Genomic DNA, 72,089 nt, shown 5'->3' with positions numbered 1-72,089 from the left:
GAGAGATTTTTGAGCTGAAAATAAGGAATGCTCATTGACAGAACTCACTTTAGTATTGTTAAATAAGTATACTTGGGCAGGAAGGTAGAGAGGGACTAGAAAAACTGTAAAAACAGTAAAATTTTTAAGAAATTATTTTCTTCTCTCTCAATCACCTGGCTTGTAAGAAATAACAGGTGTTAAACCATACTGTTATATTTGTCACTTATTCCCCAGAGACCAAGTGTTCAACACTCAACGAGGGATCAAACATTGTGTTATATAATCTAAGTCAGACAGGAGACAACGCTGAACCTTCTTACAGACAGAACTGTAGGCCACACAAAAAACTCCATAGTTCTGATTCGGGTACTAATAATTTTTGTTTACCTGTTCTTAGGTTTATATTTTAGATTTTTTAGTTATTCTGTCCTTTTCGACTGAAAGCATGTTATAAAACCAAATAAGTGTATGAAATATTATACAACTTTTATTGTAATTACATTGTGTATTTAATTAAAACATGTCTATAGAGAGAGAGCAGAGAATACCAATGAAAAAGCAAGAATGTGTGGTCAAACATCTTATATTGTTTTCAATGTGTCACCTGTCCTTTCATATTTTTTTTGAATTTTTATTTTAAAGTAAACCATTTTAAAAATGATCTGTCTACATGGGCAGATATTTAAATAAGTTTAAGCCAAGGGTTTAGAGACCTGCACATTGATGACCAGATTGTTCTCCAGATCCTCTTTTTCAGTTCTTTATCTACCTTTAACTCCAACTCATAGATAGTCTCCAAGAACAGAGAAAGGGGATTTATGATGTTACATATAAGATAATTGGTTGAGTAGCAATGTAACAATGGGGGCAGAAATTGCACAGGAACACGGAAACTCATTTAAACCAGTAGGGAGGCAGGATTTCAAAATACAAGCAATAAGTATCAAATGAGACAAGTAAACAATAGTATAACTTTTATACCTTTCTAAAGAATGAGGTGCAGCACAGTTCAGACACGAATCTCTCTGATGTATGGTATTGTGGAATGTTTGAGTCTTCTTAATCAGAGGCCTGCTTATCTGTCTCATCTGTTGGTGACTGACATCATGTTGGATTGCAGTCTGTTATGGCAGGAGGACTCACAGGAAACCACACTGTCTTTCTTGCCTCTGTGCCACCTGACCTACCAGTAGCCCTACAATTAAAGCTCCAATATTCTTCATAATTTCCCTTGAGCAACGAGTGCCAGGAGGACTGTGGTGAGCCCTGGGTATTCCTATTGAGTTCCCAAAACAGAGCTCACAGAATCACTCTACCTTCTTTGGTTCCCTCCCTGCTCCAGTGGATCCTGAATCCCCCAAATATTTCTTTCCTTTGTTCGTGGATCCTGGACGGAACCTGAAGGATGAATGGAGAAGTAGGGACATGTTGTACCCAGGAACATGCTATAGCTCTGCCTACTTGAATGGTAGACAATAAGGAAATAAAAGGACTATATATCGTTACTTGTACCACTCATACTATGCTCCTCTATAAGGATCAAACAGTATTTTACAGTATTTAAAAAAAACAACAATCTTGTTGGAAGATGTGGGTTATCTGGAGCAACTAATTGAAGAACTACTCCCTTGATTCTGAAGACATCAATTCCTTAATATGAGAGAGAAGTAGCAAAAATGATCCTAAATACTACGATGTTGGTTGAAACTAGCATGATTTAATTTAAATAAAACTGGGCCACAAGCATTATAACACTACATGAATGTAAGTGACATTATTATTATCATTTATTGATTTATATTAAATTGGATATATTTTAAGGAGTCAGTTTACCTCATGCAGTCCTAGCATTATATCTTTCTCTAATTATTAAAATAGAGAAAAGACTAGTAGGTGAACAGTTAAGATAGTAAGATGATGTTACCCTCCACTTCCATTTCCTCTTTCACAACCAGGGATTTCCAGGTCTGAGCGATGGCAGCTGAGAACTGCACCATGTTTACTGAGTTCACGTTCCTGGGACTTTCAAGCAGACAGGACGTGCAGCAGGGGCTCTTTGTGCTCTTCCTGATGGTTTATGGCATAACTGTGGTGGCCAATCTAGGGATGATCCTGTCGATCCAGAAGGACCTCAGACTCCACACACCCATGTACTATTTCCTGAGCAATCTGTCCTTCTGTGATGTCTGCTACTCCTCCTCCGTCTCTCCCAAGATGCTGGCTGATTCTTATGTGAGCAAAAGAGGATTCCATACAATTTAGTGCTGTCCAGATGTACCTTTTGGGACCTTTGCAGAGTGGAATGCTTATGTTGGCTGCCATGGCTTATGACCGTTATGTAGCCATTTGCAATCCACTCCTTTATACAATGGCCATGTCCAGGAGAGTCTGTACCCGGCTTGTGGCTATTGCCTACATTGTAGGTTTGGTGGATTCAGCAATCCACACCTGTTGTACATTTCGATTATCCTTTGCAATCCAATATCATCGAGCACTTTTCTGTGACTTCCCACCCTTGCTAGCCCTCAGCTCCTCAGATACAACCATCAATGAGATAATGTTGCTTCTCCATTGCTGTGTTGTGGGCTGTAGCATCATACTGTCCTCCTCTCCTACAGCTACATCCTAACCACCATCCTTAGAATGAACTCAGCCGAGGGGAGACGCAAAGCCTTCTCTGAATGTGCCTCCCACTTAACTGCTGTGGCTGTGTTTCATGGCACACTCCCGTTCATGTATTTCAGACCCAGCTCCAGTTACTGCATGGACACGGACAAAGTAGCCTCTGTCTTCTACACAGTGGTCATCCCCATGTTAAACCCACTGATCTACAGCTTAAGGAATAAGGAAGTGAATGTTGCCCCAAAGAAAACAATCAGTACTAAATTATGTGCTGGATAATACAGGGTTTCATCCAAATCTATTTAAAGTTTCTGAGAGCTGAAGCTCAAGTCCCTTGATATAGATTCCTGTAGTCTCACCTGTACAACCCTCTGGATATTGCCCCTTACTTACCTTTGTGCCTAAGTCGATTGTAGGGAGCAGGCATTATTGACCTTCATCTTTTCTCCAAACTAAGGAAAAGTCATCTTGGAGTCACTTTACTTTTTTGCAAAGATAGTCTTTTTATACCTCTCTTTCCTGTTCTTGAGTTGCTCTAGTATGAGATATTTTGGGCAAGTAATATTTCCACCCAAGCTATTTAAGTTATCTTCCTTAAGCCTTCAAACTTTTTTGTTGTTTTACTTTTCTTTAAAGTTTTATTGAGGTATAGTTAAATTACAGTGTTGTGATCATTTCTGCTGTACAACAATGTGATTCAGTTATACATACATGCTACATGCACATCCATTCCTTTTCAGATTCTTTTCTCATACAGATTATTACAGAATATCAGGTAGAGGTCCCTGTTGGTCAATCGTTCCACATACCACAGTGTGCACATGCCAAACCCAAACCCCCAGTCCATCCCTCCCTGACACCTGTCCCCTTTGGTAACACAGGCTTGTTTTCAAAACCGGTGAGTGTTTATGTTCTGTGAATAATTTCATTTGTATTCTGTTTTTAGATTCCACATAGAAATTATATTATATGTTGTTTAAACTCGCTCAGGCAAAAGTGAGTCCAATCAGATTTGTTTTTATCTTTTTATGTACTTACATCATCCTATAAATATTCCAACACTGAGAAGTAAATAATTGTTACATAAATAAATAAGAAATTTCCCTCTCTATACTAAATATTCCATTAAAGCACAGACCTTACTGTCTTAGTCACCATTATTTCTGCTTTTCTCTTCACAATGCTTGGCTTCAGGATACTGATAATTAATATTTATTGAATAAATGAAAGAGTATATCTGAAAAAGTAATGCAAATTTGAACATTTAGTAAATTTCCCAAACAAACAAAAAACCCACAAGACCCTCTTTTAATTTCATTCTAGCATGTTCTCTTTAGGTGAAATCCATCTGCATTTGTTTTCTTTTGCCTTAGGCAGAAATGAGACTCTAGGACAGGAATTATTTGCTGCAAAAATCTTCTCAGACTATTCCTCTTCCTTCTGCCTCAAGTATATCAGCAAATATTCCCCCATCCTCCAGCTCCCCAGGGGTTCATAGCATTACACCACTTAATTGAAAGAAATGGAATTCCCATTGTGAATCAGCAGTAATGAATCAGACTAGCATCTATGAGGATGCAGGTTTGATCCCTAGCCTTGCTCAGTGGGGTAAGGATCTGGCATTAACACAAACTGTGGTGTAGGTCATAGACCTGGCTTGGATACTGCATTGCTGTGGCTGTGGTGTAGGCCAGCAGCTATAGCTCTGATTTGACACCGAGCCTGGGAACTTCCATATGCCGTGGGTGTGCCCCCCCCAAAAAAAGAAATAAATAAACTGAAATGCCCCATTGATATATAATTTAAATTGGAAATGATAAACAAAATTTTAACATTGGTCACTGCTATTGTGTTGTGCTGAGTGGTTGAATATTAGTGAATCCTGTAACCTCTTCCAAAAACTAAATTAATTTTGCATATTTGATTCACCCTGTATTCAATGAACAATTAATCCAGTTGTGAAAACATACCACCATTTCAACTTCTCAGAAGTGTTAATTTTATCTTAGGTTGTTGCCAAGAAAGGAACATGGAGGATCTATTTTTGGTTCCAAGAGAGAGAGTAATGTCTTATGCAATGGTTTTTATGTAGGTCCTATCCCCTAATTATGAATATTCCTTTGTGTACAAAATGTGTAATTGTTTTGCAATCAAAGCTCATAGGAAGGAAAACACATATGAGAGACATGAAATTTTCAGCAGTCCATTTGTCTTGCAATTGTAGATTAAACAGAATTTAGACCAAAATGTTTTACTTGTCTTCAATACTTTCTTATATAATCATAGACAATTTATTTGTTGTTCATAGAATATATCCTATATCATGAACACACAATTACTGTCCAAATATCTTTTTAACTCAATGTACTTTATTAAAAACCCCTCAAAATATTCATATCTATAAAAATGAAACCCCCTCGACTATGTAAAATTAGTTTCACTGGCCATCTGTCACATATACTTGTAACAAAAAAAGATACTCCCTTTTTTCTGTTTCCTTTCAAGATTTTGATGTAAGAGACTTTACAAATCATCAGGAAACCCACGTTGTTTTTGTTTGTTTTTGTTTTCCTTTTATATTCTCTTTAAGAAAATGATAAATACAGAAGAGAATTTAATAAATAACAGTTTGAACTCAGATACACCTGATTTCAAACCTGTATACTGCCATTCACTTGTCAGATCTGTGACCTTAATTAACTACCTCCCCATCAGGGACTAAGGCCCTGGTGCTGAAAGAAAAAGATGGTATTGTTCACCACATCAAGTCATGTTCATGTCTGGAGTTTTCTGCCTGGCAACCCCAGGACTTGCATTTCCCTGAATTCATTCCAGGTTGGAAATGAGTGGAGATTTCTTACAGTGAGCCATGCTGGCCATACCACTCCCAACCCAGGCCAGATGCCTGCAACTACTCTAGTAATCTAATTCCCAGATCCCCCATGACCAAGAAATGAGTTTAAACAACCCAGAAATACCATGCTTTATGTTCTGTGTGACTCTGTCCCAGGGGCTGTAGCTGAAAGGGTTCACTCACCAACAAAGGGAACACTATCTGTTGTGAGAACCAATGCACTTCTGGCACCATTTCCTGCTGTTTAGGGCAAAGCACGTGGCTCTCATCTCTCTCAGGCTCTCATTCCATTTGTCCCCACTGAAATCCCACATTAGCCGAACCATATCTCACCATTGTGCAGACAAAACCCTTCTTGTAAAGTCAGTTTCCACTGCAGTGAGTGGAATGGAAGTCTGGATTTAGAACCCGACATCTGTAGCAAGACCTGTTTCTACAATATTTTCTTAGCCTCTTTGCTTCTATTTTCTGTGCTGAAAACTCCATCTTGTCCTGCTTTACTGTACCCCATATTCCTGCTTGGAAAACAGTCGCAGTGCTGGTAAATGACTTAAGCTTAAGAAAAAAGACCTAAAGGCATAAGTTATTCATAGGGTCAGCTGAATGAGGACATACTGCATTGGTCTAGACAAGCCAGACTGTGCAGATAGGCATGCCATTTGCACAACGTGATATTTCCTCTAAAGAATAAGAGGAAGATGAGCCTTATGGCCCCAAGTGGTTTATGAGCGGTCATTAGCAGGATATGCATTAGCAAGGAGAACTGAGGTGCAAACCCAGGCACCCCCGGTTGCTGCAGATAGGCACATTGTCTGCAGAAGCACAATGAGGATTCTCTAGAATGCGATGCATAGATAGCTAATGTCAAGCTTCCTCAATGCTGATAATTGTTAAATGCCTAAAGGTCAGAATAAAACCTTAACCATCTACCAGCTATGAGACTTGTAAAATAATAAAAGAACTTTTAAAATAATATGTATAAAAAACTATATCCTGTACCTCACTTGACATAATCCTAAAGAGCACAATAAAAGCAGTGTGGTTTCTTGAGGTGGTGCTCTTGGTCCCTGAGACCTTGAGTACCCTGGTTCCCACCTTTAATTAAGATAAATGTCTCTATGTCTTGCTTTATGTTAACTTTTTTCCTTAAGTTTCATAGCACCTGTTCTTCAGCCCTCACCAGCTGAGCTGGTCTTGGCAGGCATCCATTTTTATTTTCAGAAGGCTTTCCTCTCTAGTTCATCCGCTCTTACTCTATTCAACTCACCTTAGGGTTTTCACTCTTTTTTTTTGACTTAAAAAAAAACATTATTGAGGTATAATCGACACATCATGAAATTTATCCAGGGTGAGTGTATTATTTAATGATTTTTAGCAAATGCAGAGAATTGTGCAGTGAACACCATGGTCTAATTTGTATAGAGACACTTTTGAGAGTAAAAGTGGTCACCATCTGGATGCCCAGAAAGCAGTGTAAATGGAACCTGTTCAGGGAAAAGTGGGGCAGATCTTCCCGCCCGTGGACATGGTCCAGGTACATATGAACCACTGTTACTTGCTTTAGGCTTTCCACCCATGTCTTCTTTACTGGTCATGACCCAGCAGCTGACCAAACTATCATCTCATCATTCATCTTCTTCAGTTCCCATTTCTGCCTCTCAGAGGGTATCTTCCAGAAACATTCATTGCTTACCCATCAAGAGATTTCAGACTAAATCTAATACTTTTTTTTGTCTTTTTGCTATTGTTTGGGCCACTCCCAAGACATACGGAGGTTCCCAGGCCAGGGGTCAAATTGGAGCTGTAGCCGCTGGCCTATGCCAGAGCCACAGCAACATGGGATTCTTAACCCACTGAGCGAGGCCAGGGATCGAATCCACAACCTCATGGTTCTTAGTCGGATTCATTAACCACTGAACCACAACAGGACTCCCAGACTAAATCTATTTGTGAAAAAAAATTTATGAGCCAGGCATCAATGTAGTTGATATTCACAAACTGCTTTGTAAAAAGCCATCATACTTGACAATATCTTAAAACAGACATGTGTGTATACAGTACCCCTTCGAGAAATGAACCAAAAATACTGCAAGAGAAAGAAATAGTTTCTATTACAGATATATAATCTAAATTAAAAATAATCAATAATAAAAATTTGTGTATTTTATAAATCTCAGTATATACAATAGGGAAGCTACAGTGATAAAGAGGCAAGTGTTCAAATAAAGAATAATTATTAATGGATAAATCTAGTAGAGGATTACAACATGGACACAACTCCATGATAAGAAAATTCTAACAGTTTTAAGAGGAACACAGAATATTCTAGTGATGTTTAGAATATGAGTTAAGATCAGTAACTGAAGAGGGAAGTCAGAAAAAAAGGTCATGAATGTGTTACTATTTGAGGAAATCTTTTTATGATGAATACAGTTTACACAGCTCAGATGTGTGTGTATTTCCTCAGAAATCACATTAACAAAGAGTTTCAGTGAATTTCTTTTATTAACTTTCTTGTGATATATATATCAATGTTTTTTCTAATATTGCGACTAGCTAATAACAAGATTCATAGGATGAGAAGAGAAAAGGAATAAGAATAGGAAATATGGAATATAATATGAAGGATACATCTACCCATGGAGTACATATTTAAACATTCAAATTTATTTTATTTAACCTGTCCCCTCTTCAGGGACATTTAGATTGTTTTCAATAATTTTCTACTCCAAAGTATGATGCAATGGATAACTTTGAAAGTGATGAACTTTTTATAGGTTTAATTCCTAGGAACAGAATTACTAGTTTAAATGGCCCATGAATATTTAATTTTTATATGCCAGATGAACTTTGCTCCATAACGAATATTAGCAAACGATCTTCTATAAACACTACTAACTTGCACGTCCACCAACAATGAATGTGATAAAAATTTCAACTTGAAAATGATAAAGAATTAAGCATAATATAAGTGATGTGAGAAGGCCTGGCTCTAATGTTAGGCTCTGGTCCTATTTTATGGTTGAGTCCTCTTGGCCTATAGAATTGAGGAACTTCTATATCAAACTGACTTTTCCATTGGTTAGAACCAATACTCAAGAAACAGTGTTGAACAGCTGTCAGACTCAGTGTCATCATTGCTTAATAACGCAATTTCCTGTTCATCATTTTCCTAAAGGCATTTTTTACATCTTTGTTCCTTAGACTGTAAATCAGGGGGTTCAACATAGGTATAATCAAGGTATAGAACACGGAGGTCACTTTGTCAATATCCAGGGACTGACCAGTACTGGGGCACAAATAAGTGAAAATCAGGGTACCATGGTAGATAGTGACCACAGTCAAATGGGAAGCACAGGTGGGAGAATCATTTTCTTCTTCCCTGGAAAGAACCTGTTTTAAGAATAGCTGCTACGATGCAGACATAAGAGAGAACTGTCAGAAGGCAGATAGCTTCCACCAAATTAGTGAAGACCACCAGAACAACATCATGTATATACATGACAGAGCAGGACATAGAGAAGAGTAGGGAGATATCACAAAATAAATGGTTAATTTCTTTGGAGCAGAAAGACAGATAAAAGGTATTAGTGGTGTGAATAACCAAGTTCATGGTGCCTCCCAAAAAGGCTCCAATGGCAAGCTGGCAGCAAATCCTTTTGGACATAATAACCGAATAGAGCAGTGGCCTGCAGATGGCTACATACCGGTCATAAGCCATGGCAGCCAATAGGAAAGATTCCATGTCAACCAAAGAACAAAAAAACATATAACTGTGTCACACAACGATTGTAAGAAATTGTCTTCTTATTGGAAAGCAAGTCAGCAAGTAACTTGGGGGCGATGACGGAATAGTAGCATGCATCTATGAAAGACAATAGGCACAGAAAAAAGTACATAGGGGTGTGCAAGGGGCACTGACCTCCCACACAGAGTGACTTAGAAGGCCATGCACAGACCCAGACCCACACCATGGGTGTCGTGACATTCAGTTATCTCTCTATTCTGTCGCCTTTGTGTTTCCCACTTCATCAATGATATTTTCATTGCCAGGCACAGTCAATTACCATTATTTGCGTTGGCCATGTTCTGTAAATTTACCTGAGTTAGCCAGTATTGAACCCTGGCTCCTAGGAGAAATAAAGGTTAGGTTCCTGTGAGCCTCTGGTCAGGTTTTCATCCTAAGTTTCCCCATGAGCATAACAGAGTAAATGGACAAAAACATAGCAATAAGCACATCCTGTAGTTCTGGATGGTCATTGAACCCTGAGAAAGAACTTTATCTTCACGGTGCTATTCTCCATCTCTATTCTCTGCAGTGCTCCTGGATGTGATAGAGTAAAAATGGCAATGCAAATAATAACCTCAATGTTAACAAAAATTTTTTTAAATAGTTAAAATAATTAGAATAATAATTTTATGTATGTATGTATTTGTTTTTTGGACCACAACCACATCACATGGAAGTTCCCTGGCCAGGGATCGAACCTGTGCCACAGCAGCGACCCAAACCACTACAGTGGCAACCCTGGATCCTTAACCCACTAAACCTCAAGGGAACTCCCTAGAATAGTAACTTTAAATCAGTGCGGGAATCCTGATAACACCTAGATATATAAAGTGAGTACAGCATAATGCATAGTTTTTTTAATATATTGATAACTTATTACTTCTATTCCTTAAAGCCATTGTTTTTCACATTAAATGACACACCATCAAACCAGTAGGTGAACTTTAAACCTGGGCTCCACTCTGACTTTCATTAGCTCTCTCATTTTCCATCAATACCAAGTAATTGCAGTTTATTACACTGCTGTATAGCAAATTCAGAGTACTAGCCTCTACTCTCCTAGTTAAAATAAAATATTGCCATTCCAGGAGAAGCCTAATATTGATGAGTAGAAGTTCCATCTTTTTTACCTTGAGATGTGGCTTTGCCTCTGAGGAACGAAGGAACTTGCTAACAGTGCTTGAAATCCACTGATAAAATAAAAAGAGAAAAGATTCTAAATTAGCTACATAAGTAAGTGAATCCTAGTTCTGTCATCCAGCCCTTTTGAAACCTCATGTTAAATGTTTTTGTAGTTGCTGTTGCTTTTGTTGGATAAATCTTGAGGACTTAAAACCTGTGTTACCCCAGGCATGTTTATGCTCAAAACATCAGTTTCTAAATATAAAATCAGTGGCTGTGGAAGATAAGCACTTAAAATTCCATCAACCTTTAACATCCTAGGATTAAGGTAAGAACACTTACCAGATTATCTTTTTCATTTACCTTCTTACCACACTGTTAACATCAGTTCATGTTTCATGTGAAAAATCAATTTTGACACTTTGACACTAAAGAAATTGGCCCATTGGAATTTTTTATTATAATCCATTTGATCAGGCCTTCTGTGTTCTAAGAAGAAAGGTGTGGCTCCCATAGGAAGGCGGTAGTTCTCATGGATAATGCAAGCCTTTTTATATTTTGCTTTGATGCTTTTGAGATTAGCTTTCTCATCTCACATCAAATCCCAGGCACCTATACTCTGATACCCAAATCCCAGTGGGTCCATTTACCCGGGAAATTACAATTCTGCTGAGTTGATTAAACACAAAATGATGAAATATGTTTTTCTATATCTTAATAGTGTCTTAAGGAAAAAATATATTATGGTTTTCTAAGTGGTTGATTATTATACATCAAATTGGATTACGATACTTGCTATCTAACTTGATTTAACCTGCTCAAATAATCTTATCAAACAGAGTTTTCTATGTAGTAGAATGTGGAATAAACTGGAAAGAAGCAAAAAACATGCATCTACCCAGGTGTTTAAAATGACAAGATCCATAAAGTCAACATGAGAATAGAATGACTACAAAAAAAAAAAATTAAAGCACATGTAGGTAGAAGGTAAATTACAAATGAAGTCAATAATTTGAATATGTGCTATATGTGCATCATATACAAATGGAGTTTTGGTCATCTAAGTCCAGAATCAATCTGAATGTATTAATTCAATAAATACATTCAGTCTATGAATGTGTGTCAGATAGTGTTCTAGATACAAAACAGAGAAAAAGAGGATAAATTGAACTTGACGCTTAGAATTTTGTCAAGTAAAGAATAGTGTATGAGACATGGTAGAGGAAAAAATCAAAACCAAAAACTATAAGGGGTTTCAAGGAGATTGGCAAGTCCATGGCATGTTTGAAGACTTGAGATTTAGAAAGAAGATGTTGCCTAACGAAGAAATATAAATATATCTATATAGAAAAAATATATATGTATCTTGACAAAGAGAGCTATGAGCAATTTTGAGCCTCTATTTGCCCATAGGAATAACTTCAGCAGAAAGTAATCTTCCAGTAATTCCAGAAAAATCCCACAGTTAAGTCCCTAGCTAACTAGTGTCCACTCAGAAACCAATCACTGGGTCTCTTGGTGACTGGCCATGAACACATCACAAATGTTGGAGTTCCCACTGTGGCTCAGTGTAAATGAACCTGACTAGAAACCATGAGGATGCAGATTCAATCCCTGGCCTCGCTCGGTAGGTTTAGGATCCAGCATTGCCATGAGCTGTGGTATAGGCCGGCAGCTCCAATTCAACCCCTAAGGTGGGAAAGTCCATGTGCCACATGGACTTCCTAAAAAAAAAAAAAAAAGGGAAAAAAAATACTTCAAAAAATGCTGTTGGATACAAAGACAAGGACCTACAAACAATAGGAGAGGCTGGGGCCCCACCAGGAAATTGAGATGCTTTTGGTAGGAGAATGAGAAATGCATATTCATCCCTATAATTTGCAAGTGAAGAAGTAACCGGATTTTATGTGTAAAATAAAACAACTTAAAGAAATATAAAAGAAAATTTTATGTGATTGTTTTGTAGAAATGTAACTAAAATCCCTAAAATGCAAGCCCTAAAATCAAAGCTTTCTGGCAGTAAATGAAAATGACTATTCCCTTAAAGACGACCATGCTGTGAGGTGGGAGACACAGGTGGAAAAGGATTTGCATCTTCCCTCAGCAAAGCACATCCTCAGGATGGTGATGAGAATAAACACACAGGAGGTGAGGACGATCACATTGGCGATGATCTTGCCAATCACTGGCCATGATTGAAAGTGGACTTGAGTTCATTAATCAAGACACCATGAGCTCATTACTTGAAATGTCACAGAAGGCAAGAATAAAGATGGCAGATAGATCCCAAAACAGGTGGCTAAATACCATCAATTGATAGGATGGGATCTCAAGAGCTAAATGCAAGTCAGTCAGAGAACATACAGTTCCATAAAAGTAAGCAGCCAGAAACCAGCACTGTATGGAGTTTTCAGGACATGAAGACTTTGTACAGCAGTGGGCCATGGATGGGCACAAAACAGTCATAAGGCCATCCTAGTTAACGAGGAAGACCTCAGTGACTATGCATGTGCAAAATAGTAGAATTTCACCATGAACCCAAGAAAGGGGGTGGATTATTTCCTTGCTTGAGATATTAACATCTTTGACACAATGATTGTGGAGTAGCAAAAATCTGCAAAAGACAAGTGTCTGAGGAAAAAGTGCATGGGAGTGTGAAGTAGAGAGCTGACTTGAATTGGTGCAGGCATGCCCAGGTTGGCCAAAACTGATTCCATACAGGAGAAGGAACAGCAAGCAGAGAGAAATTCTCTCCTCACTTGAATTTTATTGTCCAGAAGCAATTAACTCTATCACAGGGGACAATTTTACCATATGTTACATTTGGGAAATAAAATAATATATGTTGTGTTTATTCTGAGAAAAATAAGAGGGGAAACAAAGTGTTTATATTAACTTTAGAAAAATATCATGTTGGTATCAAACATGGTGTGTTTGAAATAAAATTGTCAAACAACTCAAAACCTTCAATGTCTCAGTGCATCCTGCTGATAAAAATTAAAGTATCAGCAGAAACCCATGTGATACCCAAACTTTTTCTATCACAGTAAATTGAGCTGATGAATTAAACTAGATATTTTGATGGACATAGAAATAGATTCAGTGATATATTTTAAAGCCAGAAGGAGGTCAACTCTTTTTCCTTGAAAAATGTAATAAGCTCTTTAAAGTACTACTTCTTAATTATTAGTTTTGTATATAGCAGTGTGTCCAGAGAATCCCAACCTCCCTTCCTCCATCATTTCCCCTTTCATAGCCATACATTTGGTTTTGAAATATTTGATTGTTTCTGTTTTATGCATAAGTTCTTTTATATCATTTTATTAGATTTTTGTTAGATTCTGCATATTAGTGATCTCAAATGATCTCCACACTCTCTCTAGCTTTTATTGTTTGTAAACTTTTTAATGATGGCCATTTTCACTGGTGTGAGGTGATATCTCCTTGTAGTTTTGATTTGTACTTCTCTCTCTCTCTCTCTTTCACATTAACTATGTGTGGTTTTTTTTAAGTTTTATTGAAGTGTAGTTGATTTACAAGGCTGTGATCATTTCTCTTGTACAATAAAGTACTCAGTTATACATATTTGCCAAGACCAGCTCAGAAGGTGAGGACTGAAGAAAAAGTTAACATAAAACAAGACATAGAGACATTTATCTTAATTAAATGTGGTGACCAGGGGACTCAAGGTCTCACGGACCAAAAGCGCAGCCTCAAGAAACTATGCTGTTTTTATTGTGCTCTTTAGGATTACATCAAGTGAGTAGGGGGCTGTAGGTGCAGGATATAGTTCTTTTATTATGTTAAAAGTCACATAGCTTGTAGCTGGTTAAGCTTTTATTCTGACCTTTAGGCATTTAACAATAATTAACACTGAGGAAACCTGGCATTAGCTGTCTATGCATAGCATCTAAAGAATCATCATTGTGTGTGCCTATTTGCAGCAACCTGGCATGCCTAGTTTCGCACCTCCATCTCCTTGCTGATATACATCCCACTAAGGACCCCTCATAAACCCTCTGGGGCCATGAGGCTCCTCTTTCTCTTGTTGCTCTTTCTCTTATTTTAACAGTCAGGCCTGCCCAGACCAAAGCATTATGTCCTCATTCAGCTGACCACATGAATAACTTCTGTGTTTTGGTCTTTGTTCTTAAGCTTAAGTTATTTACCAGCACTGTGACTATTATTCAAGCAGGAATATGGGGTAAAGTAGAGCAGCACAAGATGGCGTTTTCAGAATAGAAAAAAGAAACAGGCTAAGAAAAGATTGTAGAAACATGTCTCCCAACACATATCCACACATCCATTCTCTTTCAGATTCTTTCCCCTCATAGATTATCACGGAATATTGGGTAGAGTTCTTTGTGCTGCATATACCACTGGTCCCCATTGGCTAATCTTTCCATATAGAAAGTGTGCATATGTCAGTCCCAAAGCCCCAGTCCATCTCTCCCCACACCACTTATCCCCTTTGGTAACCATAAGTTTTTCAAAGTCTATGAGTCTGTTTCTGCTCTGCAAATAAGTTTACTTGTATCCTCTTTTTAGATTCCACATATGAGAGATAACATAAAATGTTTGTTTTTACTGTCTGACTAACTTCACTTAGTATGATAATTTCTAGGTCCATCCATGTTGCTTCAAATGTCATTATTTCTTTTTTTTTATTTTTTTGTCTTTTTGTCTTTTTTGGGCTGCACTTGCAGCATATGGAGGGTCCCAGGCTAGGGGTCTAATAAGAGCTGGCCAGCCTACATGACAGCCACTGCAACGTGGGATCTGATCTGTGTCTACGACCTACACCACAGCTCATAGCAACACCAGATCCTTAATCCACTGAGCAAGACCAGGGATTGAACTTGCATCCTCATGGATATTAGTCAGGTTCATTAACTGCTGAGCCATGATGGGAACTCCATTATTATCTATTCTTCTGTTGATGGACATTTAGGTTGCTTCCATGTCTTGACTATAGAAAGTAGTGCTGCAATGAACACTGGGGTTCATGTGCATATATCTTTTCAATTTATGGTTTTCTCCAGATACATGCCCAAGGGTGGGATTGCTGGATCATATGGTAGGTATAATTTTAGTTTTTTTAAGGAATCGTCATACTACGCTCCATAGTGGTTGTACCAATTTACATTCCCACCAACAGTGTAGGAGGGTTCCCTTTTTTCCATACTCTCTCCAGCATGTATTGTTTGTAGCTTTTTTTTTGCTTTTTTTTTTAGGGCCACACTCATGGCATATGGAAGTTCCCAGGCTAGAGTTTGAACCAGAGATGTAGCCGCTGGCCTACACCACAACCACAGAAACACCAGATCTGAGCTGCATCTGTGACCTACACCACAGCTCACAGCAACACTAGATCCTTAACCTGCTGAGTAAGGCCAGGATCAAACCTCCATCCTCATGGATGCTAGTCAGATTCATTTCTGCTGAGCCATGATGGGAACTTGCTATTTTTTTGTAGACCTTTTCATAATGGACATTCTTACTGGTATGAGGTGATATCTCATTGTAGTTTTGATTTGTATTTATCTAGTAATTAGTGATATTGAGATTTTTTTTTATGTTCTTTATGGCCATCTGTCTGTCTTCTTTGGAGAAATGTCTATTTAGATCTTCTGATCATTTTTTTTTGGATTGGGTTGTTAAATTATGCTTTATAGCAGTTGTAAGAGTTACCAAAGAGATAATTTGAAATCTAAAGATAAATAATAAAAGAATATAAAATTTTCCATCAGCATTTATTGAAAAATGTTAGTGCCTGTAGTGTCAAAATATCAAATTATTCTCTTTATTTTGTCACCCATTAATTTTTAAGCAAAAGCCAGGAGACTTAAACAGTATGAATTTCCTTTTTCACAGAATAAATGGTAAAGGGATTGTGCCTCTGAATTTGCTAAAAATTAATAATACTTTGCCAAGATAGAGAAGAAACATGAAGTTTATCCTCTGAAAATGGATTAATCATTGATTCCCATCAAAATCAATATAACAATTCTATGACTTATCACTCTTCTACTTGAGCTAAATACCAAGTAAGTGACAATGTGTAGTAGATAGTTTATTTGTGAATATGTAAAACAATATAAATTGTCATTACATATGCAACGTTAACCAGAAAAAAATCTCGATAATTCATCAATGTAAGTTTGAAACTATAAAACAATTTCAAATGGCTTCATTGAACTGTTGTAAAATTCTTGTCTAATTTTCACTTTACCCTCACAAAAATAGCAAGAAATTCTTCTCTCAATATTTTTATCACAGAATTTTGAATTTTACTCAGACTCAAAGAATACAGATGAAAGGTTGGATGTGTTAGTAATTCAAGCAAAATTAATGATAGAAGATAAAATCCTTCTTGCCAGGGTGGGATAAGGATCTAGCATCGTCACTGCAGCAGCCTGGGAACAGAGATCATTGCTGTGGGCAGTTTTGATCCCCAGCCTGGGAACTTCAACATGCTGCAGGTATGGCCAAAAACAAACAAAGAAAAAAAGGATGATGATAGGAGAGTTGAAAGAAATGACATATACAATGTTAAATTTTTTTTCAAATTACTTACCTGTGTCCATGAGGGTGTCTTATAATAAATATTACAATGATTAGAGGAAAAATTAATCCTCCCTAATATACAGAACCATCTAGGTTTGATTATTTCTATGTTCAGATAATACTTAAAAGTTAGAGTTAATTTAAATCAACATTCAAGTCCAAGAAAAGCTCTCAATTTTTAAAACACAACTACTCAGTTATTTTATGGAGACTGCCTAGAGAGTCCTGATAAAGAGACCTGAGATACAGCCTTGGTTGAACTGCCATATAAAGTAACAATCTATTTATGCTAATGAGGAGGTGAGACAGGAAGCTTAAAACATAGAACATGAATAAATTGTCTTTGTTGTTATTCCCAATATTCTGAGATGCAAGCTAATATCCCTAAGCCTCTTGTAGATCCTTTCATACTCTACCCTGAAACTCTTCCAAAATAAACTGTAAAATTTAAAAAAGAAAAAGTACACTCGAGAAATAACTGTTATTACCTCAACTGCATTTCAAATCCCACATTCAAGTTTAGAGAAACTTGGCCAATACTACCCGAAGCAAAAGACAAAGTGACCATCCCCAGTGGTAGAATGTGGATATAATTTATCCCCTGGTATGATGTGGTGAGAAAATCTTCACCTCTGTGACATTCTTTCCTCCAAACCCATAATCCAAGTTAATTTGAGAAAATCATTAAGCAAACCCATATTTGGAAACATTCTGTAGGATACTTAGGCAGTGCTCCTTAGAATTGTCAAAGCCAAGAAAAACAAGAAAAGAGTGTAAAATCATCTCAGATCAGAGGCAATTTGTGAGATTGATGACAATTACTATGTGGTTCCCTTGATGGGATCCCAGAAAAGAAAGAGCACATTAATGAAAAAAATATGATGGAATCTGAATAAAATTTAGATTTTAGTGATTATAATGTACCAATATTTCTCTTTAAAAACAATATTTCATTGTGGTAAGAACATGGCCATGATACTATCCTCTTAAGAGATTGTCTGTGTACATTACAGTATTCTTGATGATACATGTGATTTTTTGTTGGGTTTTTTTGTTTGTTTGTTTGTTTTTGGCTGCCCCAAGGCATCTGGAGCACCCAGTCCAGGGATCAGATCCAAGCTGCAGCCTCTAACTAAGCCACAGCAATGCTGTATCCACATCCCAGCCCTCCTACGCCACTGCTGATCCTGTTGCACCACAGCCAGTTCTCCTGATTTTTCTGTACAGTACAGGACTAGAAGTTATTCAACGTGCTTAACTGAAACTTTATGCCCCTTGATTTGTGACTTCCCCCTTCCCCCTCCACTGACCTCTGTCTGGGATCATCCCATTCTATGATTCTATGAACTCTATTACATCGAACACATCATCTAGGTGGAATCATACAGTATTTGCCTTTCTGGGACTGGCTTATTTCACTTAGCATGATGCTTCAGTGTTTATCCATGCAGTCACAAATTTTAAATTTCCATCTTTTTAAAGGCTGAATTGTATTCTGTTGTATGTATATGTGGAATTTGATTTATCCACTGATTTGTCCATAGAAATTTAGTGTGTTTCCACATCTTGGCTATTGTGACTAGTTCTGCCGTGAACATGGGAATGCTAATATCTCTTTGAAATCATACCTTCAATTATTTTGGATAAATCCCCAGCAGCAAGATTACTGCATCATATGGTTATTTATTTTTTATGTTATAAAAACCCTGCATACTATTTGCCACAGCAGCTGCCCCTTTTGCTGTCCCCCAAACAGGGTACAAAAGTTCCCAAATTTCTCCATTTTTTTTTTTTTTTGATAATGGTCATCCCTACAGATGTGAGGCGATATCTCATTATGGTTTCGATTTGCATATTCCCCTGACGATTACTAATAATGAGTATTTTTCTTCTCATATATCACCCAATGGCCATCTGTATACCTCTTGAGAAGAAACATCTAAATTATGTCCTTACCTAACATTTTAAGTGGACTGTTAGTTATTTTGTTTGGGTGTTTGCTGTTGAGTTTTGAGTTCATATATATATATATATATATATATATATATATATATACATATATATATATATATATATAGAAAATTAATCCCTTATCAGATACATGGATTGCAACTATTTTCCCCATTCTGTAGCCTTTTCAATCTGTTTACTTTTTGCTTTGATCCACAGAAGGTTTTGAGAAAAGTACATGGCAATTGTGTAAGATATAACAGATAATTCAAAATATTATGGTCATCAGTCCACCCCAGTTCACCGGGAACTGTCTGGGTTTCAGTACTGTAAATCACACAAATGAAGAATTCCCTCAATCATATCCCTTTATAACAATGATTTCTTTCTAAGGTTAACATTTCTAATACGATCATCTCTGTTTCTACAACCCTAGACTCAGCTTGTTCTAGGTGTTTCAGCATTAAAGTTTAGTGGTCCCAGAAAACAGTGGGAACTCTTGATGGTTTCATGTGTTCAGATATTCTAAGATTTAAGAATCAATCAGAAGGTAATTATTTCAAGTCAGTTCCCACTATTAATAAAATTCTTTAGTGATCATTTTCAGAGTTTCTCAGCCTTGGCACTACTGATATTTCATGCTGGGTTATTCTTTCTACGGGGAGCTACCCTGTTCCTGGTACCATGTACAGCAGTATCTCTGGCCTCTGTCCAGGAGATGATAGTATCACCCTCACCCTTGACCGTGCTTTGTGACAAATCAAAAATGTCTCCAGACATTGTCAAATGTCTCTTTGGGATGGCCAGGGAGGTGCATGATCCCCTGAGTTTGAGCACTGCTGCCTTATTTCTTGAATCTGGCAGATTTTCATGTTCTTCTGTCTGACTTATGTGCAAATAAAATATCTAGTCCCTTATCCCAAATTATGTTATTATATAGATTAAACAATCTATATTATCTTTGAACCTGGAAAAAAAGGGATATACAATTTTTATCCCTATAATTTCTTCTCATTTTTTTCTTTTTGCTCCTGTGAATGAGCATCTTTTTCCCATGCTTTAAAATCATACTTAGAACTTACCCTATTGATTCTATTTCTCCAGAAGATTCATTTTTATTCAGTTTTTTAAAATGCCTGCCTACTAGCCATTGTTCCATTCTTCTAAAATTTCCCAGAAGCATAGAGATATATATTTGGGAACATTCTGGGCCCTTCTCCTCCTCACCCCCAGATAACACTTGTTTAAGACACTGCTATGTAGATGTCAGCTAAGCCAGGTCTCCTCTACAAATCTCTGTAGAACGTATGTGCTTCCTGCTCCTGATACTTAATGTTTTCCGTGGCTCAAAATTTCTCCCAAATGATTTTTCTCATGAAGAAATAAATGCACCTAAGGTGTCTTTTAGATTCCACATATGATACAGAATATCTGTATCTTCTCTGACCTTCATACACCCTTGCAGGTGGAAAAGGCAGCCCCGTCCAGCCTCAGGAGAGCGTTTTTGGTTTGGGGGAGAGGCTAAGGCTTCTGTACTAGCTTTCTTTCCCTGTACCACCAGGACCTTAGAGAAAATTATTTGTCTTATTCTTCAGAGGCCTCCAAATATTCAATTAAAATTAATTACTATGGTCTGATGTAATTCTGATTTCTTGAAAAATATTCAGAGATAGCACTCCTGAGACTGAGTAACAGTGTCCTCAAATCTCCATTTAGGCTGATCATGTCTAAGTTAAGATTAATTTGAAAATAAAATGAGATTCCTGTCCAAATGCTGTCTTTCCGAATAAATACTATGGTTGAAACGAAGGCCACAGAGTCCAGGTGGATTTGACTAAACTCACAGATAGTGACATGGACAAAAGTGCAATGGAATGAATGTTTCATTGTTCATTTGTTTGTTTTGTGTATTTAAAAATAAAAAAAAAAACAAACACACACTGAATTTGGTGTTATTACATTATAATTATAAATTATGAGTTTCTGTAGGCTGAAAATATCCTGAACAACTCTAACTCCTGTATTTTCAAAGATGGCTCTGCTTCTGTTATGGAAATCAGATGGCCCTGCTCACCACTTGAATAGCAATGCCAAGAGGCTTTAAGTCAGAATGCAGGCAGCATTTGGAGAGAGTGGGCTCATGTCTTTAAACCAAACTCTGAAAATTCAGCTCATGAAAGTTACAAAGGAAAAAGGGGAAATAATCTCAATTAACCATTGACATAGGGGATCAGACTTGTAGCCTTCCCCCACAACAGGCAGCCTTTGTTGAATCCCCATGATCTTCTTTAAATTCTATTCTCCAGATTGCTGAAGGAGAACTAGGGAAGCAATCTGGTCATCTGTTAATTACTTATTCCTCATTTCTATTTCTTTAATGTACAGAAAGAACCAACATGTTAATGGCAAGTTGTTGCATGATCAAAATATTTTAAAGAGTGCCAGAGCTGGAGTTGAGCAGAGCATAGGGGATTCTGGTTATAAATTTAGTTGCAGGAGTTCCCCTGTGGCACAGAAGGTTAAGGGTTTGATGTTGTCACTGCAGTGGCTTAGGTTGCTGCCATGGCCTGGATTTGATATTTGGCCCTGGAACTTCTACATACCAGGAACATTCAAAAAAAAAAAAAAAACAACCTTAGTTGCAATGTATCTTTGCTATACCGACAAGGCAAAAGGGGTTTCCTGTGTAGGGTAATTTTCTACAAAGATCTGTTCCCCCTACCCCTACCCATCAAATGTCATTCCATTTCTATGGAATTAGGGAGGGAAGTCCATCCTCTATAAGTGCTTCATGCTGAGAAAAGGAGTTTGAAGCATTTCTTTGCTGACAGTTTTAGTGGGCAGCTTACCGTTTCAGACAGAACAAGCCGGAATTATTTTTATGTCCACAGAGACATAGATTATTATAAGCAAGAGTGTTAATTCCAATCTCTTAAGCCCAGTTTTGGAACAGTTTCAGTATCATAGAATGAGTACTGCTCAAGATGGAGCAGCTTATGTCATGACTACAGTCTAGTCATCAAGAAATTAGCTTTTGGAGTTCTCATTGTGGCTCGGGATTAAGAGCCCACTAACAATGCATGTCCAACTCTTAGCCTCACTCAGTGGGTTAAGGATCTGGTATTGCCACACACATGGTCACACACTGCAATATAGGTCACTGATGAGGCTCGGATTCCTCCTTGGATGAGGCTCAGTATTGCTCTGGCTGAGGCCTTGGTCTCAGTGGCAGCTCAAATTTGACCCTTAGCCTGGGAAATTCTATATGCCACAGGTGTGGTCCTAAAAAGGAAGAAGTTAGGTTTTTTTTTTCCCTCTGGTGGCAGTTATAGTACCTGTATAACAACCCGGGAACCTGTACCACTGAGTCTGTGAGTCTACCACCCTAACTATCGTCCTGATCATTAAATGCTCGCACCTACTATTTGTTACTGAAGGAGGCCTGGAAAATTTCAGCTTTTCAAACAAGAGGGAAGGGACATAGAAGGTCTTTGTACTTGAGGAATGGGGGGAGGTCACTGCTGGATTCCACTTAGAGTGCCTATATCATTAAAGGAACTCTAAAATTTCAAAATATGGGTCATTTTTACTCTGAATAATTATTCCCTATTTCTTTAACATGGTATTTTCTAAAATGTTTAATTTTTACTTTAAAACTTTCTGAACATTATTTTTTGTCAGGTATTGATTATTCTTTTCAAAAGCTATTTTTAATCTGGTATAAACAAATGCTTGATTGATTTAAATTTACATCTTACACAGTGAATACTAAACAAGATTAAATATTTGGCAAAACAGTGGCAAGGACCACTGCAGTCTGGTCCCATTCGATGTGAGGTTTAATTTTTCTTGTTCTTTATAAATGTCATCCCCCACTATTATGGTATCTAGCTAGAGGCACAATATAGTTCTTCCCATGTTTAATATGACAATGGCTAATAGAAGAGCAGTAGGATAGATTAGACCTACATAAAAATTTACACCTTGAATGTTAAAATAATATTATAAAATAATATGGCTTTGCTCTCTATTAAAGAAAAATAAAAGAAGATCAGGTAGGGATTGTGAGATATTACTCAACATCTGGCAGAAAGATGGATGCTAAGCACATAATTTATTAAACAATTCAGTGTATTTAATGGATATATCACATCCCAAGAGAGAAGGAAAGAAACTTAATCAATTCTGCTGTGAACATTACTACCTAGTTTGGGAAAGGAAGTTGGAAAATTTATTTGTAATCCCCCTTCATTTAGCAAACAGATAAACAAAACCCGGTAATTTTTATACTTCCTAAAATTTAAGCATAAAATGTCATACAAATTTGAGATACCCTATAAAATGGAGCAGGATTACCTTTCATTGTATTTATATTTTAAATTACCAGAGAGTAATCATAATTACATAAAAATATAAACTACAGATTAAACACATACTTAATACATAAAGTTAAAGGATGTTACCAAATTATAGTGTTTTTGTAAATATTATCCTAGGGGTGAATGCTTCTAAAATGTAAAATGTCTTGTAAATCATTTTGAAAAATAGTAACTCCCAGTGGAGCTTTGAACAAAGTGAATAGAAACCTCAAAGAAAAATTCCAAACCATTGGTTGTTAAAATGCTTCAATTTTCATATTTCTCTTGCTCCTTTTATTTATTTTCTCTCTCTCTTGTCCCGATTTTCAGGTTGACACAGAAAATAAGCTGATCTCTTGGATATAATCAATATTAGGATGTTTTCTGTAGTCTTATCATATTCAAAATATATTGTTACAGAGAAAGTGTTTCTTTATATTTTTTCTACCTGCTCCTCATTACAACAGTTATTAAGTCACTATGAACACACACACACATACACACAGAAGCATACTACCTAGGAGATACTGGAATCTGGGTTCCAGACCATAGCATTTTTTTTCAGTATAGTAAATCAATCACCATTAATTACCAATCACAATAATATCATAATAATGAAGAAATTTGAAATATTGTCAGAGTTAACAAAATGTGATAAAGAGACATGAGGTGAATAATTTAATTTGGGGGAAAAATGGCTGAAATATACTTAATGCATAGTTGTCACAAGCATTGAATTTAGATTAAAAAAACACAAACTATATGTGAAGTGCAATAAAATGACATATGCTTTTATATACAAACACACACTGACACAGAGAGAGACAAAGAGAAAGAAACACAGACACAAGAGATGGAGAAAGAGAGCTATTATGATCTGGGGATTGTTTTAACCTATTTGCACATGACCTAAAATTATTTAACATTCTTAAGAGATCTGTGAATGAGTTATTATTAATGTCTCAATTTTTCAAATGTGATGATATATAATGTCTCAAAAATACTTGACACAGCAATAGCAACAAGAAAAAATAATAAAGGAAGCAAGAAATAAAAAAACAAACAGAATATATACACTTGTGGGAATCTCATTCTGTGCTTAAATGGACAAGGTGAGTCTTCCATTGTAAAATAACACGTATCCAATTTGGAAATAAACTTACGTTTCCATAATGGATATTGAAATAAAATGTGAGTGCCTCATTAAACCTATGAACGCTTTACAGCAAATCTTAACATCCATTCCCCAGACCAATTTAACACATTCTAGTTTAAATAAAGGAAAAAAATCGGCTTCAAATATTGAAATATGCTCAATCCTAAGCATGTAAACTGACAAGGCACAAAGAGCAGTGAATGAGAAAACATCACTATTGCTCCTCGCTTCTTGACTGTTCCCCACCCCCAGCACTGCAGCCTGTCATTACACAATTCTACCCAGCCTCACTTTGGAACCCTGAGTCCCACTATGATATTGTTCTCTGGGAAAATCTCTTTGACTTCACCACTTTTCTGAGAGCTTCTTTCACGTCCTTGTTCCTCAGACTATTGATCAGGGGGTTCAACATGGGAATCACCACAGTGTAGAACACCGTGGCCACTTTGTCAGTGGCCATACTGTAGTTTCCAGAATTGGGTCAGCAATACATGAAAAGGATTGTTCCCTGTAAGACAGCTATGGTTGTGAGGTGGGAGGCACAGGTGGAGAAGGCTTTGGACCTTCCCTCCACAGAGCTCATCCTCAGGATGGTGATGAGAATGAACAAGTAGGAGGTGAGGATGATCACACTGGACAGGATCTCATTGAACGTGGCCACAATGTACAGTAGCAATTGATTCATAGTGACATCAGAGCAAGCAAGAGATAAGAGAGGGGGCAGATCACAAAAGAAGTGGTTGATCACATTTGATCTGTAGGATGGGATCTTCAGAGCTAAACACAGGTGAATCAGAGAACACACAGTCCCACACAGGTAGCAACAAGACACTAGCTCCACACAGACATTTCAGGACGTGGTGACCTTGTACAAGAGTGGGTTACAGATGGCCACAAAGCGGTCATAGGCCATCACAGCCAGTAGGATGACCTCAGTTACTCCACATATGCAAAACAAGTAGAATTGCACAATACACCCCAGGAAGGAAATGGCTTTGTCTTCGTTTATGATGTTAGCTAGTATCTTGGGCACAATGATCGTGGAGTAAGAGAAATCCACAAAGGACAAGTGGCTGAGGAAAAAGTACATGGGGGTGTGGAGTCGAGGGCTGACCTGAATCAGCCCAACCATGCCCAGGTTACCCAAGACGGTGACTCTGTAGATGACAAGAAACACCAGGACGAGGAAGACTCTCAACTCAGGGACATCTGAGAATCCCAGGAGAATGAACTCTGTGACGGAGGTGCAGTTTTCCTCGCCCATGGACCCCATACTATTGGAGCTGGAGAAACATTTTAGTAGTTATTTTTCATTATATCATCCCAGTCCAGTTTTGACTCTCCTAAAACACACATATGAATAAATAAGATTAGCATTCTTTTTAGCAAATAAATAGACCAGTGTGAAGTTTAGGAAAAGTTCAGATTTTATATCACACAAATGCATAGAGCTCATAGTTTTATTTACAAATCTCAGAAAAAGTTTGATATTCATAAGAGCCTGTATAATTCCTTAATCTGCTCTACACAATTTAAAGCTTGGAATTGAATCACCTGCAAGACATCCAATGTAATTTAATTTGCCATATTTTTTATGAAATTCAAATATCTTTTTAATGGCAGACTCATTAAACACAACTGAAAATATTTAGATCCTAAGAAATATTATTTTATTTTATTTTTTTATTAAAATTTAGTTGACTGGGGGTTCTCATTGTGGCTCAGTGGAAATGAATCTGACTAGTATCCAGGAGGATGGTGGTTCAATCCCTGGCCTCACTCAGTGGACTGGGGATCTGGCATTACCATGAGCTGTGGTGTAGTTCGCAGACATGGCTCAGATCCCGTGTTGCTGTGGCTGTGGCTTCCATTTGACCCATAGCCTGGGAACTTCCATATGCCATGGGTGTGACCCTAAAAAGAAAAAAAAAGTTAAATATATATATATACACTTGACTTATAATGTGCCAATTTCAGCTCTACAGCAAAGTGACTCAGTCATACATATATATGATATATATATATATATATATATATATATATATATATATATATATATATAATATACTACTTTTTATATTATTTTCCATCATGGTCCATCCCAGGAGACTGGATATATCTTCCTGTGCTATATAGTAGTACCTTGTTGCTCCACGAAATAATTTTTAAAATAACTCATACTAACTTTCTTTATTCCCACTGAAATGATGAGAAACATCCTTATTTAAGGTAATTAAACCATAAGAGTTAATTTTTTATCAATATGTCTTACATAGAAAATCAGTCTTTATAAAATATTAGCATTTTTTACAAAATTTGCATATTTTGTTAATTATGCTATACAATGTCTGTTCTCATTCAGGAAGTTGGTACTCAGATACAAAATTTCTGTAACTAACTCTAAAGCCTTATGAAGACCTATTTAATGAATAAATCACTGCTTTTACTTATTTGAAGAACCCGAACAAAGAGGTGACTATAAAATTTACATAAATGCTTGCTGCTGCATTGCAGTGTTTTTTAAATTTAGAAACAAACAGTAAACACCAGAGAAATGGTCAAAGCTATGGCACATATATATTATGGAAAATTCTGCAGCTTTTTCAAGAACTTTTAATTCCTTGAAAAAAGATTATGAAAAATATCAAGTTAAAAGATAGTAAAACAGATTGAACAGATAGGATGTTATATATCTGTACATATTTAACCCTCACAACATCATTGAACCATAAATATTTTATTCCAGTTACCTTGAAAAAAAAAAAAAAAACATGAGATGGAAACGTCTAATTTCTCACAAAACATAAGCGTTATGGGGTGGTATGGGAAAGGATGGTGGGATTTTTTAGGAATGGACTTTGATATCTAGAAAATAGCAACAGGGGTACAAACATGCTTATTTCCTATCTCTCTCTCCTGAACCTTTTTAGTTATACATGATTTAGAGGAGCCAGATATTCCTGGAGGAAGAGGAATTTGAACTCAGTTCCAAAAATGTCATTATCTTGATTAAGACACTTTCTGTGGAGAGAATTCTCAATGTCCCTTTGGCACAAGGTCCAAGTAATTCCTTTCCTATCTGTTTCAGAGTTGGTTACCATGTCTATGTCCCTTCATGAACAGTCCTGGGGACTGCTCACTCTCACCCTCAGCACTAGAATGACTGTTAGGACAATCTCCATGCTGTCTTGGCCAGGTGCCATGGATAGAGTTAAATTGAGAGAGGAGGAAGAGGGAAGGAAATTGAAATCACTCTTCCCTGTTACACCAAGAGTTGTTATATGATATTCCCTTCTGCCAATTAAATTGCTACCATTTCCCAATGAGATGGTTTCTCAGGACAAAAAGGGAAACTTATTTCTATAGGAGTGCCCAAATCCTTGCAGTTCTTCACTTTCTGATTAAAAGAGGACTAGATACAGATTCTTAAACACACATCAATACGACTGCCCTCTCAGTTCCCCACACAATCAGAGTGTAGTCCTACCAACCAACCTGTGGCATAAAGATTGCCCCCTGTTTCTAAAGATGCTAGGATAGGTAAACTTTACGGGCTTTGTCCTTTTATGCATGTGTGTCCCTGGAGACCATATTCCTTATTTCCAAAATCAATCATTGATCTCTGTGGGACATTCACAAGACATGACCAAAACAATGATATCTTGGGAGTCAAATAATTAATGACTTTGATGAGAGTAACTATCCCAAGTTGGTACATACCATTCCAATAAGACATGCTCCCCTCCAGAGGTCATGAAGAATATTAGAGCATTGTAACATCTCTCAGTGAACCAGGGACCATGTTGCCATCATGAAATAGAATATGTCTTATCCACTTGGCCTGTTTTTACTCAACAGGCTCCTTCCTGGAGGGCTGAGGGTCTGAAGTCACAGCAGAGTAGTGCCCAACACCAGAAAGGGATGGGAATAATGAATTTATGAGAATAAAGCTGATCATGTATACTGACCACTTACTATGTGTTAGGTATTATTCTGAATACATCTATTAACACATTTCACTTTCCAGAAATAAGTGAGGTAAGTATAATCACGCACCTTTATGAGTGAGGTGACAGTTACACAGATGGGTGTAAGTTGCACAAAGCGATAAGTGGAATCACTGATAGAATGAGTTCACATATTACTCTTTGGTTTGTGCCACCCACACAATCCTGTGAAGAGCAGAACTACTGAAGGGTCCTGAATAGTCTACACTCTACTTGATGCCAGAGGCCACTTAGTGGGTTTGCTGGAAGGACTTCTCCCAGATCTCCTCCTTTGCTGACTATAGAATGTCTTCCTAAACCAATAGTGTACAAACAACAGTATGTGGTTTGTTTCTTTGGATACACCAAATATTTCAGGAGTTCCTCAAATGTAATTAGTTTCAGGTAATCTGTTTCCAAATTCTCAATAACCTATGTGGTTTTCCCTAAAACTGATCCATCTGATAATTCCCTGAGATTGAATAGTTTTTCTGTGTTTCCATTCCACCTAGCACTCTCACTTTCCACTCTTTCATTTTTTTAAAAGCAAGGATTTCTCTTATTATTCTGTGAATTATCCAAATTAAAAAGTGAAAGCAGACTTCGAAAACCTAAAACATAAGAGCTCTGTGAAATATTTATTTCCATGGAGCTTTAATCAAGTCTGTATATCCCTATCTATCTCTCTGTCATCTATCTACCTACCTACCTGTACAATTTATTGTGGAAAATAATGGCTTTAGATGTGTTTCAGCCAATACAATGATGTTTTGAGATTAGACACTAAGCGCTTGATGAGATTCGTTTAGTATCTGTTTTTTGTTGTTGTCCTGAACCTCTTGTCACAAAATATATCCCCCGAAGGAAAGAGTCTCATGACAGTAAAACTGAAAAAAATCTATAAAGACCATCATTGGCAGTGACACTTTACATTATCTGAGCAACCTACTCACAGGAAAGTTGCTTTGCTTAATTGTTTATCTTAATCATAAAGAGAAGGAAGGTGGTTTTTTAAAAAATTAAATGTAAAAATATTATTGCAATTTATTTCATGGCCATTATCCCATAAATTGAATAATCTAAATATGAAGTTCTAAGTTTTTGATGAACTGTATTTAAACCACCTAAAATAATACCATTTTAGAAGAATAATGTATTGGAAAGTTTTGATGAACTCAACATGTAAAATTTTCTAAACTCTTCTTCTTTTTTTTTTTTTGTCTTTTTAGGGCCACATCTGTGGTATATGGAGGCTAGGGGTCAGTCAGACTGGGGATCTGGCTGGCAGCCTACACCAGAGCCACAGCATCACCTAGATCCATGCCTCATCTGCAACCTACAACACAGCTCACAGCAACGCCAGATCTTTAACCCATTGAGCAAGGCCAGGGATTGAACCTGTGTCCTCTTGGATACTAGTCAGATTCGTTTCTGCTGAGCCACAATGGGAACTCCTAAACTCTTCGCCATTTTAATCAAGGTTCTTTAAAAGGTAAGGATAGTAGATATATTTAATTGTTATATGACAAGCAATAGAGACTACTGAGTACAAAATGAGGATACCTAACACTCATTCTTACATTCATTCATGCATTTATTAAATACATATTTATTGTGGGTTTACCCTGAGATAAGTTCTTAGATATTGGGGAAAAAGAAAAAGATCTTTGCTTTGTCAACAATTTATATTTGATGGGTGACACACAAAAATACATACAGCAGTGATTTTCCAATAATTATAAATGCTAAAAATATATAACTGAAGGCACCATTTTCAATAGGGAGTTCAGACAAGTCTACTATGAGGTGGTTTTTGAGCATGGACCATTATGAAGTGAGGGAGAAAATTGTACAGATAAATGGCGGAAGAGTGTTGAGTTTGGCAAAGGGAATGGAAAACAACTTATTTTCAAATAGATGGCTTTAAAAAATGCATCTCAATAATTCTGCAGTTTACAGTGATATTCCAGGCATTCTCAATCATATACATACATATATATATATTTCAGGTTGACATTAGTTATAGCAGGAAATAAAAAAGAAAACTTTTCAGAGAATATCTACAGGTATTTTTTAAATGTATTTATTTCACTGAATTGGCAGTTCCTAGAACAATAACAAAATATGGGATGACACTTGTAAAATACTTTCCCAGTTCAATTTCATTAATAAATTATTATTAAATAATTGAAGCTCAACATAAATAATCTGGATACTGAAACACAAAAAAAATTAAAATTTTAAGTCTTTTGAAGATTTTCAAGGAAATAAAAAGTACTCAAGCCAAAGCTACAAGCCTCAAATCATAATTATAAGAACAGCTTGCTACACTTTTTTCCTGTCCCAGATGTAATTTTTGGCCAAACATTCCTGTATGCAGCATTAGAACAGGAGAGCATGTAGATCATTCTTTGTCTGTCCTGAAGAATCAGGACATTCCAAGGACAGTGAATCCCTCATTTCAATTCAATAAACTGGAGTAGTGTAAAACATAATCATATTGGTAGGACATTATGTTTCTCTATAAATCCACTTGCTAAAATAACTAAGTCATTAATAGTAGTTTAAAAAACTGTAACCACAAATGAAGAATTTGATTAAACACCTATGCCAAAATCGTACCTAACAAAAATAATAACATAGTGTTAATGTAATTTCATACCAGATCTGTGTTTAAACTTCCACAAGTGTCATCAAGATATGTTTTTACAGGTAGTTCGAATCAAGATTCAAATAAATTTAGTTGTAACTAGATTTCCTTTATTATATGACCATTCCAGTGTTATGTAATATTATGTTCCATATGTCATGGAACAGTTCCTTGTGTGTGTGTTTAGGCAATTATTTTTGAAAAATTGTATCAGTTGTAGAATGCTTCATAGCCTATATTTGACTTATTGATTTATTTGGTGTCATCTGATTTATTCCTAAACAAATTTTTTAAACTGTTACATCAAGAACTGGGAGTTTGGGGTTATTAGAAGCAAACTATTGCATTTGGAGCGGATAAGCAATGCAGTCCTGCTGTATAGCACAGGGAACTATATCTAGCTACTTGTGATGGAACATGATGGAGGAAAATGTGAGAAAAAGAATGTGTATATATATGTGTGTGTATCACTGGGTCACTTTGCTGTACAGCAGAAATTGACTGAACATTGTAAATCAACTATAATAAAAAATGCAGGTAGGTGTTACTGTTGTGGCTCAGCAGTGACAAACCTGACTAGTATCCATGAGGGTTCAGGTTTGATCCCCAGCCTCGCTCAGTGGGTTAAGGATCTGGCATTGTCATGAGCTGTGGTGTAGGTCGCAGATGTGGCTCAGATCCCAAATTGCTGTGAGGTAGGACTGGGAACATCCATATGCCACAGGTGCAGCCCTAAAAAAAATGCAGTTAGATTAGTAGATAAAAAAAAAGCTGTATTTGTTCAGAGTCACACTTTTAGTTTCTTCTAGGCAAGAATTCTTCATATGCGGTTCTGATTGCTGCCAGTCACATTGCCCTGTGAGCTCTGTGTCAACTGGTTGTCTGACTTTAGTCATGCTTAGTCTGATCTGTGGATTCAAGTACTGTCAGCTCAATTACTTCATTTTAACATTCCCTACCAACTACTCAATTAATGATTTTAATAGCCATTGAAGTCATGCCTTGATCTTCCCATTCTTTTTTATTATTTTTTATGGTATTTCTTCTGAATTTCCCCTCATAACTGTTGGGTAACCCTGAAATACAGTTTGGGAAGGAAAGACAGAGTAAACAATACCTCATTTATTTACCAAGTCTCAGAATAATGACCTGATACCCCTACCAACTTTAATTTATCCTGATATGTATAAGGAACAGAATTAATTTTATCTTTTCCCATATGGCTGTTAAATTATCCCCAAAACACTTATTAAAAAGTCTGCCCTGGAGTTCCCTTTGTGGCACGGTGGCTTAAAAATCCACCTGCAGTGATTCAGGTCTCTGTGGAGGCGATGGTTTGACCCCTGACCTGGTACAGAGGGTTAAAGATCCAGCATTGCTGCAGCTGTGGCTTAGGTCACAGCTGTGGCTCAGATTGAATCCCTGGCCCGAGAACTTCCTTATGCCACAGACACAGCCATAAAACAAAACAAAACAACAGCAAAAGTCTGCCCTTTCCCCACACATTAAAAAATAATTTATTATTTTTATTTTATTGTAACTAGACCTGTTTTAGTTTTAAACATATTTGCTGCCTTTATATTAACTTCGCTTAATTTTAATTTTATGTTCATCAAAAGCCAGTGGGAGCCATTTCAAATTGCCTCCTATGTCTTTGAATTGATCCATCTAGCCACTATTATAGTTCTTGCTTTCTTGGAAATTAAGTTGCTCAAGACTCATTTTATTTTCTACCTCATACTTCAAATCAGCCATTTCTTCAAAAATCTCTGTTTTGGTTCAGATGGTAATGATTTCCTTTCAGAGGGAATTTTTAGAGTAGAGATGTTCTTTGCTATTGAATTGTCACTATTAGTGATATTTGTTATAAGAGAAAAAAAAGTATTTCAAACTGAATTTCTAATTTAAATTGAAATTAATTTTTTTCTTTTTACCTTCTCCTAGCGCTGTAACTCTCCTCTCATGCTAATAACTTTAGTTTCAACTGCATTTTAATAATTTATGTCATTTCACTTATTTACTTTTTACTAAAATAAGCATTATATAATGAGATAATACACTCAAAATGCTGGGTTTAAAGTCCTTTATAGAAAATGTTTCACTCTTTTTGACCATGTTTCCAACTTTATAAGCAGATTAATTTGTTTTTAAATTTTATATATATTTGTTATACTTTTTGATATAAACCTATGTCTTAAACTATGTGAAATATTGCATGTCCTCCAAATTAAAGCTATAAGGTACATCACTAATCAATTTCTTTTTTCTCTCTCTCTTTTTTTTTCTTGTCTTTTCTGTCCTTTTAGGGCCACACTCATGGCATATGAGGGAGGTTCCCAAGCTAGGGGTCTAATCAGAGCTGTTGACACAGGCCTATGCCAGAGCCACCACAAGGCCAGATCTGACCTGCATCTGCAAACTGCACTACAGCTCACTGCAACGCTGGATCCTTAACCCACTGAGTGAGGCCAGGAATTGAACCCGCAGCTTCATGGTTCCTAGTCTGATTCTTTTCCGCTGTGCCACAACGGGAACTCTGCTAATCAATTTCTTTCATCTCCTCTTATGCTTATGGGTTTTTATTTTGCTTTTCCCTCTCCTTTCACATAATTTATCATAGCATAAAATCTTTTCTACATCTTGTGTTTATTCACTTATGTTCTAGAAGATACTCCATAGCAATATATAGAAATCTTCCCATTTTCATTTACAAAACTGCATACCTACAGATCTGTAAATGCTTTGAAAAGGGATAAATGCACATGTATCATTGCTATTACTTCAAATTCCATGTAACATGCTACCTTCATGCCCCCAATGTATAAAAATGTCTATTTCCCCACAGCTGGATTAACAGGACATTCTGATAGGTGAAAAACAAGATCTCAGAGTAGTTTTCATTTGTGTTTCAGTTATTATGAGTCAGGCTATACAATTCTTCACGTTTAGGGTCTATTTGTATTTCTTTTGTATAGACTGTGAAATTATATCTTATTGTAACTTTTTCTAGAGGATTGTCATTTCTTCCTCTGCTGTATATGACATAGTGGTAACTTTTTCTCACTTTGTTATTTGTAATTTTATTTCATTTTCTACTATTTTGCCAAGAAGTTTTATATATATTCATGTAATGGTAGTTTTGAAGTGACTTTTAGAACTCTTTTGATGTGTGAAATAAAGCGAGATCTAATTGTATTATTTTTTCATATGGCTAATGATTTGTCCAAATATGACACTGTTTGAATAATGGGGTTTTAATATTTTAATTATATACAGATAGCCTTTGTAATATAATTTGCTTTAATTTTTAGGTGGTTTGTAACCAGATATTTGTGCTTATTCAGCCATTCATATAAGCATTAGAACAGAACATTTAAAATATGAGCTCAGTATTTCCTGATAGAATGTATATTACATCCATTCTAGCTTTAATGCATATGAAAGAGACTAGATAATGCCTGTAGAGATTTCCAAACCTAGCAATACTGAAACTGAAGCCTTTTGAGTAATAATATCCAAGAATATCAAAGAGTATTGAAATGACAAAAATGATGGTCCTTTCTGAAGGACAAAACATATTTCTGTGACCTAGAAATACCATGGTGAAAAAGCACTAGATTTCAAATCACCAGAAGTGCCTTCCTCTCTCATGTCGGTCATTTTCAGATCATCACCTACACAATTGGTCTAAGTGTCCTTGCCCTCTGTGTCATCACCTACACAATTGGCCTAAGTGTCCTTGCCCTCTGTACTTCTTCACGTAAGCTGACTGAAGCATAAGACTGTCCATCAATAGAATCCATAGAACCCAAAGGATGAAAGTATCAGAAAATAAATAAAAGTGCCCCCTCACTTTTATCACACAGCATATCCATCTGTATCTCTCAACAATTGCATGATGCTTCAGTGAGATGCAATACAAGAAACTTTAAGGGCAAGTGAGTCATTGTCATAGGCAGCAACAAAAACGAAAATCCTTTTCTATGATGAGTTCACATCATCCAATCACCAATTCCCCACGTTGAATCTTTGCTTTTGCTTTGTAATATTTTATTTGTTTGCTTTTAGAGAATTTGAAGAAATAGGTGCTTTATGGCCGAACTCATGTCAAATTAATCCCAGAATTTACTTCCTTTGCATCATCAAGTGATTTGAAATAACCAAATTAACATATTAACACCACAGACATCTATAAAAACCTCATGCAAGTATATGCTATGGGTTATAGAAGGCTCTGCTCCTATTTTTCATGGAGATTTAAGACACCCCTTGACATCAGTGAAAAGAGACTTTTGTGTCTATTAATTTCTGGAAGGCATGCTTCACATCTTTATTCCTCAGGCTGTAGATCAGAGGGTTCAGCATGGGGTTGACCACTGTGTAAAATACAGAGGCCACTTTGACAGTCTGTCGAGAGTTCTGGGAGTTGGGCACACAGTACAGGGAAAGGATGGTCCCGTGGAAGATGGTGATAGCGGTCAGGTGGGAGGTGCAGGTGGAGAAGGCCTTGCGGCGACCACTGACAGAATGGATGTTTAGGACCGTAACAAAAATGAAGACATAGGAAGTGAGGATTATAAGCAGTGTACTCACCTCATTGAAGGTGGCAAAGCCGAAGAGTAGCAGGTGTGGAATGCATATGTTGGAGCTTGAGACAGCAATGAGAGCCGTGTATTCACAGAAAAAGTGGTTGATTATGTGATGCCCAGAAAAGTTCAATTGGAGAGCATAGCAAAGGAGTACCAAGGGGCCAAACATACCCCAGAGATATGACCCAGCAACCAGCAGGGCACAGAGCCTCTGTGACATGACCACTGTATAAAGCAGGGGATTGCAGATGGCCACAAAGCGGTCATAGGCCATCACTGCCAACAAGAAGGACTCTGTCACCACAGCAGTGCAGGACAGGAAGTACTGCAACATGCAGCTAGAGTAGAAGATGCTTTTATCAGCCATGACCAAGTTCTCCAGGAGCTTGGGAGTAACAATGGAAGAGTAACAAAAATCAACAAAAGAAAGGTGACTAAGGAAAAAGTACATGGGGGTGTGAAACTTGGGGTTAATTTTGATGATTACTATCATCCCAAGATTTCCTACTAGGGTGATAATGTACATGATCAGAAACACGAGGAAGAGGGGAATCTGAAGCTCTGGGAAATCTGTGAAACCCAAGAGGGCAAAGGTTGTCTCCACACTCAAGTTTCTTGAAGCCATTAGCATAATGCCTTTGAAAAGAAGGGGTGGGGGAAGAGAGTTGTTCCTGACAAAGAGAAGATATACAGAAATGAGTGAAAAACATGTCATGACGTTCTACAGTGGACTAAGGAAAATGAGGAGAAAGAATTATCCATCTTAAACCCTAGTTTCTTCCACACAGAGCATGCCTCATACACATAACGGCGGAGGATATACCAAACCAAGCTGAGTCTCTGAAATGTCTTTGCTTTCCCATTGCAATTGGTGTTTCCATATGAAATACTTATCATATTATAGTTTGTAAATCCACCCATTAGCTAGTAACATAACATGAACATACTGTTAGAAAACATTTGCACATAAATGCATAAACTAGTGAAGGAGTCTAAGAAAAAACATAACATGTTGGCTGCAAAGAACAAGATGTATTGCTAGTGTATTCTGCCTGCATACACAAATCAATATGTTTCTCTTCTAAGGATAAAGTAAATTAGTAGAGAAATCTAAGAACAGAACATAGCAATCCCATTTTAGCACCTTTTGTTCGGTGATGGCTAATTTTCTCATGGGATATTTCAGCTGCTGAAGAGGACAAGGGCTCATTTTGAATTCTGAATGGAGTGTACACTTTATTAGCATTTATAGACTATGAATTCTCTTCCATTGCTGCCCTAGTCATTGTATAGATATCTCTTAAGGCCCACAAGACATATCAGGTAAGAATTCCTTCAGAATTAACCAGTTCCCAGATTTTCAATTGGGGCACACTGGGTTAAGAATCTGACCGTAGCTGGTTCAGGTCCTGAGGAGGTGTGGGTTTAGTCTTTGGCCCAGTGCAGTGGGTTAAAGGATATTGTTTTGCCACAGCTGCAGCATAGGTGGCAAGTATGGCTTGGATTCAATCCCTGACCTGGAAATTTCCATATGCTGCAAGTGCAGCCATTAAAAACTAATAATTGTCCTCATTCTTGTGAAAATTTATATATCAAATTAAGGTGCATATAGAGCAATATGTATAAATATTTACATCCAGGAGGTTATCTTATTTGTGAAATAGCTGCCACTTGTCAGGAGGCCAACTCTGCATGGTTGTTCACTTCTGTCTTTAATATTATTGGACACAGGATTGGATAGCATTTACAGTGAATTAACATAAAAAGAAAAGTTAAAAAAGATCCTAGTTTACCATATAAAGAATGTAATCCTTTTACTGCTTCATAAACAGCCTGAAAACTTACCCGCTACAGAGAAGCAGATCACCCCCACCCCGTTTCTCTGTAAAGTGGGTATTTCTGGAGCACCTAGTTTCTTACATCGACCTTTGTAGCCCTTGGGGACTCAAACTCTGGAGGATCACTGGCAATTTATTCCCCACAAGCATCAAAACAGGTCATTAAAGCAAATGGCAGGTCTCTTTTACCATTTTAATGACTGGAATTTCTTTAAAATTACACAGAGTAACAGTCGCTTCAAATTGACTATTAGGCTTTGTTTGCACATAACTGAAATGCCCTCTGGAATTAATAAAACTAATCTAAGATAAGGCAACATTTTATATATATGTATAAATTGAGGTTCACAAATGGAAGCTGATTCACATCATTTTCTTTGCATTTTGATTTGTCTATTTCTTGAATACATAGTATAATACCTATTCTGTTCTGGGTCTATTTCTCATTTACCAAAAAAATGACAAGATTCAGATATACTTTCCCAAAGTTTGGATTAAAAAATATTTTTTTTTACACTCACTCTACCCATTGATGTGATTATTTTCCTAGAAAGTGTTTGGTTGAGATACGTTTTGTGTGTGAGTTATTATAAATAGAACACAAATCAATTCACAGTCAGCTACTCTGTGTGTAATGGGATTCCATAAGTAGGTGATTTCTGTCCAAATGAAATCAGAGAAAAATACTACACTGGGTTCCTCTCCCTCCTCATGGTTGAATTCATCATTGCTCTTTCATTTAGTTTGTATAAAATATCTAGTAAGCTAAACAAATGTCTCTTTCTATATAGCTCACAAAACTACCTTGCCAATTCTGTAAAACTGTCTTCCTTTTCTTTTTTTTTTCTTTTTTTTTTTTTGGCAAGGGGATAAATAAGTTTTTGAAACATGCTCTAGGATGTTTTGAATAGTAGTCAAATATGGATTTATTTTACATTTCAAGAAAAGTTTTGATCAACACTGTGGAGAGAGAATATTTAGGCTTACCTGGGCCAGTTCTGAAACAGTGTAATTACTTTCTTTGAGTATCACTGTAACCTCATTTCCATCATAGGATTAAGGAAACACTCCAGAGGCATCCTCACAATAACAATTTTCCTTTTTCTCCATGATTTTCCTAGACAGGTCAGTCTGATTCCTAATGTTCTGGACTGAATAGGAACATACTCCTCACTTTAAGTAAGTTTTCTGATTTTCTTGTGATGTTCTTGTCCCAACTCTTTGGCTAAGAGATTAGTCAATATGGTCGTATTTATTTAGTCTCTGATCATGCATCTTTAAAGTTTTCATTATTTAGAAATATTACTGTATTTGTTTACTGTCGCTACAGTAATGAATTTACCAAAAATGCTGTGGTTTAAAATACCACATTAATTATCATCTTGAGGTCTTGCAGGCAAGTTGTCCAAAAAGTCTCATGGGGCCTTAAGGAGTCTGCAAAGCTGGTTCCTTCTGGAGGTTCCAGAGGACATCCATTCCTTGCTTCTTCTGCTGGCTGCTGGCATTCCTTGGCTTATGGCTGCAGCATCCAATTTCATGCTTCCATGGTTACATCTCTATCGCTTCCCTAACAAATTCCCCTTTCCTCCCTCTTATAGAGACACTTATATTTAGGATTCAGTCAGATAATCCAGGACAATCTTCCTATCTCAAAATCCGTAATCATATCTGTAAAGTCCCTTTTGGTTAAAAGGTAACATTCACAGATTTCAGAGTTTAAAGCCTGGGTATCTTTGGGGTCCTTCTTCAATCTATCACAGTAATCCTCTACTTTTACTCAGTGAAGACATTTTATGTATGTGTGTATGTATGTATGCATTTATATGTTTGTATATTCAGTATTTATTTATTTATTTATCTTCTTTCGTTAAGCTCCGCAAAATGCTAGGCAATGCTCCTAATTAAGAGGAAATATTTCCCCCCTCTCAGGGCTGGTGATACGATCTTTTAGTATTTCTATTCTTATTTGATCTTTATGTCTTCTATATCTATCACCTGCCCCACTGAATAAAGAGAATAGATTAGCTCTTAACTCTTTTTCCAGCTTTATATAATTCGTTATCCATTCATTCTTTAAAGGATACTTAAAGTGGTTTCCATGTCTTGGCTATCGTGAATAATTATGCACCAGGTATGGAGGAGCAGATATCTCTTCAGGATATATTGACTTAGGCATTCCCGTTGTGGCTCAGTGGTAACGAACCTGACTAGGATCCATGAGGATACAGGTTCAATCCCTGGCCTCACTCAGTGGGTTAAGGATCTGGAGTTGCTGTGACCTGTGGTATAGGTCACAGATATGGCTCGGATCCTGCCTTGCTGTGGCTGTGGGGTAGGCCAGAAGTTGCAGCTCTGCTTTGACACCTAGTGGGAACTTGCACATGCCACAGGTGTGCCCATCAAAAAAAAAAAAAAAGATATAGTTATTAAAAAAAATGTGTTCCTGCTATGGCACAGTGGGTTAAAGATCTGACATTTCTGTAGTTGCAGTATAGGTCGCAGGTATGCCTTGAGTTCGATTCCTGGCCCAGGAACTTCCATATGCTGCAAGCACAGTGGAATAAGAAAAATAAAAAGATGTAGTAATTTCATTTCCTTTGGATAGATACTCAGAAATGAGATTGCTGGATCATATGGTAGTTTTATTTTCATTTTTATTTACCTTTTTTTTAAGGAATTTCCATACTATTTTCTATAGTGGTTATACAGATTTACATTCTCATCAATAGTGCACCAGGATTCTGTCTATTCCTTGCTAGCAACTAAGTCATTTTAGCATTTCTTCTATCTTTTTAATTCTTATGTTTGTTTTTGTGTTTTGGATAATAAGCATTCTAACAGGTATGAGGTGATAATCTCATTTTGGGTTTGATTTCCAGTTCCCTAATAGTGATGTTGAGTATGTTTTTGTGTATATATTGGTCATTTGTATGTTTTTGGAAATAATTACCTCTTTTAGGAAAAAGAAGAACATTATAATTATGTTGTAAATCAAGGTGACTCCCTTCTTTTAGCTGAGACTTCATAATTTTTTCCAATGAGATAAAAATTTCAGAATACTGAATAAACTCAGTTAAAGAGCTTTTTTATACTTTAATTTTCTAGAGTTTCTTTTATTCTCTACCAATATACCTTTAAATATGAACCATTTATGATTTGCAACTTGCTAACCTTCTACATGTGAAATTTCTTGCCTTATGAAAGCATAAACAGTTTTGGGTTTACACCGGAGAAATCGGTCATACTGGGTGTAAACAAGCAAACTACATATGAAGACAGGTTGTTTTACCAACTCCAAGCTCCCTGAGCATTGAAAAGTAATTGCTTCTTAGAAAAAAATATTTTGCTCCAATTTAATGATCTCCCTTGGGGCAGAAAGAAAGAACACTGAAACATTCTGTTGTGATTTTCTTTTCCCTATAAAGTACTTGAGAGGTTGACTTGAAACAAATTAACATGTACTTGTTTTTTAGAAACTACATTACAGATCAAAGACCCTTTTATAACCTCCAGATATTTCATACCCCTCTACCTCCTCAGTGCTAACTTCATCTTTAATTTGGTGATTTTCATTTTCATGATACCATTTATTTTGTTCCTAAGTGAATATTCATAACCAATATACTTATGTGTGTGTGTATATATATATATACACACACACATATGTGGTATTCATTGCACTTTTTTTTGGCCTTTCCCTCAGTATGCAGAAATTACCAGGCTAAGAATTGACACCTGTGCCACAGTGATGGAAATGCCAAATCCTTAACCACTGGGCCACCAGGGAACTGTTTCATTGTACTACTCAACTACTTAAATTATTTTGAACAATATTCATACTAACTGGTGTATTTTTTTCTAATATAATTTTAACTTGTACAGTTCAATATAACTATTTTTAATATCTATTTTGCTATTTGCTTTTTTTAAATTACAAGCTATATGCAATGGAATTTTTTTTTTTTTTTTTGGCTATGCCTGAGGCATATGGAAGTTACTAGGCCAGGGATCAAACCCATACTACAGTAGTGACCCGAGCTGCTTTAGGGACAATGTTGGATCCTTAACCTACTGCACCACAATGGAACTCCTTTAAGAGCTTTTGTAGACCTCTTTTTGTGCATATGTGTTTGAGTTTCTCCAGAGCAGTGATTTGCCCCCTTTTTCTCATAACATGATATACACAGAAAATAATATTTGGAGGGTACACAAGGAAAAACTGAAGATGATTTGTTTTATTTTCCCAGTACTGTCACTTTCATTAATGACTTTCCCAATTAATTTGTCATAGATATTGCAATATTGATATTTAGCACATATTGATTATAGATATTGATTTTTTTTGTCTTTCTGCCTATTCTAGGGCCACTTCCTGAGGCATATGGAGGTTCCCAGGCTAGGGGTTGAATCGGAGCTGTAGTCACCGGCCTATGCCAGAGACACAGCAATGCAGGATCCGAGCCACGTCTGCAACCTACACCACAGCTCATGGCAACACCGGATCCTTAACCCACTGAGCAAGGCCAGGGATCGAACCCGCAACCTAGTCGGATTCGTTAACCACTGCGCCAAAATGTGAACTCCTAGATGTTGATCTTTAGTCTCTTAAATATGTTGCAAATTTTTTCTCTCCTTCTGAGGTTTCACTTTTTTAATATCCCCATGTTCTTCAATGACATATGCTTTAATTTTAATGTGGTAACGTTTATTTTGCTTTTTGAGTGTTTGCCTACTCCAAAACCACAAAGAAATTTTCTTTATTGTCTTAAGAGAGGCCATCTTTTATAAGAACTTTTTTGTTCATTTGTTTTGTATTTAAGACTGCACCTGATGTATGTGGAAGTTCCTGGGCCATGGATTGAATTCAAGCCTCAATTGCAACCATACCTACACCACAGCTACTGCAACACTGGATCCTTAACTTACTATGCCGGTCCAGGGATTAAATCCACACCACCACAGAAACAATGGTGAATCCCTAACCCAATGCACCACAGTGGAAACTCCTATAAGAATTCTTTTTTTTTTTCTCTCTCTCTTTTTATGCACCCACAGCATATGAAAGTTCCTGGGCCAGAGGATGAATTGGAGCTGCAGCTGCAAAACACACCACAGCCATGTCAACACCAGATCTGAGCCACATCTGTAATCTATGCCATAGCTTGTGGCAATGCCCAATTCTTAACCCACTGACTGAGGTCAGGGATCAAATCAGCATCCGTATAGAGAGAATGTTGAATACTTAATCCTGCTGAGCCACAAAGGGAACTCCAAGAATTCTTAATATAAATTATTTTTTACAGAGAGGCTTTGCATAGATATTTTGCAGACTACTTACACATTTCAGACACTTTTTCTTGTGAATTGTGCATAATTATTTATGAATCTTAAATATTTTTGAGGTTCTATACTTCAAGAATTCTGGTGGTGGTGATACATTATTATTTCAGTCTTTCCAATAAGCAAAATTATTGCTTGGCCAGTGCCCCAAATAAATTTAGCCAGAAATATATGGAATGATCCAGAAGTGTTCTGGTACTTAATCAAAGCTATACACAACTTTCTCTCATTATGGGGAACCAGGGTCCATTTAATCCAGGGATATTATTTATCAATTATACCTACAGCCTTAAAGGTTTGAATTTTTGAGTCTAAATAATTCAATGATCCAATATTGCCTGAAATATTAACATATTACTGAATAAACTCTTCAATTTTTTTCTGAAATCTGTGTTAAAATCTGAAAAGGAAGGATCTTTAAATTAAAAATGACCAGTTTTTTAAAACTATTCTTACCCTAATTATAAGAGACACCATTGATGGTGGAAGCATCATTTTTATGGTTCTAACAACTGCAAGATTGGTAAGTGGTTATAGGATATTCAACTACAGTTAAGCACTTAAAATTAGACTAGAAATATCTTCCACAGTTCAATGATCAGCAGAAGCATTCACATAAATAATCACAGTTAATTTGAGTGTATTATTTGCATTTGTTTAACTTTTTGAATCTCAAGTGACAACTGTATTCATTGCGGAGACAATACCTAAAGTCTTACCTAAGTGAACAAAACATAATACTGAATATTATCAGTTTCATCTGAAATGTATATTTCCTTTCTTCTTTTATTCATCCAGATAGTAGCTACTGAAGGTCAAATGAATTTTCTAGGTACTTTCCAGACAGTAGAGATATAAGGTACAATAATAATAATATAAGAAATTTCCACTCTTAGAGTTTATATTCTTCTGAAACAAACAAGAGACAAAACATTGCATGCACTAACCGTATCATCTATTATTATGAAAAAAACGTTAAGTCAGATCAACTGGACAAGGTTTGACTCTCTCATTATAGTTTTTAGGAACAATTTTATGGGACGGTGACATTTGAATAGGCCCATAAATAATTTCACAGGAAATATTTATCAATATTAGATTGAGCACTAAAATATTTTGGAGCCTATTAACTTCCTCACAGGATAGTTCACACTTTAGTATCTCAAGGTATATATCAGTGAGATTAGCGTAGGGATTAGCACAGTGTAAAAACACAGACCCTCCTGGAACAATTCCCAATGAGCATTTTGAGTTGAGCATGCTATGAAGAGAAAGGATGATGGTGGTGGATGACACAGGTAGGGAGGACTCTGTGTTGCTCCCAGGTAGAAAGTGCCTTTAGGACAATGATCAAAAGGAAAACTAGGAAGTGATGACTGTGAGCTTTCTTAATTCATTGAAATTGGCTAAAATAAACACATTATCTTGATAAAATGAACAGGATACAAAAGGGCAACAAAATATTCATGCAAAAACATATTAACTATGATGGACTCAGAGCACGCAATACAATCAAGAGGATGAGTGTAGGGAACGGTCTATACCTGACTGTGGTATCCAGCCAGGAGGATGGAACACAACTGGTATAGCAAAATTGTGTGAGCTTTCGGGGGCTTACAAATGTTGAGGAAGCATTTAAGACCAGTGCTGCTAAAACTGAGATTTTTTTTTTAAGGATTGTGTTTGGTTTAGGAGGAAAAAGAGAAGCAGAATTCATCATCTTTTGTACACTATATACATATACTTAACATGCTTCCAATTTCTATCCCTTTTCTTCTCTCACAGTTTGTTCTCAACAATAGACATGTTACTTTTAAAATTTAGGCTACATTATATCACTCTTCTAAAATCCTACGTATTTCCCCATTTCCCTTAAAGTAAAAGCCAATGTTCTTAAAATATACAACAAAGCCCTGCTTGAATATGTTTCTTGCCTTTCTAACTTCTACAAAGATTTAAAAACTTTAAAGAAAATTTAAAAAGGGAGTGTACTAAGACCCAAGGTTATGAAGGCTTTATTTCTCTAATTTAAATATTTCACATTAAGGAATCATGCTGGTTATAAAGTTTGTGAAATTATCAAAATTTCATGATTAAAACTATTTTATTTCAGTCACAACTTCAATCAGTTTAATAACTAGTCAAACTGCTGCTTTTGGAAGAAAGGGGAAAAGGGGAGTTGACATTAAGGGGCCTCTGATGACTGCATACTACAATCCGACATGCATCTAAACCAGCTGAATTTTACCCCAAATAAAAATGTCTGTTTAGATTCCTACTATTCAGAGTCTGGTCCAATGTCATGTAATACCAGATCACTTACTTGGAAGTCTATTATAAATGCAGACTCTTTGGGTCCATCATGGACCACAGCACCAATATCTGAGTTTTCATGCACACCTCAATGGTGTGCAAGAGGAATAAGACTTTACAACCAACGATTATCTTGGTTTTATGGAAATTTCGGAGATTTGGCAAAATAAAAATAAATTAATAGATTCAGGCAATTTTTTTCTGCCTTTTTCTATGTTTTCTTTTATCACCTTCTTTCCTCTTTCATTCATAAATCCAAGTCCAGAGAGAAGTCATGTTTTCTCCATATGCAAGCCAATGTGCCACAAAGTATGGAATAATGTGATTCTTTCTGAAGGGAAATGGATGACAATGATTACTTTGTAATAAGTGTTTTGGAAAAGGGAGTGTCTATACATTTTGCATCCAATACCACACATACAAACACACACACACACACACACACACACACACACACACAGAAATACGTAGTCCCAGAGAGTTCCTGCTGTGGCTCAGCAGATTAAGAACCTGACATAGTGTTTGTGAGGATTCGGGTTTTATCCCTGGTCTTGCTCAGTGGGTTAAGGATCTGGCATTGCTGTGGGCTGTGGTATAGGTCACAGATTTGTCTCAGATCTGGCATTGTTGTGGCTGTGGCATAAGCTTATCACCATGGCTCAGTGGTTAACAAACTCAACTAGTATCCATGAGGATGCAGGTTTGATCCCTGGCCTCACTCAGTGGGTCAAGTATCCACCATTGCCATGAGCTCTGCTCTAGGTTGAAGACATGGCTCAGATCCCACGTTGTCATGGCTGTGGTGTAGACCAGCAGCTGTATCTCTGATTAGACCTCTAGCTTGGGAATCTCTATATGCTGCAGGTGTGGCCCTAAAAAGACAAAAGACAAAAAAAGAAGAAAGAGAGATACAATCCTTCCTGATGGAATTAAAACTGAAAATTTTCATTTCATTGTCCAGAATGAAGACCAGCCTTTCAGTAGCATTATCTGTAAAATGGACAATAGGGTACTTTAGTAACTGGTCAGAATATTATGGTAGTCACATGGGTAACCTGCTTTATAACTAAGAAAAATTAAAAGTAAGATATCTGTTTACTTTATGTTTTATAGTTGTCTACCTACTCACAAGGTAGGGTGACATACCTTTATAGTATAAGGTGAAGTTAAGTGTTTTATTTGAGACCAACACACGTGCTCTGGAGATGTGGCTATTATTTAATCACGAAGGTGATGTGGAACCACAGTATCACACATCTATACAGTACATATCATAAGGAAACTTCTGTGATACAGACTATGGTCAGTGAGAGATAAACACAGATGACATTTTGAATTATTTTCTAACTCAGTCACTCAATGGGTTAAGACCAACAGATGAATAATAAATTTAGAGGACAATTAAAATAAGTGTAAACCTGCCATATTTGTCTGGCACATGAATCTATGCCATACAAGTAAAACATGTAGTTAACTAACAATTAACATTTAAAATCAAAACAATAATTAGAGAAATTTTTTGAACTGTATTATAATAATCATTATATTAGTAAATGAAATTTACAGTATCAAGTTTGACACATCAGGCTGTGAAATATGTGGGATTAGTAACAATTAATTCTGCATTTTGGTCCAGCCCCTTGTTAATCTTTCCAGATGTAAAATCCACACTTTTCCTTGAAAGTCAGGGTCATTGTGTTTAACGTAATTTCCTATATTACAGTAAAAGCGCAGGAGGCCTTAGGAAGAAAGGAGTAAAGAACTTGGCCTGATTTTAGAGATGGTTCCTAGTCCCTCCAGGATCTCATTGCTAATTGGCCCATATTCACACTCTGAGTCAGCTACAACTTTTCAGAATTCCTCTCTAATCCTGAGATTCAGATTACTTGTATGGAATGGAATAATATTTTTCAAAAAAAATGATTTACTGCACCAGTGTATGAGTTAAGATTTTATGGTCTGTTATTTACTATTAAGTAAGACTCCTCGTGTTTCTGGAAGAAATGACTACAGACTTGGTGGTTTAAACAATGGAAATGTATTACCTCACAGTTCCCAAGACTGGAAGCCTGAACTCTAGGGGCAGGTAGGGTTCTCTCTTCCTTGCATTCTCAGATTCCAGTGGCTCCTGAAGCTCCCTGGTGTGCATCAGAATAGGGGAAATCTCTGCCTGCATCTTCATACCCCTTCATCCCTGTGTACCTCTGTATGTCCTTTTCTGTCTCTTATAAGGACACATGCATTGGATTTAGGGTTCACTTTCATCTTATCTTGATTCATACCTTAATTACATCTGCCAAGATCCTGTTTCTAAATAAAGTCACATTCTGAGCTTCTGGGTGGATGTGGACATTTTGGGGGGACACCGATACACCCACAATATTTATGTTATTTCACATTTGGTTTACAGCTCTTTTACATTGAACTGAATAGAAACCAAATGATCAAAAAAGTGGTTTATGACTATTTGATTAAAAACCTCATAAGCTGACTATGTTAATTGGAATCACCATCTCTACGAGAAGCATTGAACAGTGCTCTATGTAATGACCACATTTCTTTTGGAAATACAAAACTTCAACAACATTGTATTAAGCAATTCATTAACTTCCTGGCACTCTCTTTCACATCTTAGTTCCTGAGGCTGTAGATCAGAGGATTCAGCATGGGAATCACCACTGCATAAAATACAGAACCCACTTTGACTATGAGCCACGAGTTTTTGGATTTGGGTACACAATAAAGGAATAGGACCGTCCCGTGGAAAAGGGTGATGGCGGTGAGATGGGAGACAGAAGTAGAGAAGGCTTTCTGGTGCCCACCTGCAGAAGGCGTTTTTAGGAAAGAGACAAAAATGGGTGTGTAAATAGTGAGCATAATTACCAGGCTGATCCCCTCATTAAATATGGCAATGACAAAACAAAGCACTTGGCTGATGGAGGGGTCAGAGCAGGAGAAAGACACAATGACAGAGTGCTCACAGACAAAATTATTTATGATGTTAGACCCACAGAAGGACAATGACAGGAGGAAAAAGGTGAGCATCATGGGAGTGACTATACCCCATGGGTAGGGTCTGGCCACTAATGATGCACAGAGCTTTGGAGACATGACCACTGTGTAGATAAGAGGCTTACAAACTGTCACAAATCGGTCACAGGCCATCACTGCTAACATGAATGTTTCCGCCACTGCAAATAAGCACAGTATGAAGAACTGCATGATGCATCTGATGAAGGAGATAGTTCTGCCTTCTACAACAAAGTTCTTCAAGAGTTTGGGTGTAACTGTGGGGGAATAACAGAGGTCAATAAGGGACAGGTGGCTGAGAAAATAGTACATGGGAGTTTGCAGATTGGGACTGACCCTGATTATGGTGATTATGCCAAGATTCCCTGTCACGGTGACTGTGTAGATGGTGAGGAACACCAGGAACAAGGGAACCTGGAGGTCAGGATATTCTGAGAAGCCCAAGAGGGTGCATGTGGCCCCAGCACTCTGATCTCCTTCAGCTAAATCCATGATTGCTGTTGGAGAAAATCTGAAATAGTGACAACAAAAATGATACCAGTGATGATGACGATAGTGTATGTAGATCACATTCACCATGTGGCAGACATTGTGCCATGATATTAAGATACATTATTATTATTATTATTATTATTATTATTATTATTATTATCATTATTATTATTATTGGTTGTGCCCACAGCATGTTCCTACATGGGATCAAACCCATGACACAGCAGCGACAATGAAGGATCCTTAACCCACTGAGTCACCAGGGAACTCCAGGAAGATTACTTTCAACATCATCTTCCAAATTCCTTGATCATTTTCTTTCAACTTACTATTCAAATTTTTAATCTGATAAAATTACTAGGAGCAATATAGCATTAAATATTTACAGAATGCCTGAACTAGAGAGTAACTTAAAATACATTTTGCTCAACCCTTCCACACACTGTAAGTTTTCTCTCAAGAACTAGAAAATGTGGTAATAGACACCAGTGGCTACATTTTCACCTTCAAAATTTCTGGTGACAGGAACATTAGTTTCAATTAAAACTACATGTGATAATACTGTTTTAGGTCATGCAATTTTTTTTGGTAAACATTATTTTGATAAAGCAAAAGCATTTTGTATTTGAAAGCAGTTCGTAGACTTCCCATTTTGACTCCAGGAATATTTTCTTCATTCTTGGTATACCTATAGACTATCATAAAATTGGAATTGTATTATACATAGTGTTCACTATCACTGTATACATATAACCTTATCTTCTTTTGAAATATTAGTATTATTCCTATCATCTTTTGAGATGTTGAGGGGGGATTCTCCAACGTAATAATAGTCTTTTCAAAAATTTCACTGTGACAACCATGTTAGGCACATGGTGGATATTCTCAGTGCAAAAATCAGGATGACACCCCAGGAAAAGGGGGGTGAGATCAAAGCTTAGCAATGAGAGCCTTCAGGAAGATGGACTTGAGAGATATTTGATGCTAAGACTGACAAAGAGTGTCCCCTACCTTACAGGTTGCAGGAACCCAGCGTTCACCATATGAGAAAAAGATAACACAAGATAGGTTCCCCAACCTGAAAACAACTCACCTGCAGATTGTGTTTCTACTATTAACAGACTCCACAGAAGTTCCCACTCAGAATTCACACATCATGTAAAACATTAAGAAGTTGATCCATAGTGCACAAGTCCACAGTGAATTTAAATTAATGTGACTGGAATGTATTTCATTCTTGATATCCAGAAGGACTCAGAGAAAGAGTTTTGTACAGAAAAAAAGAGAGAGATTTGGAAGCTGGATCTTATTCCTAACATAACAGAGGGCTTATGTTTTTCTCTATGACCCAGAGAATATTTACTGAACTCTTTCTTTTATATCATGATCTCAGAAATTAGATTGAATGCCCTCCTAAGTGGCAATTTATAAGAACGTTCTTTCTTCTAAATCACTGGAGGTAGTGCCTCACCTAGCCTACTTCAAGAACTTCTTTAAAACATGAATTATAGAGAAATATACAAACAATTAGAAACATGGTCACTACAGTAAAACCCAAAGTGAAAGATAGATCAGCTCAAATGCAACCATTCAGAGATAACTGCTATTGAATTTACAGTATGATTTTTCTGTCCATTTTTCTATGCAGATGGTATATGCGCTTTGAGACGAATAACATGACTTGGATTCTGGCTTTTTTGCTTAATGTAAATAATTATTATTGTCTTTGGAAACATTGATGTACTTTATTGACATCAAATTGTGTCTTCTAAATATAGGCAATCAACACTTCCAAGTATATATTAATACAATTATAAAGTATAATCTCCTAAAATTGACAAATGCATTTTGGAAACATGTTTAATTCTCTAGAACCACTGGGTGTAAACCAATCCATTGTTTCCACTACACCAAAGTAACACCCAATTAGATCTACTTCTGCTTTCCCCTGGCCACTGAAAAACTGACCAACTTTTGCCAGGCTCTACCAGGTAGCCATAACACAACAGAGGCTGTTTATCACCAGGCAGAGAATTATTTATTGTATGTAGCATGGTCTTGAACCAGAATCCTACAGGTCTGCATGGTTATTCTTTCACCAGGAGAGCCTTGGACCAGCTCTCAAGGAGCCAATTACTGCACCCAAGTCACTCAAAGCTTGCAGCTTTCTCTTATAGTAACTTTCTATGCTGCATAACAAATTGCTGTAAGTCAGTGGCTTAAATTATTACATATAGTTAAATCATAGTTTCTGTAGCACAATAGTCTGGGAATTTTTTTAGTTTCATGGGAAGAAATTGTTGAGTTGTATGAGATGTGTTCGCATAACTTCATAAGATACTGTTAAACTGTTTTCAAAGTCATTGAACCTTTTACTTTCATTGGAGATGCATAAGCATTCAGCTTGCTCCACATTTTCACCAATATCTAAAACTCCTCATCATTTTAGCCGTTCCAGTGGGAGTGCAGAAATATCTCATTGAGGTTTTATTTTTACTTGTAATAAGAACATCATTGATGACTAAGGATATTTTTTCATATGTATATGGACTCTTTGTTTATTCTATTTTGTCAATTGTCTGCTCAAATATTTCACCAACTCTTTAATTAGATCATTTTTTCTTGTTTTGAGGATAAATAGTTCTTGATATGTTCTACATAGAAATCCTTTATCAATTATATGCATTTTGCAAGTGTTTACTCATAATCCGAGGCTTATATTGTCATTTTATTAATGTTGTCATTTATGCTTAAGGACATTTTACCTCATGCCTTTCATCCTATGAAGTTCCTTTTATAATTTTTTTTAAAATGATCTAGCTTCTTTATGTTTCATCCAAAAAATTCCCACCCTTAATTTTGAAAGATTTTTTCTGTAATATGCTAATTTTTGGTATTGTTATGTTTACTTCTAGGACCCATTTCATTTTACTCATGCTAATAGTTGTGTATGGTCTGTCACAGACCAACCAGAGGTGATTTGGGAAACAAGCCAGCTTAATGCAATGTGGTCCCTTGGACTGGATCCAAGAAAAGAAAAAGAACGTTACTGGGGGAAAAAAACTGATAGAATCCAAATAAAACTTAGATTGTAGCCACCATAATGTAACATTATTTATTTAGTTAGTTAGTTATTTTTCTTGTCTTTTTGCTACTTCTTTGGGCCGCTCCCACCGCAAATGGAGGTTCCCAGGCTAGGGGTCCAATCGGAGCCGTAGCAGCTGGCCTAACCAGAGCCACAGCAACGCAGGATCCGAGCCGGGTCCATGACCTACACCACAGCTCACGGCAACGCCGGATCGTCAACCCACTGACCAAGGGCAGGGACAGAACCTGCAACCTCATGGCTCCCAGTCGGATTTGTCAACCACTGCGCCACGACGGGAATTCCCACATTATTTATTTTTTAATATTATTTTACTGTGGTAAAAACACTTAACATGAGATGTACTCTCTCAAGGTATTTTTAGCTTTTTTTCTTTTTTCTGGATTTCCCAGACCAGGTATCAGATCCCAGCCACAGTTGTGACATACTGCGGCAACACCGGATGGGTTTTTTGGTTTGTTTGTTTTTTGTTTTTTGTCTTTTTGCCTTTTCTAGGGCCATTCCCAGGCTAGGGGTCTAATTGGAGCTATAGCCGCCAGACTATGCCAGAGCCACAGCAACGAGGGATCCAAGCTGTTTCTACAACCTACACCACATCTCATGGCAATGCCAGATCCTTAACCCACTGAGCGAGGCCAAGGGATCAAGCCTGCAACCTCATCGTTCCTATTCAGATTCGTTAACCACTGAGCCATCATGGGAACTCCAATATACAATTCAATTTTTAATTTGTAAAGAACCTCCATACTGTTTTCCACAGCAGCTGTGCCATTTTCCTTCATACTATCAATGTACAGTGAGGTGTGATGAGAACTATCTGGAATATCTTTGCACCTTATTTTGTAAATCAAAAATTATTAAAAATTGTAAAATTTATTTTTAAAATATCTTTCACTTAATCATCTCATTGTATTATGTATCTAATAACACAACCAGCTCTGCTTTATGCCAACACACCTCCCCTCTGAACTGAAATAGTGTGAACATAATAAGCAGCCTCTCAGCCTCCACTTCTCCCCCGACCGAATTGTTTTGCCATTCCCCTTGCCAGACTTTGTTTTTAGTGTCTGTGGCTCTGAGTGTGTTGGGACGAGCTTTAAGGATGGTGGTTGGGAGTAGTAAGTAACATTTTTAAACTCTTATAACTAAATAAGAACTAATTTAGTGAATGCAAACTTACATACTATTTCCTGATAGTACACACATTTCACAAGGATGTAAACAAGACACACAAATTCTAATTCCCTAGATCACAGAATTTTTATTTGGAGAAGTTCGGATTCAAATACTATCCTCAGAGTTCCTGTTAAACAGAAACCTATACAATTGTAGAGAAATATGTCAGACTTTGCATGAAAATGTTGAGTTTAAAACTAAAGTGGAAGCAACTTGGAGCAGTAAAGTAACTTTGAGTTCTGGATTAATCACCAATGTTGTCTGGAATTGTTTTGCCAAGAATTTGATATTAAAAGGTAGAAATGCAGGAATTTATGTTGTGGCTCAATGGGTTAAGAACACGACTAGTATCCATGAGGATGCTGATTTGGTCCCTGCTCTTGGTCAGTGGGTTAAGTATTCAGCATTGCAGTTGAGTGTAGGTCACAGATGTAGCTCAGATCTGGTGTTGCTGTGGCTGTGGCACAGGCCAGCAGCTGCAGCTCTGATTTGTCCCCTAGCCTGGGAACTTCCATATGCTGTGGGTGCATCCATAAAAAGCAAATACTATCCTCTTCATGTAAAGAGAAACTACAAAATCACAGCTGCCTTAGGACATAATCCAAACATAGCAATTATTGTAAGGATATTTTTTAATGGCTGCCTTAATAATGAGGAATTTAAATTATAAGCCAAAATGAGGTATTACAACTCACCAAATTGAAAAAAGTGACAATATCAAATGTTGGCTAGAATGGGCAATAATTAGAACTTGGCGCAAGATGGGCAGAGAGTAAACTAATAGAACTACTTGGGGAAATTGTTTGATGGTATCTAGTAAAAAAAAAAAAATAAAATGAAAAGAAAAGAAAGAAAGAAAGAAAGAAAGAAAGAAAGAAAGAAAGAAAGAAAGAAAGAAAGAAGCTCCTTTTAATCCAGAACATTCAATGTAGGCTTTATGTACAATACAGCATATTCTTGTGTAAGAATGTTCACAGCAGCATTTCCATTAAAGACAAAAAAGGTAAATATCCAGGAGAGGAACTGCTGAATAATATAGTAGTTCTATTTTTAATTTTGGGAAGAACACCTCCATACTGTTTTCCATACAGTATGTAATTAGTTGCACCAATTTACATTCTCACCAACAGTGTGCAAGAGTTCTCTTTTCTCCACATCCTCTCCAACACTGGGTATTTGTAGGCTTTGCAGAAGAAAGGGAGATGGGGAAATTTAGGGATATTGCACTAAGATACACAAAATACTCTGTACACATTAGATAAGCAACAAGGTTATATCATACAGCACAAGAATTATAGCTATGATCTTGTAATAAGTTTGTTTGTTTGCTAGCTTCCTTTTTAGGGCTGTACCCAAGGCATATGGGAGTTCCTAGGCTAGGGGTCAACCAGACCTGGAGCTGTCACCTATGACACAGCCACAGCAATGCCAGATTCCGGCCATATATGAGACAGCTTTCAGCCATGCCAGAATCTCACTATGTGAAGCCAGCAATTGAACCCACATCCTCTTCAACACTACATCAGGTTCTTAATCCACTAAGCCACAACAGGAACTCCTTTTGTAATAATAACTTTTAATGGAGAATAACCTATAAAAATGCTGAATCACTGTACTGTACACTTAAAACTAATAAAATACTGTAAATCAAATATACTTCACTATAAAGGAGTAAATAACCAAACTCTATTAGTAGTAGTATGAATAAGCAAATTTGATATATTAATTTTATGGAACATGCTTCAGCCATATAAAAGGAACTGCTGTTACATTTAATCACTTACGTATTCTTTTAAAACAAAATGCTAAACCAAAGAAGCCAAATATGTGGGCATATATCCTCTAAAACTTTATATGCATTTCAAATGGAGTCAAAAAGGTAACTTTGAGACTCTCATAACCTCGTCTCAGGGGTTGTAACCAAAAAAGAAAAAGTTCTGAATATGACACAGTCCTTGAAGGAGTTTGCTCCAGGTGGTTTTGGGGAGGCATAATGACTAGAAAATGTTTATGGAAATTTTGTAAAATGCTGACAGCATTCTATCTTTAATGTCTTGGAGAAAGTAACATACAGAATTATTATTCAGAATTATTTGTCTGCTTGAGATATTTCCTGATGTGAAAGAGAGAGGAAGAGAAAAGAGAGGCATAAGAAAGGAAGCAAAGAAAACACAGAAGGGTAATAATTTACAGGAGTCCGGAAATTAGGATATGGACGTCTTCAGAGGAATGTTTTAAGCCTCCTATGTTCTGGGAGTGGTACATAAACAGAATTTTTCCTTCTTTCTTTCCCTTTTGAACTGAAGATGATTTTTTAAAGCAGAATTAGATTTAATAATCATATATATTCATATATACACATATATTATCTAATTTCCTCAATAAATGGTATCATATTACTTGAAGAAAAATGTAATAACAACTTAAATGTATATGGCACATTTAAGAAAATAACTCCTCTCTCTCCCTCTAGTCAAAATTACATTAAGAAAACAGTTGTTTGGCATTGATTAACCCACTGATCATCTCTTTCACATCGTTATTTCTAAGGCTATAGATAAGGGGGTTTAACATGGGGATCACCACTGTGTAAAACACGGTGGCTATTTTGATGAAGAGAAGTGATTTTTTTGGAGCTGGGCACAGAGTAGAGAAGAAAGATGGTCCCATGGAAGATGGTGATGGTGGTCAGATGGGAGGCACAGGTGGAGAAAGCTTTTCGGAGCCCACCAGCAAATGGCATCTTGATAATTGTGACAATGATGAAAAGATAGGAGGAGAGGATAATCAGGAGGCTACATGCCTGGTTGAATATGGACATGATAAAAATCAACATCAGAACGAAATAAGTGTCAGAGCAGGAGGCAGAGATGATGGCAGAATACTCACAGCCGAAGTGATTTATGATGTTTGACCCGCAGAAGGATAGTTCCAAAAGAGAACGTGTGAGGGTCAAGGAACATAACCCACCCCATGAGTAAGTTGAGGCCACCAGGAGGATACAGAGCTTAGGAGACATAGCAACTGTGTAGAGCAGGGGGTTACAAACAGCCACAAACTGGTCATAGGCCATCACGGCTAACATGAACATTTCCATAATCACAAACGTGCAGCCAAAGAAAAACTGTATCATGCAACCCATGTAAGAGATAGTCTTTATGTTCACAACCAAGATCTCTAAGAGTTTGGGTGTAGTTACAGAAGAGTAGCAGAAATCAAGAGAGGAGAGATGGCTGAGAAAAAAGTACATGGGGGTGTGGAGCTTGGGATTGATTCCCCACTACAGAGACTGTGTAGAGGTCCAAGAAGACCAAGAAGAGGGGTGCCTGGAGGTTTGGGTATTCAGAGGAGCCCAGGAGGATGAAGGTGATTCCAACACTCTGATTTGCCTTTTCCATCACCATGGTTCCTGCTGGAGAAAATCAGAGAATCTTTCCTGAGCAACCAAATACGACAGAGGTAGGGGGCTATTTTTTTTTTCCAGGCTGGGCTGGGGCATGGAACAGGTGGGTGGAGTCTGCGGTTTCCAAGGAAGGCAAACAGGGCATAGTTAGAACCCAGAGGCTGCACTGTGTGTCTTCGGGTTTTCATGGGAGAATAAGTTTGGGTCCTGATGGAGGGTCAGGGAGAGGATGGACTAGAATGATCTGTGCATCACGAGTGGCTCAGGGAATGGACCAGTATTAATTTGCTCATCTTAGCTATTTCCACTTCCCTCCAAATGAATGTTTCTTTAAACAGATCCATTTAATTAAAACTGTTGACTATGACTACAAATTCTTACATTTACTCTGGCCATTTTAATTGGCCAAGATGTCTTCTCTTTTACTCTCATTTTCCCTCACTTTTCTGTTTTCCTTGTCATTTTTCCTCTCTGACCATCAAACAAGCCCCAGTTTTATATCCTTGTAATGATTTCATCAACTGGCTTAACATTGTTAATAGGTCATTTGTTGCATTTTCTAGAGAATATGAACAACATCTTGTAAAGATCTTAGGCTTTGTAATATGGTTAACCTAGATTAAAATATGGTCTCAGCCACCTATCAATATGTGTCTCTGACAAGTTGTTTAATTGTTCTGCCACTCATTCCCTTATCTGTAGAAATATGATAACAGTATTAGCATTTATTTTTATGTACAATTTTGTATAAGGCATAACTTAGCTATATTTTAAAATCTAAGATTAAATTGGAAATGCAGTAAATGTCACCTTAAATGTAATTTCTACTCTTCTTATATTTCTAATTCTGTTTTTAAATAAGCATACTTTGAATTTCAAATATATGTCTGCAAAATGCTCTACAATGCAGCACCAGTTATAACTTTGGAAATATGAAGTTATGCACATAGAGAATAGGACACGGGAAAAAAATAAGGCAGGGACATAAAGGAAATAGCTGTCTTTTGTGATTCTTTTCTAATGCTTTCTTCTTAGATACACATTTCAATTATCATCTCAAGTTAGCCAGGCATAACTTTCTTTTCTCCATTTTTCTTTCCTGTCCTTATCTGAATTTCTATGCTTCGCTTTTCTTCTAAGGTTAAGGTTTAGAGAAAGGCAATTAGGACTAAATGAAAGTATTCTTCAAAATGTGCTCCCATCTTTATCCCTAGCTACCACCAGCTATTCACCTAGGTAAGAATCATCTTTATTTAGCCTGCCTACATCCACCCTTCAGGATTATCTTTCATTAAATTTTATTTTCGATTTGTGCTTAAGTCCTTACACGTTTTCGAAATTACCTCCTTACGAATTACTTGAAATCTTAACCCTTCTGTCTGGATTTCCGTAATCTCTAATGTCACTATATCACTCTGACTCTTTAAGTGATACTCCTTTTGTTTCACTTACACAGGTGATTTTGACTGTTTTTACATAAAACACATTTTTTTAAAAATCTTTGTATCTTCATCACATTGACCACATCATCTGCTAACCCCATCAGATTATAATCATTATTAACTTTTAATATTGAATTCCTGGCAAAATGCTTCCAAACAACTTTGGTGATTAATCCATAACTCAAAGTTACTTTACTGCTCCATCTTGCTTCCACCTAGATGGTTTTAAACTCAAAATTTTAATGCAAAGTCTGGTATATTTCTCTAAGGTTTTATGGATTTCTTTTTAATATTTTCCTAAAATGTTTTTTAAATTGAGAACAGGTAATATTACTTGAATATCCATCAAGCAAGCTGAAGAAGGAAGGTTCAAAGACAAACTCATTACAAGAATCTTAAAAGATGTAAGAAATAGAGGTTAGTACCTCATATTCTTATTCTTAACTTAATTAAATGTGTACCATTGCAATGCTACTGGATTTGCAAAGATGTTTGCCAAAAATGTTGATGATTTCAGAGTTTTCCACATCAGAATTAAAATGACACTTAGTTTAACAACTCACCAGAACACAGATATTCTTTTTAGATGTATTGACTGAAATCTTCTTTGATTTAAATAAGATTCTTGAAAATTATTTCACAAAACATAACTTTTATAAAAAAATTATTGTATCTTGTAATGTTAGGCTGTCAGAACTGCTTCCAAAGTATATTCCAGTATAGGCTTCAAGAAAGTTACATTTTTCTCAGTAAAACACTAAATCAAGGACAACATAGAGAACCTCTGAAGGGTGAGTCAGACTTGCAAGCTAAATTTCGGGATTATGCTGTATATTTGCATCTACCTGAGTGGCTTTGAGGAATCACACCCTAGAGAATTTTGATTGAGGTGTTTGTCATGAACTACAAATTAGACAATTTAAAGAAAATCCTGTATTCCTAATTTAGAATGCAATTTATTTATTTATTTATTTATTTATTTAATTTTTATTTATTTATTTATTATTTTTTAAATTTTATTTATTTATTTTTTTGGTCCTTTTGCCATTTCTTGGTCTGCTCCCGTGGCATATGGAGGTTCCCAGGCTAGGGGTCGAATTGGAGCTGTAGCCACCGGCCTATGCCAGAGCCACAGCAACGCAGGATCCGAGCCGCATCTGCAACCTACACCACAGCTCACAGCAACACCGGATCGTTAACCCACTGAGCAAGGGCAGTGACCGAACTTGCAACCTCATGATTCCTAGTCAGATTCATTAACCACTGTGCCACGACGGGAACTCCTATTTATTTATTTTTAATTTATTTTTTTATTTTATTTTCCCACTGTACAGCAAGGGGATCAAGTTATCCTTACATGTATACATTACATTTTTTCCCCACCCTTTGTTCTGTTGCAACATGAGTATCTAGACATAGTTCTCAATGCTACTCAGCAGGATCTCTTTGTAAATCTATTCTAAGTTGTGTCTGATAACTCCAAGCTCCTGATCCCTCCCACTCCCTCCCTCCCAATGTAATTTATTTAAATTGTTAAATCATATAGGAATGTTGAATAATCTTCTGGTCTTAGAAAAATAATGGTTGCAATCAACTTATTGTCTGGCATATTGTGTATTCAGCAGGAAAAACATAACTTCCAAAATTCACAGAGAAATATCACAATCATAGTCCAATAAGCCAGCCATAGTATAGTTACTGTGTTATGTTCAATTTCAGTCTTTCCCCTTAGTTTTATTATTTAGACATCTATCTTCTTGTAAATAACACTTTCAGTGTCACATTGAGTGTAGAGCTGATATTATGGCCTTTGTGTTTAACATTGTACCTCAATGTTTCCCTCTTTATGAAAACTCATATTGAAAATATGCTTTTTAATGAGGCACTTGATAGGTTTGCTGAATCATATAGTGTGCTAATGTTGTCTTTCATCATGATAAACTGTTGCAAATCATGTGGCTTAAAAAATACTCATTTATTAGTTCACAAATCTGTATACCGGAAGTCAGGCACAGCACAAGTGGTCCATCTATTCAGAACTAAATAAATGCGTCATAGTTCTAGCTGTAAACTCTATCTTCCTGAGTACCCATGTATAGCCTAGTGTGTGCATTTCCTTAAACTGAAGCTTTCCAAATGTCCATCATAGTAGATTAAAGAAAAAAATCCAAACTATTTATTACTATGAAATATTCAAAAGAATCAAAATTGCTCACACTATAAATATGTGCAACAATATATATTATTGGAAAAAATGAATAATATAATAATGTTCTCTCCTTTGTTTTGCTTAAACAGTAAATGTGGATGTCATTTACTGATATGGAGAAAACTGATAGGTGGGAAAATTTGGGGTGATAATTGATGACCAAAGACTACATTTTAGTAATCTTAGTTTTTGTAATATTCAGTAATTGCTATGTCTCCTTAGAAATGAATGTAACTTTTTCTTAGTATTCCGTATTATTTTCCACACCTTTTGTTGGACTATCATATGTCACACTGATACTCAAAAAATGAGTGATGCAATGAGAGACTGGTTAATATTTTCACCACCTTCTTACTTAAGTCAGATAATGCTTTTCATAATGTAAACTCTAAGGTTTTCCTTTTGCTTGGTATTAAATAAAGTTTTTAAAATAACAAAAATCTGCATTTTATAGAACTATAGAATTGTAGCTTCCTCATCTGGAAAACAAGAAAAAAAAAACAGTACTTTTCAATAGTATTATTGTATATAAATGATAGCTAAATGATATGATAATTAGAGCACTGATTATCCCCATTAAATTTCATATATATCCCCAATATAATTGTCTGAGGACAAAGGAGACATAGAGGGAAAATCATGAAAAAAAAAATTGAGTGGGTTATAGTAGCCTTATGATATTGGCAGAAGTGGCTTTGAGAGGTTAAATACTTTTAATACATAAAAAAGAGAAAATTTCTTTGGGGTAAAATGTATTATCATACCTTCACAATTTTGTATTGATATATTGAATTTTTACCATTCTAGGTATGTCCCATTATTACAGACGCATAGAACATCTACTCAAGAAGATCCTAAAAGTGGTCTCATCAAAAATTTTACTGATAACTAAGTTCTCTCATGCCCACCATGTGATGATTCATAAGGCTCAAAAGTTCCAAGTTTTCAAAGCTCCATTGCCAGGAAAATTTATTTTAAAAATGGTTTCATATCCTGGAATCATTTTAATGTTAGATTTTCTTCTTATTCTGGGAGTCACAATTGTATCTGTTTCTAATCTATCAATATGTAGCCATTTCCCCTTTTTTCTCAAACCCCATCTTGTTCTTTGACTCTATTTTGGTCATCTCATATCTTTGACCATAGGAAAGGCAATCAGAGAAAAATAAAGAAGGAGAAATATTCAAAATATACCACCTTCATTTCCACTATTATCAACTATCTAATCATCTGAACTTAAGATTTCGATCTCTCTTATTAAACTATAGGCCAATCTATAAGATTAACTTTGTTGACTCGTACTTAGCATGGAATGTACTAGTAGTGCAAGTGGTTTTGAAGGCATTTTATAATAAATAAATCAAATTGAACTTTTCTACTTAGATTTATATGGGAACTACACGCTACGGTACTTAATTCATAGATGTATTTTAAATATTTACTGTAAAAACACGTTATTTACATTTAATCAATCTTCAACCTTTTATCCCTCTGAAATGTCATTTTTTCCCCACATTCTGTCATCATTTCACAAATTACTACATAACTCTTCCAAGAAAACTTTGCTGGTTAATTTAAATACATTTTCTCTTGCTTTATTTTCTTTCCATTTATATCATCATAATGTTTATTCAATGCCTTGCATGTGATTATTTATTATGTGTTTATGTCTGTGTATATGCATGCATGTATGCATATTAGCTTTTTTCTTGAATAATATTACTTCTTTAGGATAAGACTTACACGTAACATTTCTTCTGTTACCCTCCAAAGTACCTAACATAACAATTAGGGACATATTTTCAGTTTTAGGACAATGGCCCTGAGAATAATGAAATTAGAATTTAGCCTGTTGAATATAAACCACAAGGTAAATATTGTGGTTATTCAGCTTACATAGGTTTCTGCTGCCAAAAACTGCTTGATTCCAATATCCCTCAGATTGTAATGAAAAGATGATCCTAGGTTAAATCAACCCAACAAAAGCCAGATTTTCCTGATTTATTTTTATTGATGGCTTCCTTGATAGTACTAATAAGCTCATACACATTCTCTCTCAAAATTAAAATTCTTGTTTAAATTTTTCCAGTCCTTAAATCAGAGTTAATGATTCTTGAAAAATATAATTAATAAATGACTAAGAAATACTATTTTTTTTGCAACTGTCAAGAAATTGTTGAGGGAGCATGGAGATATCCTTGAAGAATAGACAAATCTAGAAATTATACTCTGTTAGTGTGTATTTTAATTTATTTTATTATTTTATTTTATTTTATTTATTTTTTATCTTTTTGCCTTCTCTAGAGCTGCTCTCATGGCATATGGAGGTTCCCAGGCTAGGGGTCTAATCAGAGCTATAGCCACTGGCCTACACCAGAGCCATATCAACTCCAAATCTGAGCCACATCTGTGACCCACACCACATCTCACGGCAACACCAGATCTCCAACCCATGGAGCAAGGCCAGGGATTGAACCCACAACCTCATGGCTCCTAGTCAGATTTGTTAACCACTGAGCCACAACAGGAACTCCCTGTGTCATTTATTTTAAATCTACTGCCTAACCTTGGGAACACAGATACAGGAGAATCCTGAGAGATTTTATTGTCATGGCCCAGCAAACAAACCAAAACAAAACATTTAGAGGGAAATTCCTCTTCTGCAGCAGTTGTGTGTGTGTGTGTGTGTGTTTTAACTCATAAAATATTAATAGATATTAATAGATAAGACCCAAACAGACTTGCAATATGATTTTGTTGTTGGGAATGCTTTACTGTGACTCTGCTTTCAAAAAGACCATTACTCAAATGGTCCAAGGAAGATGACATACACATAGGTCTATAGACTGAAGGTTAGCTGATCTTGTTAGCTCAACTGTGAAGCTCGATGACCTAGCATTATCAACAGAGCTATCCCAGTAAAGTTACTAATTTAAAATGATAGTTTGGAATTCCCTACGTGACTCAGTGATTAACAAACACAACTAGGATCTGTGAGGATGCAGGATTGATCCCTGGCCTCTCTCAGTGGGTTAAGGATCTTGCATTGCCATGAGTAGTGGTAGGTCATAGACAATGGCTTGAATTCTGCATTGCTATGGCTGTGGTGTAAGCCAGCAACTACAGCTCCAATTCCACCCCTAGCCTCGGAAACTCCATATGCCATGGGTGTGGCCCTAAAAAAAGAAAAAAATACATTAAAATAAAAAGTAAATGATAAATAAAATGAAATTTACCCAGACATGACAAGGTCAGGAATACTAACACATTTATATTTCAATATCCAAATCAAAAATCTAGTTTAAATAGTCTTTTATTTCTATTATTATTTGTAATTTAAGGTTATTTTAATAAAATAAAAAAGTGAACAGATGTTGGACTCTAAATTGCAAGGTTAGCATAGATTCCTGTATTGATTTATTATGGAAAAATTCTTACAGTCCTCCAAAAAAGAAAAAATGATTATGTCCAGCTTTACACTTTATCAGTTTAACATTGATTTAATAATTTAGCCTTGATTAACCTCTTCACTGACTCCTTCACATCTTTGTTTCTGAGGCTGTAGATCAGTGGGTTCAGCATGGGGATGACCACTGTGTAAAAGACAGAGCCCCACTTGACCATGACCCATGAACCTTTGGAGTTAGGAACACGGTAGAGAAAAAGGATGGTCCCATGGAAGATGGTGATGGCGGTCAGGTGGGAAGCACAGGAGGAGAAGGCTTTGTGATGCCCCCCTGTTGAGGGCATCTTCATGATAGTGATAAAAATGAAAACATAGGAAGTAAGAATGACCATCAGGCTACTTATTTCATTGAATGTGGCTGAGACTAAGATGATCTGCTGGCCGATGTGGGGGTCAGAGCAGGAAACAGCCACAATGGTAGCATGCTCACAGACAAATTTGTTTATGACATTATTCCCTCTGAAGGACAATTCCAATAGAAAGTGGGTAAGGGTCAGGGAACAGACCATAGCCCAAGAGTATGATGCACCCACTAGCTAGGAACAAAGCTTCTGGGTATGACAACTGTGTAGAGAAGAGGGTTTCAAACTGCCACAAATCAGTCATAGGCCATCACTGCCAACATGAAAGTTTCTGTCACCACAAATAGGCAGGCAAAGAAGAACTGCATGATGCATCCAGTGAAGGAAATGGTTCTGTCCTCTACAACCAAGTTTTCTAATAGTTTGGGTGTAACGACTGTGGAGTAACAGAAATCCACCAAGGAAAGGTGGCTGAGGAAGAAGTACATGGGGTGCAGAGTCTGGGACTGAGCTTGATCATCAGGATCATGCCCAGGTTCCCCAGCACAGTGACCGTGTAGATGGTGAGGAAGACCAGGAAGAGTGGCAGCTAGAGACCTGGATAGTCCAAGAGGCCCTATAAAGTGAAAGTGACACCATCACTCTGGTTTTCTTGGTTTCTGTGGACAATGTATAAAATTTGATTCAGAGAAATGAGAAGTAAATTTTTGATACTACAGGTTAAAATGAGGAAATGTGGAGAGACCTAGTGAATATCTATAAATTGTGTTACGGAAAATACTTTGTTTCAACTTTAACATGATTTTCAAAAGCTGGAATTTACTAATATCACAGTTTTAGAAAGAGTATGAAATATGTGCAACTGGAATAATAAAATAAATTCATCGAGTTAGGGAAAACAAAATTAGAGGTGGCTCTGTCTCAAAAGATGTGACTCAGTATCTTTAGCGGCAGCTGTCTTCATGAGACAGACTGAACTAATATTTTGCATAAATATGATTTTAGTTGAATTGCTGCTCTTGAGAGAAACATATTAAGAAAGCATTGAGAATCTACAAGTTCTTCTCCACCTAACTTGTTTTATTGTAAGAATGTAGAACTCAAAAGGCAATTAATGACTCAGAAAAATGGTCAATTTTTATTTTGCTGTTGTTGCTCTATTTCTGGATTTTCCTTTCCAATAACCCTGTTACACTTAATCACACATTTTTCTCCCCTCATTTTGGGTATTTCTTGCAGAAGAACAATCTAATTCAGTAGCTACATTTAATTAATTACTGAAATTGTAAAAAGCTTTCACCTCTTTGGCGTATTTATAACATATTTAGAGGGATTTGCGGTGGAAATAAACTTAATATTATCGCCAGACTATTTTTATTATACTGAAGATAATTCTATAACGTCAATATTAAGTGGTCAACTTAGTCCACTTAAAAGACTGCAAAGATGAGGCAGTGCTCCCTAAGGTGTTATAGTATGATTTTTAATTGATTTGGGATTATCTTGCTTTGAGTTGGTTTCTACAGACATAGAGATAATCATTCCAATTCCCTATGCACTTAAGTTTCTTGATCTCATCCAATAATTTTATCTATGTTACAGCAGAAAATACTTTGTTTCTACTTTTAACATGATTTTCAGTATGGGCAAGGAAGAGAGACATGGGGTCAGAAGGCAGGAAACCATGCATCAATGCAAACAGTGGGATCCATGGGCAGACAAAGAAATGCAAGAACCTGCAGACTGACAAGGAACCATGCACTTAGGGGTGATAAGTGCTCAAGGGGCAGACAAAGAAAGGTGGAAAAGGGTGCAAATCTCTAGTATCTGAAAGTAACCTGTTGCTCATTATCCCCACATTATAATAAAATTATAATAAAATTATCTATGCTGATAAGAAGTACCCACCATGCACCAATGCCATGACACTTCAGATGAAAGCTAAATAAGGACAAAAATCCCTCCTCCCTTTGGTAAGTGGGGCTGAGATGAAAATTAAAGAACAGGAACCCCCTAACACCACCTTCCCAGTGAATAGTCTGCTCATACAATCAGGTGTCCCTTATAACCAGTATGCCAAAGAAACACAGGGCAGCTACTTGCCTCTCTTGAAGAGGTGTGTTTCTCATTTAAATAAATCCTCACTTTTCTTTCTCAGTTTCTCTCTCATTTCTAAATTTCTTCTGTGAAGAGACAAGAACCTAAACTTCTGGAACATCTCCACTTGACTCATGGCCATAGTCAATAAATGTCGGCCCCCCAAAATAACAATTTCATCCACATCTGTAACACATTACATATTTTGCTTATTTTTTGTCATTTACAATTTTATCATTTTCTGTTTTATAGTACAATAAAATCACAAAAATGAAGATGGGATACTAGGATAATGTGGCACACAACAAAATGTATTGAATAAATGAACATGAGTATTTGAATGAGTAAATTATAGGCATACAATATACATGTTGGGGTAAACACATAATAATATCATTATATTATGAATAATGTTCATTATAATTTCTGAAGAAATCTGCACTGTACTGTAAACTCACAGTGTACTAAGACTCACCTGTAGTCCTAGGAAACAAGCAGCCATTGGGAAATCCCAGGAGACCTAAGCTTCCTGAATTAGCATACAATAAGGATACTTATGGGGGGAAAGCATGCACTGAATTATTTTCTAAAAATAGCCTGTGTGCCTCCAAATTTCCTCAACTATCTTTTTCTGCCATATAATTCATTCTTCTCAAAGTCACTTCCTAAACTCTTACTGAAACCTTTTAATGCACTCATCATAAAAAGAAGTTCATTTCACACAGAATCCTACAAAAAAATTATGTCTCATTCAGAGCTGAAATTAAGTATTTATTGTTTTCACTCAATTGTTATGACTTTATCCTCCAAAATAAAATGTATCACTTAAAGGTTTCCTGCACATATATAATGATGTCATTCACATGTCCTCACTCTCTTCTGTTAATATTCCTTTAGATTCCTTTGACGATGCATGTGATTTAATCCTTCATCACATTTATGATTCCCTGAAGATATTTTCAATTTAATATAAAACTCATTTAGCGCATATTCTATCACTGGAGATTCCTCCCCCCAAAATCAGTATTTGTTGTCAATGGCTACTACAAGAAAGTCTGAGCAGCCAAGAATTGAAAGGAAAATCATCACCATCAAAGATAAGTATAGTTTCCAATATGCATTTGCTCCTTCTTACCCACACGTCTTCTCTATACCTGTAGCTTCTCGCTGTACCTCCTACGCTGTACCTCCTACACTCTGTATTTATCAATAGACTTGGAGCCAAGGTCTAGGTCCCCCATGTAGCCCCAGGAAATGTCAGTCATGATCAGCTGTGAGCACAGGTGTTGTGTACACTCTTTCTCTCTTTTCCAGGTACATCTATCATTGCAGACCGACTATGGGCTCAGTACGCTAATAAGTGTTTAAGAAACCATAAAATTATAAAATATAAACCGCATCTTCAATTTTTCACTTATGAGAATTATCCTGGGGAATAAGGCATATAAGCACAAATGATACACAACAATAAATAATTCTTGTTATTAAAATATATGCATAGAAAGAAAAGGGTAAGAATACTGTTACTGAGAAAAACTGAAATATTTCCTAGAAATGAACCTAGGGAATAACAATAAATGCAGTAAAATATAAGCAATCAAATACTTCTAGGTAGCTAAATTAAATAGACAACCTAGCAGTTAAATTTACACATGTGTTTTGTTTGCCTCCAGTAGATTATTGGAAAATATTATTTTCCTTTTAAAATGAAATAAGAATTTAATCAACTCACCTAACTGCAAAATAATTTGATTTATTCATTTAATAAAGTTGCTTTGCTAAGATTATGGATTCCTGCAAAATTACTGCAAGAGAATTCAACTTCTTTTATTTTTCATATAGTGATAAACCTGAAAAATAGCAACAGGAATCTGGAGTATGTTTCAATAAATAGTTTAAGAAAATGACTTCTTCCTCTATTAAAATAATTCAGGGAGTTCACTGATGGCTCAGCAGGTTAAGAGTCTGGTGGTGTCACTGCAGTGGCTTGGATGGCTGCTCTGATGCAGGTTCGATTCCTGGCCTGGGAAATTTCATGTGCCGTGGGTGAAGACAAAAAAATGAAAGGAAATAAAATAAGTTAAGAAGTGGTAAAGAGAAAACGCAATCAAATGCTGAACCCAAACATCAAGCCGTCAGATATATATGCCACCAAAACCTTAGGGATGTTAAGCCTAGAGAATATCATTGAAATATTGCCTAGAAGACCGCAAATAGAGCAATTAGATGAAGTAATGCTTCTGTGATATTTTATTTGCATAAGATTTTTTCTAAAGATTGGTGAATAATTTAATCATGACTCTATCTAACCCATTTCTCTTTTAATTGATTTTTTTTCTTAATAGCTGATTTACAGTAACCCATTTGTCTTTTAAGAATGTTGAACCAGAAAATGTATTTTATCTTTAAATACTTGGAAAACAGAAATGTACCAAAAAATTAACTGTTGGATGACATAATGCCATTTGCAGCAACATGGATGGAACTAGAGAATCTCATACTGAGTGAAATGAGCCGGAAAGGACAAAGACAAATGCCATATGATATCACTTATAACTGGAATCTAATATCCAGCACAAATGAACATCTCCTCAGAAAAGAAAATCATGGACTTGGAGAAAAGACTTGTGGCTGCCTGATGGGAGGGGGAGGGAGTGGGAGGGATCGGGAGCTTGGGCTTATCAGACACAACTTAGGATAGATTTACAAGGAGATCCTGCTGAGTAACATTGAGAACTATGTCTAGATACTCATGTTGCAACAGAAGAAAGGCTGGGGGAAAAATGTAATTGTAATGTATACATGTAAGGATAACTTGATCCCCTTGCTGTACAGTGGGAAAATAAAAAAAAAGGAAAAAAAATTAGCTGTTAAGCAGCAATCCCAAAATTCTTAATTATTATTGGATTTCTGATTTTCCCTGTCTATGTATGATTATGTATTTATCAATGTGGTCTGATTATAAAACTTATATAATAAGTACGATGTTATAATTAGTGTTCATTACCCTCTTTAACATTGTACTGTGAGCTTCCTTGTCTATGAAAATCATAGGTTTTCTTAAGACAATGCTGTTTGCATTACTATTCCAAATATGAGCACAACTCTGTTTAATTCTTACATTTATTATTGAAATTGAAAAAAATAAAGCTAGTACTCTGGTTTTTAATTTATAGTCTAGCTTTATGGGAAGGAAAACATATTTACTATTTAAAAAGCTGCCCTATCTTAACATATAAATATTTCAACATCAGTGATTTGATTTAATAGAACAGGTAACAGCAAGCTTTTTTTGGAAAGTGTCTTACAGTAAATATTTTTGTTTTTGTGGGCTAAAATTTCAAATATTGAATTCTATCTGATTTCAGCTACTCAATTCTGCATCCTATAGTATGAATGCAGCCATAGGCAATACATAAATCAATAAACATAACACTTCCAATAAAATTTTATTTTTGAAAATGGTAGGCCATATTTGTTTTGTAGGTCACAGTTATCAGCCCATGCAATAGAATGTTCAAGGTCCAATATTAGCTTCAGAGCAGTAGGTGGATGTCCTCTGAGTGGGGATGGAGAGACCTAGGTTTCCTCCAAATGGTAGACTATAATATAATGATTGTTATCATTTCATTATAATATAGTGGTAAAATGATATTTTGCTTTACACATACTACACATCTGCATTGTCACTGTGCATAATATTTTTGTTTTGTTTATTTTTATATAAGTTTTTGCCCAGAATATTGAGTGCTCTTCACATGTTGAGATACTTGAATAACGTCCAATATATTTCCTGATTGACTAAATTACCATAGGACTTTGAGCTTTGAGTGGAAGTGATCTCAGAGAGACAGCAGTGAGTGATGGCTTGGAGTGAGGTCTTAATTCTCTGTTCAGGAATTGAATTTGGGAAGCCTGGATGAACACCAGGAATGCCAGCCACTAACCAGATACAGGATGAAAGCAGAATTTCCCTGATTCTTGTTCTCTGTTGAAAGCAGGAATGTTTCAAGGAAGTAAAGACCGTAAAAACAGGTACAAAATATATTGTTAGAAACACAGTGCAACACGTGGGAGAGCACACAGAGAAGTCATCGAATGCAAAGCAGTAATCCACACCCAAAGGAGCATTCTCCTGAATTGGGAGTGCACCAGAGAGATGATTTAAGTCACTTATATAGGACAGTTATTCCAGGTCTTTGTCTTCCTTTGAGCAATTATCTTGTTTTATCCTTCACACCTGACCAGACCCCAGGCCCTCCTGGGATCTGTGTGCACATCTTTGGATCAAGATGGATTCTAAAGCAAGGCATGGTTGGAAGGTTATCTAGACTTATTATGGCCTGGCACCCCTTCCCTTTCTGACCTAGAGATCACGTGTATTTGGGGTCTCCCTGACCCTGAGGATGGGAAGTATGTGACTATCTTGGTCTTTTGTCCAATCCAGGCTTAGCGCCTCTTTTGATCCTGTCATTACCATTGTTTAACACATTTACAGAAGACAAGTACCAGTTATTCTTATTTCTATCTCGAATTATTGATAGGTGACTAGTTGTAAAGGTTTATTCTGGAGCCCACCTAGCTCCTTCCTCAGGGAAGCTTTAATAAAAGGCCAGTTGTAAATGTCTATCCTGGAGCCCATTGCCTCCTCTCTCAGAACTATAATGTTAAGATATAATTGAAGGAATAATAAAGAAATACAAGGTACATTTTAAGCAGAGAAGATAATCTGAGCCAAGGTAGGAATTTGAATGTCCATGCCTACCTAGTGGTAGATTTATGCAGCTAATAGTACAAGATAAAAGTAGGAGCTGGGATTTAAATTGTGTAAAGAATCCAGTGGAGATTTGTGCCAGTTGTTGAATCCTATACTATGATTCCATGCCAACAGAATAAGTTTGTAATATTAAAAGGTTGTGGTTGTAAAAAGGTCTACACATTGTAAATGAAATTGATCCAGTTCTAAGTTCATAATTGTGGCATTTATTTTGGCTGAATTAGATTATGCAGACAAAAAGGAGTAATCAATAACTCCCATTTTCATTTTAGTTCCGAAGGGAGCATTAAGTTCTTGACAGCATCTCACTGCAAGTGTGTCGATTGTTCCCAGTAAATATTGATAGTTGTTTAGGCATCTGCAAAGTGAAGTCATTGGCAATGAGATGGGTATATAGAAACTACATATACCCATCTCTAATAAACCAACCAGAGACATGAAGATGTCTGGAATACAGAAGAAAAGTAAAAGAGGACTCTGACCAGTGTTTTCAAGTACATCAAAGCTAAGATATGAAAGAAGCATTTGTCCCTTTTCTGTGTCAAAAAGAGAGAAGATTAATTAATTAATTAATTAATTAATTAATTTTAGGGCTGCACCTGCAGCGTAAGGAAGTTCCCAGGCTTAGGGGTCAAATCAGAGCTGCAGTTGCATCTTACACTACAGCCACAGCAATGCCTGATCCTTTAATCCACTGAAAGAGGCCAGGGATTGAACCAGCATCCTCATGGATACTATTCAGATTCTTAACCCACGGAGTCACAATGGGAATTCAGAAAAAAACGTTAATTTAAAAACCACAGTAAATCCCATTTCAGAACAGCAACAATGACTAAAAGACCTTTACTCCGTAGTGTCCAAAAACCAAATAAAATGAATGACTTCAGTCTCTAGGCTTCTCAGTTTCACTAAAAGAGTATATAAAGGGGCTATAGAGATGCCAACTTAAATGTAAATAAAAGGAAAGGATGGCTTTTTAGGAAGAAATGGAGACAAAAAATAAAACTTCATTTCACAATGCCTCTGTGCATTTCCAATATTCTTTGGCTAATCCTCATATTAGTTTATAGCTTCCTCTGCAATCATTTCATTTTTGATGTTCTCAAAATTCTTTACTGCTTTAAAACTATCTGCATGATTCTCAAAACCCAGAGTTTATACATATGTAACAGGTTGGTTTAAGGGTGCATCCAATATAAAACTATGACCATAATTAAATAGAATACTCTAAACAGTATTCTAATAAATCAGGATTTGATTAAATGCAAGTTTTATTGATCCTTGCCTCAAAATAAAGAGACTATTCCTGCAAGTATACATATAATCTCATACTTTAAAAGATATAAAATCCAATTCAAAATCTCCTCCCTAATTAAGGGTGATATTAAACACCATAGCTGCAGAGAGATATAGATACAGTACCTTTGAGAATGGAAAGTTTAAAGGGTAGCCCAGGCCTGATGTTCTGGTTT

At 36.4% G+C, this 72,089-nt stretch overlaps 2 protein-coding genes and 5 pseudogenes across 2 annotated transcripts; 1 reads left to right on the top strand and 6 right to left on the bottom strand.

The window, feature by feature from the left end:
* Positions 1 to 1,956: 1,956 nt before the first annotated feature.
* On the top strand, positions 1,957 to 2,883 carry LOC125121076 (olfactory receptor 1044-like; annotated as a pseudogene).
* A 5,716-nt stretch (positions 2,884 to 8,599) lies between these two features.
* Positions 8,600 to 12,680, bottom strand: LOC125120678 (olfactory receptor 5I1-like; annotated as a pseudogene).
* A 12,031-nt stretch (positions 12,681 to 24,711) lies between these two features.
* LOC125120677 (olfactory receptor 5L1-like) lies at positions 24,712 to 25,665 on the bottom strand (annotated as a pseudogene).
* Positions 25,666 to 35,312: 9,647 nt separating this feature from the next.
* LOC125121075 (olfactory receptor 5D14) lies at positions 35,313 to 36,257 on the bottom strand. Its single transcript, XM_047769387.1, has one exon. The coding sequence runs from the start codon at positions 36,255 to 36,257 to the stop codon at positions 35,313 to 35,315; it is 945 nt and encodes a 314-aa protein (XP_047625343.1).
* An 11,491-nt stretch (positions 36,258 to 47,748) lies between these two features.
* On the bottom strand, positions 47,749 to 48,639 carry LOC125121074 (olfactory receptor 5D13-like). Its single transcript, XM_047769386.1, has one exon. The coding sequence runs from the start codon at positions 48,637 to 48,639 to the stop codon at positions 47,749 to 47,751; it is 891 nt and encodes a 296-aa protein (XP_047625342.1).
* A 6,766-nt stretch (positions 48,640 to 55,405) lies between these two features.
* Positions 55,406 to 56,325, bottom strand: LOC125121073 (olfactory receptor 5D18-like; annotated as a pseudogene).
* A 7,139-nt stretch (positions 56,326 to 63,464) lies between these two features.
* Positions 63,465 to 66,342, bottom strand: LOC125120676 (olfactory receptor 5D13-like; annotated as a pseudogene).
* Positions 66,343 to 72,089: the final 5,747 nt, after the last annotated feature.

Source organism: Phacochoerus africanus, chromosome 2 (genome assembly GCF_016906955.1).
Source record: "Phacochoerus africanus isolate WHEZ1 chromosome 2, ROS_Pafr_v1, whole genome shotgun sequence".
In the NCBI taxonomy this organism is placed as follows: domain Eukaryota; kingdom Metazoa; phylum Chordata; class Mammalia; order Artiodactyla; family Suidae; genus Phacochoerus; species Phacochoerus africanus.
This window is presented reverse-complemented; position numbering and strand designations above follow the sequence as displayed.

Excerpts from the sequence above, each read along its gene's own strand:
- LOC125121075 (XM_047769387.1), bottom strand. The coding sequence starts at position 36,257 with ATGCTAATGGCTTCAAGAAACTTGAGTGTGGAGACAACCTTTGCCCTC.
- LOC125121074 (XM_047769386.1), bottom strand. The coding sequence starts at position 48,639 with ATGGATTTAGCTGAAGGAGATCAGAGTGCTGGGGCCACATGCACCCTC.